This window comes from Quercus robur, chromosome 1, assembly GCF_932294415.1.
Source record: "Quercus robur chromosome 1, dhQueRobu3.1, whole genome shotgun sequence".
Classification (NCBI taxonomy): Eukaryota; Viridiplantae; Streptophyta; class Magnoliopsida; order Fagales; family Fagaceae; genus Quercus; species Quercus robur.
This window is the reverse complement of record NC_065534.1, coordinates 32,476,904-32,545,856: the sequence shown is the minus strand read 5'-3', so window position 1 is coordinate 32,545,856 and position 68,953 is coordinate 32,476,904. Positions and strand designations below refer to the sequence as shown.

The 68,953-nt window shown below is 34.4% G+C and overlaps 3 protein-coding genes and 1 pseudogene across 4 annotated transcripts; 2 read left to right on the top strand and 2 right to left on the bottom strand.

Annotated features, from left to right (window-relative positions):
* Positions 1 to 36,210: 36,210 nt before the first annotated feature.
* LOC126731192 (osmotin-like protein) lies at positions 36,211 to 37,276 on the bottom strand. Its single transcript, XM_050435024.1, has one exon. It carries the CDS (start codon positions 37,208 to 37,210, stop codon positions 36,458 to 36,460), a length of 753 nt encoding a protein of 250 aa, XP_050290981.1. The 5' UTR covers positions 37,211 to 37,276; the 3' UTR covers positions 36,211 to 36,457.
* An 18,479-nt stretch (positions 37,277 to 55,755) lies between these two features.
* LOC126731166 (CLAVATA3/ESR (CLE)-related protein 46) lies at positions 55,756 to 56,564 on the top strand. Of its 2 annotated transcripts, none has more exons than XM_050435023.1 (3): positions 55,756 to 55,959; positions 56,140 to 56,207; positions 56,321 to 56,564. In XM_050435023.1, exons 1-3 carry the CDS (start codon positions 55,842 to 55,844, stop codon positions 56,396 to 56,398), a joined length of 264 nt encoding a protein of 87 aa, XP_050290980.1. In that variant the 5' UTR covers positions 55,756 to 55,841; the 3' UTR covers positions 56,399 to 56,564. The 2 variants fall into 2 exon arrangements, with proteins under 2 accessions (XP_050290980.1, XP_050290979.1); XM_050435022.1 differs by having other exon boundaries at positions 55,785 to 55,959; positions 56,315 to 56,564.
* Positions 56,565 to 57,112: 548 nt separating this feature from the next.
* LOC126731150 (inner membrane protein PPF-1, chloroplastic) lies at positions 57,113 to 63,988 on the bottom strand. The gene is made up of 11 exons (XM_050435021.1): positions 63,540 to 63,988; positions 63,300 to 63,410; positions 61,853 to 61,927; positions 61,652 to 61,712; positions 61,112 to 61,185; positions 60,894 to 60,998; positions 59,727 to 59,834; positions 59,527 to 59,630; positions 58,743 to 58,892; positions 58,510 to 58,630; positions 57,113 to 57,363 (listed from the first exon to the last, which is right to left on the bottom strand). Exons 1-11 carry the CDS (start codon positions 63,858 to 63,860, stop codon positions 57,256 to 57,258), a joined length of 1,338 nt encoding a protein of 445 aa, XP_050290978.1. The 5' UTR covers positions 63,861 to 63,988; the 3' UTR covers positions 57,113 to 57,255.
* A 3,042-nt stretch (positions 63,989 to 67,030) lies between these two features.
* LOC126731134 (heat shock cognate 70 kDa protein 2-like) overlaps positions 67,031 to 68,953 on the top strand; it is a 2,624-nt pseudogene continuing 701 nt past the window's right edge.

Here is a 68,953-nt window from a genome sequence, read left to right as displayed (position 1 = left end):
AAGTTTGGAAGGGTTTAGAGGGGTTTCAACTACCTCTAACCTCTTATTTTTAGTTCTCCCAAATTGGAGAGATTTGGAGGGAGAGTAGAGTAGATAAATTATTAATCATATGAATTCCCCAATTTACCATTTTTAAATTAACAAAATTACAAACCAATTATATAAATAATCTTTGTTTGTTTCCTGAGAAAATAAATAATTTAATACTAAACTTTTAGAATATTAGAACCGGAAAAGCCACCAAAAACAAACTCACAGAGCACCCAAACAAAAATTAAAGCCACAAAATTTCAATTCCTTTCCCTTTTCCTCCATTTTCAGAGCATCTAAACAGAAATTACACACCAACACTCTGCTTCCGCTACCACTTTTTTTGGATTGAAATGTGAGGATTGAGATGAGGTTTAACATCTATCTTATTACAATTGATGCAATTTTTATGGAGAGTTGAGATTGATACTTACAAAAAGAGACTTTCAATTTCCATCATTAATTAAAAAAAATTAAAATAAAATAAAAAGTAATACTTTTTTTTGATAAGAATAAAAAGTAATACTTTTTTTTTTTAGAAACAAAAAGTAATACTTATAAATAAAAAAAGTAAAATTTTTTTGTGACACACTCTAGATATTGCACAGATTCTAATCCGAAATTTGAATAGTTTCTTTTTGAAGTTTGTACTCATGAATCCTGACAGATATTGTCCATTACGTGTCATTGTCCACAGTACCTTTTATCCTTATCTTCAGAAACTACAGTTGCTACTTGATACTCTTTTTTTTTTTTTTTTTGAGAGAATACTTGCCACTAGCTACACCTAATTAATCCGAGCTAAACGGATTTGGCCCCGTGGGTTCTTTGGGTTATAATTTTTAAAACATAACTAATGATCATGTCAACCAAATGAGAAAAATGAAAGGTCAAACTTGGTGTAGCCCAAATTCTTTAATTAAATTCAACTATACAATTATTTACGTTCTACTTGTTCTATTTCAATAATAATGTTTTCTGAAAAATAGTTCATTTTTCAAAGAATATTTTTTGAAAAATTATTTTATTTTCTGGTGTTTAGTAACGATATTGAAAATGAGCTTGAGAATGTTTTCTAGTGTTTAGTATGCAAATTTTTTTTCTTTTATAATTTAAAACATGTGTATTATGTAAACCAACTAACATAATCAATTTCCTTCTAAAAAAAAAAATTAATGTAATCAATATAAATAAAAAAAACCAAGAATGAATTTGGTTTTCATACTAAAATTTTGACAATAAATACAGTCAAAATTAGTTGTCAAATTTTCATAATCTTTAGCACTCATCTTGCTCATTTATATGGACAGTGACACACACACACACACACATATGAACCGGACATACATACAGAGTCGGCTATATACTAGAAGCAAATGTTGGGGTCGCCTAAGGCCCCAAGTAGAAAAAATGCCTCCAAATTTTAACCAATGGTGATATTTTTTTCATTATAACAGTATTAATTAAGCTCAAATATTAGATAATAAATAAAATAATATTTTAAAAAAGAGAGAGAAATACTACATCCATAACATTTTTCGCAATAAATTCTAAGTGGTATGTTGTTACAGGCTGTTATTAATGACAAAAAATAATTTTAATGGTGAATTCAAATTAAAATCAGTAACAACTTAACATGTAAGATTTGTTGTGAAAATATTGTAAATGTAGTACTTCACAAATATTTTAAAAAAAATCAATTTGTATTAAACAAGTTCATTTAAACTTATTTATTTGGTAAATAAGTTAAGGTAAAATTCAATTTTTGGTTAAACTATTAAACAAGTTAAGTTCAAAATATAATAATTTATTTGTATAAGCTCGATATTTTTTTATATATAATATAATAATGACCAAACCGCAAGTATTGGTGGTAGAAACGACATTTTTGGTCATTGGACCACTGGCATCAAGTCATCAATTACTCCAGTGGTGAATTTTGGTGGTTTGCTTGAAAAACTTTGTTTGTCATAAACACTTGAAAATTTTTACTGAAAATTTTTACATGTAAATTTTTTACTTCAAGACAAACAGATCATTAGTCAATATATCCTAAATACAATACATTAGATTTCTTAATTGAATTCAAACACGTGATTATTTTTTATAATGCTCTGAAATCGTTAGTGAGTTGTAGGTTCCAAAGCGCTCCAATGGGTATCTGTGGAACAAGAACAAATGGACCAAGCAGAAGGCATTGGTGTGATACCGGCCAAGAACCCTCCGAAGGTCAAGTTAGTGAATGAGAAATCTCTAAGAACTCTATAGTGAGAGAGTTAGGGTTTTTGCGTACCTGAGAGAAGAGGAGGTCTAGTGTTTATATAGCGGTGAGCAATGAATTGGAATTCCTTGAATGTAGGAATCTTTCCTTGCGAAGAGGGCTTGGCGTATAATGTTTATAAGATTTTAGGGTCTCTTTCCATATAAGGGAGATATGGGTGTGTACTGGGTTTTATTTGGTGTGTTGCGCAAGGCATTTCAATGTATAGGCATGCATGGGGACCAAGCTAGGCCACAGTGGACCCATCAGTTACCCCTCCCCATTGGCTCCTAAAGGGCTTCCTGTTGGCTTCATAGAGGGTTTCCGTCGGGCCCAATTCAAAGGGTTATCAAGTGGTCAGGGCGTCGGCCTAGGACTCCTGTTGGTTTACGTGGAGCTGACGGGTATGCAGGCATCGTCGTCACCCTAGAATGACGCTTCTGGGGGTTTTAATCCTCTGTCGAAAGTACCCCTATCAATTTTGAATTTAATTATCCTTGTAAAAGATAACATGATTTATGTTTTATTGATCAATTTTACTCAATGTTGAAATCAATTAAAGCTTTACTTTTAATTTTAGATATCCAAAAATATCATAATTATATTGTTTTGGTCTGTTGGAGTGTCTAACAACGCAATTTAATTGGATAGCCACTAACGAAAAGCCTACATTGAAGTAGGATCAAATTCAAAATTAGATTGAATTAACAATTATGAATTTTTAATAATATTGTTAGAGCATTAGCATTTGAGGGTGTAAAAATCCCTCAGTTGCTATTTTACCTCCTAAACCCTTAAAACTATGTTCCATCTGGTTTTGTAAACCCAAAATTTTTTCCAACCTTACTACAGTAAGGTTACATATATGCAACCTCACTGTTCACAAAATGTAAACTTAAAAACTAATATTTTACTAACTCTCCTGCTTCGCTCTCTCATTTGACTCTCCCTTTTCTCTGTCTTCACTCTTCACCGAGTCTCCCTCTTCCCTCTATTTCACTTTCTCCGTTTCTCCCTTTGCTCTCCCTATTTCTCTCTTCTCCATTTCTCCATCTTCTCTCTATTCTCTTTTTTTCATTCTAATATATCTTTTCTTGTCTAACACATTTTTGGTTGGATCAAATCGGTGGTGGGTGGGTTTCAGGAGTGGAGATTTAATGGTTTATTGGTTGTGTATTTTACACACCTTGCCTCACATGTGCATTTCTCATGCCTTGTTCATGCTTTGCACATAGTCACCTCATGCACACACCTTTGCTACCCTTGCCATGCCTTGGTCTATATCTTGTTTCCTCATCCTTAGCATGTCATGTTTACCTTATGCTTTGTAGCATTGTGTTTTTAAGGTGTTTTGTCTTTTGTTTTAAGCCTCACTCATTCATCTTGTACCCCTCATGCATCATTATCCTTGTTCATATCTTCTTTCTTTCCCTCTTTCTTCTTGGCCCCTTTGTCTATTCATGCCAAAGAAGGGAAGAGTATGCTAGAGAGTATATAGGAGAGTATAGTCATTTCTATATGATTCTTGTGCACATTCGTAGGGGGAGAAATTTCATAGGGGAGATGCATATACCAAAGGGGAGAAAACATCCTTTTATCAAGAAAACCATGTTTTGTTTTGTTTTACACTTTGTTTGTTTTCTAGTTTATGTTTATGGTGCTTTGAGTTATGTTTAGTATCTATGTTTTGTTGTTCTTATCGCATTGTATTTATGTGTTGGACATGCATACACTCCTTTTGCCTTGTGCTTTATTGATTGCATATTCGGATAATCATTTGTTTTGCTAAGTGATCATTGTAGTCATTTCCATATGGCTGTTTGGTGTTTGATCAAATTGCTCATATGTTTCACATCATGTTTACTTGATTGTGATTTATTGTTACATTTTACTTGTTCTTTTATTACTCGCTTTATATTGAGGGTTTAATGTGTTTTGTGCAAATGTTTCGGGTTATAGGTATATATGTTCCAAGTTCGTCACAAGTTTTAGATTTAGGTGTGAGTGATTTTTGTCATTATTTCCAAACTCACGTTTAAGTCTAGAGTTTGTTATAAGCTGTTTTGTTGCAGAATAGCCAAAAGGGGAGATTGTTAAATCATGGTTTTGCACATAACATTTATATTGGATTTATTCCATGACAAAAACTGTTGTAATTGCATTAACTTATTTTTTTTTGTATTTTGTGGGATTTATTTGTAATGGATTTAGTGTTAAGTTGGTGAAGATTGCTCAAGACAGTGAAGTTCGCAACTTGCTCGCGACTGACTTGCGAGTGAATGACTTGCGAAAGGTCACATAAGAAGCGCATGCTGGAAGCTGAAGAGTCAAGTCCCAGGTTGTATTTTGCGAGTCATTTCGCGACTTGGCTAACCCACGAGTGACCCGTGAACTCCATGCTTGGATGATTTTAAGTGTGACTCTTATATCTTTCACTCATACTATATATACCCTCAATACCCACAAAATTGTAAGGAGCCTATTCAAAAGAAAACCCTAGAAAGGTTTCTACAATACACCCACTTTGTTAGAGAGAGCTACACATCCTCAAGAGAGAAATCATTGTAGTCTCTTCTCCTCCCCTCTCCCATTGTTATACTGTAAGAGGAGATTTATATCCAAATACAACCCACACATTTTCAGAGTGTATAGAGTGTTTTGGAGCTTGGGAAGCATCGGGTATTTGCTAAAATAAGCCGGTGAGGCTTGGCGAATGCAATCGGGCAGTATTGCGGGATTCGAAAACTAGTGAAGATAAAACTCCGAGAAGTCCATTGGTAGCTAGAGCATGGAGGGCTCAAGTGCTTTTGGTAGATTAGGCTTGGAGGGTCTTTTTGGTATCCTTGTACTCCGACTTATTCACTAGTGGATCATTTCGACTTGGAGGGTCGCATAGAGATTTTTTGCCAAGTTCTTCAATTTTCTCTTTGATAACATATCTTGGGGTTATCTTATGTTTGCTATTCTTTTACCCATTACCCTTTCCATTTTAGCATTACACTTATTTGTTCATCGATGCAATTGTTGAGTGCATCGATTAATTAATTTGCTAATCACATATATTTCACATCAAGTGTGTTAAGCTTAAAATTAATCAAGCCGTAATTAAAATTGGGGATCTAAACAAGTTATAGTGTTTCACACTAGTTGAGCTTTCAAAATCGATGGATGGTTTTGTTTGAATCAATGGATGGGTTGTTTGTTTGAATCGATGGATGAGTTTGTTTGTTTAAATAGGTGGTTTGAATCAGTGGATGGGTTTGTTTGTGTGTTTGAATAGATGGATATGTTTGTTTGTTTGAATAGGTGGTTTGAATTGGTTGCTGCTAGGCTTGTTTGAATTGACTACTACAGGGTTGGTTTGAATCGATTAATGCTGGGTTAGCTTGAATCAGTTGCTGCTGAGGTTTGTTTGAGTTTCGGGTTGCCGCGGGTTTTGGCTTTTGTTTGCGGTGGCGGCAGCGATGGCGACTAGTTATTTGGGTTTTGGGCTGCTCAACAGTGGTGGGTTGCTTGCTGATTTGGGTGTAGGTTTGCTAGATGTTGCTTTGTTTGGTTTGTTTTAAAGCTAGAGTTAGTAACAAAGAGGAAGATAGACAGAGTTAGAGGGGAAGAGAGAGAAACAATAAATAAATGGTGGTGGTGGTGGGCAGTGGAGGGGTTGTTCTGGTTTGGATTTGTGTGATTGGTAGTTGAGAAAGAGAGAGAGAGAGAAAGAGGAAGAGAAAGAAGATGGGAGAGAAGAGAGATAGGTTAATTTTATATTTATTTTGTTAGGAAATTTATATAATTTTATTCGGTTGGATGTAAAAATAAGAACTGAGATGTAGAAGTTATTGTAAAATAAGTTGGTAAAAAAGATAAAGTGGTGCTTAAGAATGCAAAATAGGTTTTGTTTTTCATCCTTGAACTCTGGTGCTCTTAATGTCTTAAATGACTACCTAGTCTTTATTCACAACTTCTAATATCATTGGAGATTTATAATATCATTGTTTAAAATGATGTTAAAATTGTGGTTTGAAAAGTGTTGTTGATACACGTGTTTATAGTATTCATAAAGTAAGAAATGTGTTTGGTACCATGTTTCAAATAACATGTTTCAGTGTGTGAAAAAAACATAATTATGTGTTTGGTATGTGTGTATTTTATTTTCAAAAAGCTGACAAGCACAATACCATTTAATATTTTTTTATTTGAGGAGAGAGAAGTCAGTTTCTGTTTTGTCTAATCAAGTGGGCCCCATGGTTTTCAACATATTTACAAAACTGCTATTGAGCAACATTTTTGAAAACTGAAAACTGATAAGAGGAGTTTTCTAAATACAGTGTTTAAACACTCTAAAATGAGTAACGTAACTCAAACACTCCAATAAAAAATACTCCTACCAAACATGTTTTTTTTTTTAGCCTGCAATTTTCAGTGTTCAAATACTAAAAACTGTTGTTCAAACACTTTAACCAAACAGACCCTTAAATATTTTTCTTAAGGTTTGTTTAGTGCTTTTGTTACTTTATTCTAATAGTGACTAAAATGGTAAAATACAAAAACCAAGATTTGGGTTAATATAAAACTATAATTTAAGAAATTTAAGAAATATCAAATTTATTCTCTAATTACAAATGGTGCCAAAATAGCCAAGTACTACTGTTTGAGAAAATATGTATAGATCTACCTCTATTTACGAAATAATTAGGGATCTACCACTTTTTTAAAACTCAAGTTTGTAAAACTCGAGTTTGCTATAACTCAAGTTTCACAAACTCGAGTTCCATAAAAAATAGCATGGCAAATTTGAAGGCTACTTTTTTCAAAGAACTCAAGTTACATGGAAAACTCAAGTTTCACAAACTCAAGTTTCAAAGGTGGTAGATTGCTAAATACTTCACAAACAGTGGTATATTACTAAATATTTTGCCAAACAATGGTATATGACCATTTTAGCCTTGCAAATGGTGTTGAATATTGTTTGTGTTCTTTCTCACCATACCTAATTTCTAGTTTGCATGGTTACTAGTTATGTTCATGCTTCGTGATCTTTAGCATTTTCAATTAACAGGATGGATAGGAAATTTGACATCAAGTGTATTCAAAGTTGGTATCTCAATAGTGGGTTAGAATTGAATCTTTTCAAAGAACTTGGACTCCATAGCATATGTTCAATAGTTGGTCTTGTCTGCATTGGTCTCACGGTAACCGCGTTGTGGCAATTATATACGTGAGGAAACGCTTGGGTAGCAAATGCTAAATGGATAGCAAGCAGAGATATTAAAAAAAAAAATAATAAAAAAAAAGGTAAAATAAAGGGCTTGGAGGAACAAGAAAATTTTCAAATAGTATTAACTATCGTTTGACCACCGCATACCCTTGGTGCGATGGTCACTCCATAAGTATAAGTGTTTGTAGGGTGCGGAGAGTAAGTGGTGGAATCCAAGTTTTCAAAAGGAAGTTTCACACACATATACACTTAGATTAGGTTAGATAGAACTTCTATCTTGTATAAAAAAATAAAAAATAAAAATAAAAACTATCGTTTATACTTAGAGAATAAATTGAATATTTTAAAAAAGTCTTGGTAGTGTTTTGTACTAACTCAAATCTTAAGAGTAAACTTTGCATGTTACTCTTAAAGTTTTTTCATATTTTTTTTTCCTATAAAAGTAAGTCAAATAAAAATAGAGGAGTATTTTGCACCAAATCGAACTAATCGTTTTTGGCACACACAATCCCGACATTAGTAACAATAAAAGAGGAACCCTAATTTGAATCAATGAGAATAGTGGTAATTTAGTTCGATCAAGTGGATCATGACACAACAAGTTTAGACTCCAAATTAGTTATGCAGTTAGTTTATCAATTTATTATCAATTAAACCTGTTAAGGACATATTTTATGTAATTGGCTAATCTTTTGATAAAATGCACTTTATTTGTAATTGGGTAAATCTAGGATGGGCATAGTACTTCAAGAAACATGTTGTTCAAGTCAAGTATTAAAGTCATGAAGATTGGATCAAAAAACAAATGAAGAAAAACTGTTCATTAAAGCTCGACAGAAACAGTATCTATCGAGACTTAATAAAGAAAGCTCAACAGAAGCTGAATCTGTCGAGATCTACGAAATTATAATTTCCAGATTTGATTTTCGACTTATGCTGACATGTATGTGTAGGGTTTCTTTTCTCACGACCCTAGACATATATAAGGCTTATTTTAAAGGCCGTCATATATGGAGAACACATGCAGAAAGTGACCTAGTGTTTTATTCTCTCTAAAAGAAGCTACTACGTCTTTGCGCTTTAGGGTTTTGTAACCAAGTGCTTCTTGATTTTCATTGTTGATGAAGTGAAGAACTTTGCAGCCAGCAACATCTTCAAGTTGCTAGAGTTAATCACGTACTGGGATTCGTGCAAAAGGGTGGCATTCATATATTGAAGAGTTTAGAGGTTCTGAAGTGGTAGAAAGTTTCTCCTATAAATTCATCTACAAGGATTGTAGAGTTTAGAGACAGAGGTTTTGTACTAGATCTAAAACTTCTCTTTACTATAATGAATTGCTTTTCAGGAAGGTTTCTCCCCAAGTTTTTTACTGTGAAACTAGTTTATTTCATTAGTTTTCCTGGGTCATCATATCTTGTCTTATTTACTATTCCGTTGTGCATGATATTAATGTTTGTTTATTTTAACAAGGTTTATTCATAATAAATCTAATTAACAACTTGGGTTTAAAACTTGTTAATTCTATCAACCGGAATCTAAATTTCTCATCAGAACCAATTACGTAATCACAAATTTCAAATTTAAGGCACAAAAATAGCAAATATAAAATCAGTAAGTAAAGTAGTATGTGTGTGTGTGTGTGTGTATTATGGAGTAAAACTGAGAGAAAATCCAATTTGATTTTAAATTGAAAATTAATTTGAGCCTAATTTTGCGTAATGTGTCCCATTTAATCTAAGTTTTTAAATTTTTGTGCCAAGTTAGTTAATTCAATATAAAAATTGGAATTTAATTAGAGTTTAATTTTGCACAACGTGTTTCATCTAATGTAAATTTTTTAATTTTTGTGCCAAGTGAGTTAATTCAATGTAGAAAATGAGTTTCAATATAAATAAACCACACAATCGTGCACCCTTGGTGCGGTGGTCACTTCACAAGTATAAATGCTTGTGGGGTGTGGGAGGTAAGGGTCGGGATTCAAGTCTCCAGGAGGGAGCTTCACACACATATATACTTAGATTAGGCTAGAGTAGAAATTCTATCTTGTATAAAAAAAATATATATATATATATATATATATAAATAAACCATAAAAAACCTAATCATGTATATATATATATATATATATATATATATATATATATAACCAATGCTCAGAGAAAATTTAATTAGATTCAAAATTGAATTTGCTTTTGTTAGCTTTCCATTCAAATTATATTGTTTAGATTTTTGCTGTTATTTTTTTTTTTTGAACTAATGAGAATATTTTTTTATACTGTTTCTATTCAGATATTTTGTATGCCAGGATCTTGAATGTAACAAGCTGTAATTGAGCTGAATGATCTATGCATCTATCGCCATTCAATTTAGGAGATATTATTGGACCAATTTATTTTTTTTATCTTGCGTTGTATTTGGTAAAATTTCACGGACAGTGATTGTGAATTGATATTGTATATGTAGTGTAAGGATGCAATTTGGTCCCTTGCCCAAGGGATGGATGGGTTTAGGCCCAAAGAGCCCAATACAATGAATTTGTAGAGAGTGGGTTGGAAAACTGGGATTTAATGAGTTAGACAACAAGTAAAGTGGATCCAGATGACAAGAAAATAAAGAGAGACTGGCTTAATCTAAAAAAAATCATCCTCAGCACAATCCGAGGAGATCAATTCTTATATATTTCTCTCAAGTTTGATTACAAATTCAGTTCTTGATTGCTATAGTGTTTCTCCCTTAATTTTTCGATCCCCTTCTCTTAGGGTATTCTTTCTATTTTATACTATCCTTCTTCTTCATCTCTATCCTCCACGTGTAAACTAGATTGCTGTGTTGATCCTTGTCCCATCAACACCTTCTTGAAGTCTTTGGGGAGTAGTTGTAAGACTGAAAAATACTGTTCAAGTATCACTTCTTTATTAATGCGGTCAGAGAGTTAGCTGCAGAGCATTTAATGCGATGGTAGCAACTTTCCCTTTAGATATTTCATGGCCTCCCTCTGTCATGTTCCTTCTTGATACTTATCCTCATCAGTGGAATCATCCAAAACGTTGCTCTTAATGTTAGACCGCACCTTCTGACCTCGACTTTACTCAGCCGAGGAAGCATTCCTGCTTGGACCACCTTCTTGGATGATCATAATTAGACTTCACCTCTTTACTTACCAACACAGATTCTTAGGAAGATGTTTACCCATCCTCGGACTACTTAATGTCCTCGGATTGGGCCTTTAACCCAATATATACATAGATATGTACTCTTGGGCCTATCACCCCTACAATAGCCCCTCGAAATTCTTCTTTCTGGCTCCTCGGGAAGAAAGGAGGATTTCTATGTCACTATAGTTACTTCGTGCTCATCATACATCACCTTTGACTATGTAGATGCCTTTTTAACTACCCAAGGCATGCTCTTGACGTTTCGGCATACGAGACGCACCTTTATTAAATTTTTATGGCTTCATGTTCCCCACGTTCTACGGCGCGATGTAGATCCAACGGCTGAGGATTTTGCTAGAACCCGAGTGAGAATTTTCCCACTTGTAACTATCTTTTTGATATAAATACTGCCCGAATCAATCATTCTTCTCACTTTAGTGCTCATACACTAAACCTACAAACTTACCCAATTTACTCGTGCCCTCACACCTACCAAGAGCCAGTCCGAAGAGAGCTTTCTTTTTTGTGTAAGTCTTCATAAATCTTTTCATTTATTTTTCCAACTACCTTTCTTTTCTCTGTCTTTTTCTCCTCGGCTCTTCTTTCTTCTCTTTATCTTCTTAGTATCTCCAAATCTTTCTTAGGAATGGGTAGGTTTGCCTATTTGGTAGACTCCGAGGAGGATATAGAGAGCTTTAAAGCTCAGTATAAGATCTCGCTAGGAGTCTCCATTGGGTATTGTAAGGAGAGAGAATGGCATGAGGCTAGGTAGGAGGGAAAGATGGTTATCCCAATAATCACCTTCATAGAGGGAGGGATGAGAATCCCTATGGGCACAGTAATTAGGAATTACCTAAGGGCTCATATGTTAGCTCCCACCTAATGTGTCCCTAACATGTTTAGAATATTAGGTAGCGTCGACGCCCTAAATGAGAAAATGGGCCTCAAAGGGTAGGGGTACTACCTAAAAACTAGGTACCTTGAGGTTAGACTTATCTCTTGCCTCCCTGATTCCAACAAGGGCATGAACAAGGATTTCTTGATCATCTCGAGGGAGTGGCACGATGGCCTATCCTGCCCGACGAGAGAGGGGCGACCAGGTAGGGCTTTAGGTTTAGGTTTATTTCTTCAAAGTTACCCTTTCTTCACTTTGACATATTCTGTACCTATTTTCTTTTTCTTTTTTTGTGTTGATACTTGAAATCTCTCTTGATTTGTGCTGTTCCTTTTTTTTTCTGATTGTGTTTCTTAATTATTTTGCAGATTATCACGCCACTATTCCTAACTTCAGTCTTGTCAACAAGCAAAGTTTAGACAAAATACTTCAAGCCGAGGTGTTTGTACACAAGGACGGTCAACTCCGTGCGACCCACCTGATCCTTGAATACACCCTGCTTTCATCAAGTTTCTAGGTGCCAAAGTGCGTAATAAGAGCAAAGGATCCTCGCCTACACCAGATTAACGTAGTTGCGCTGGGCTTCCTAAATCCAGGCCCTGAACCTCAAGGCGTACTAAAGGTAGAACCAATCCTTCCGTACAAAGCCAAGGACGAGGCCACCCCTTCACAACCAACCGTCAAAGAAGAAGAAGAAGAAGAAGAAGAAGAAGTGGTTGAAGCGTTTGATTCCTAGGACGTCTTTGAGGTGTTCAACCAACCTCAGTCCCCATAGGCTTTCACCGATGATTTCAATCACCTTCCCTCAGCCGAAGTAAGCCAAATACAAGAGGATTCTTCTATTCCAGAAGCTATGGGGATACAACGCAAACCCAAGGCCAACCTCATGGAGGTGATGGAGTCCCAAGTTAGGGGAAAGGCGCCCGAGGCGGTTGCTTAAGCTAAACTTCCCTCTCTTCCCCCTCCTTATGACCCCTAGTAAGAGCTTGCTGATAAGAAGAGAAACGAGAGAAGAAGGGGAAGGACATGGTGGAAGAGGGCCGAGGTGTCCTCCTTAAGGAGATTGAGCCTCTAAAAGGGGCCAAGGTAGCCAAGACTACCTAGACAAAGTCCTTGGGCGATGGGGCGCCTGGAGACAAGGGAAGAGATCTTCGCGCTAGGGTTCCAAACTGGACCCCCCCTCTGGTGCTAGATGGGTCTCCTCTCCCTGCGAACTCATCAATCAGGGACTTTCAAAAGGAAAAGGTCGGGTATGTAGCAAATGTTGTAAAGCAAGATCTGCTACTACCCAAGGACATGGTTGACCTGAGGACTATGAAGAAACAAGAGGTATGCTTGCAGGGATTTTTTTTTCTTTTCTTTTACTTTTACGAGTAATTACATTTTTATTTTTTTAATTTCACCTTAAATTAGACCTTATTTTAGGTTGTATCCCATGAACTCACGGAATGCATGATTGTCTCTTTAGGTTCGTTTAGTTGAAAGGGTGAAAAAGTGCGAGTATAGAAGAGGTTTTAGTTTTCCTAATTTGTATTTGGTTAGGGTGGAAAAGCGTAGGAATAATAACAATAAGTTTGTATAAATTTACTATATGCCCTTGTTAAAAAAAAAAATGAAGCACAGTTAAAACAAAAAGGTGGCAAACAACCAAAAAAAAAATCACCTAAATTTATTAAAAAAAGAAAAATCATGTAAAAAATGTTTTAAAAAAAATATTCACGTCTAGCTAAACCCAAAAAATAAAAAATAAAAAAAAGAAGAGAAAAACCTGTATCACACCAGGAAAAAAAAAAAAAAAAGAGCAACCAACAGGTCCATGCCCTGGAAAGAAAAAAAAAAGTGGAAAATCGGCCTGCAAGTCCCACACCTAGAAAAGAAAGAAAAAAGGAGGTAGTTCAGTCATTGATGCAACTATTCCTCCCCCCTTTATTTTCTCCACAAATTGAGCAGATAGAATTTTGGTAAGCCAGAAGAGAAAACACATGGGCCCTACCAATTTTCCATCCTCTCCTTCTCTCTAACCAATTCCTATAAAATCAATTTTATCTCCACTTTTCTCTCCCCTATTTTCTATCCTCCGTGTTTCACCACAACCAAATGAACTCTTAAAAGTTATAACTATATAATACTTAACACTAACTATCTGTTTTAGGGGGTTAAGTCTAACAAAATTTAGTATTAAAAAACCATTTTACCCTCTACTGTTTGTTTTGAAGGGAAGGTTAAATTTGTCTTTTTATGTTAAATTCTATTAAACTATCAAAATGCATAATTAGACTTGTGAAGTCCTATGAGTTAATTTATAGCATTGTCCACGAGTTGAAACCACCCCCCCCCCCCCCCAAAAAAAGAAAAACACCAATATATAATTTTAAGAATTCCAACTCTCTCCTTCTTACTTTTTTCTTTCAAGTAAAACAATTTGTGGCCAAAACACCAAGTTAATTATTTGTTGGACATTGATAAAAGAAAAAAAAAATACCTTCGAACCGATTTAAAGGAAACTTCCTTTAACTCACTATATGGTAGTTAAAAATACTATTTATATGTATTTTTAGTCACATGACTTTTTAAATGAATCAAGTGACTTATTTAACAAATGTGAAAAACTTTATAAATTGTCACATAGTGAATTGGAGGAGATTCTTCCAAGCTGGCTTGGAGGAAAACACTGTCCTTGATAAAATTTATCATTCTTATCCTTTTTTGTTGCCACTTCTTGTTAAATTCTATACTAAATTTTTCATGTTAATACTTAATGATAGGGATATATCTAGCAAACTTGTTTGGTAGTTCTAAGCATACCCTAGAAATATTTACATGGTTGCATTGACTAATATAGTTCTAAGCACACCCTATACATCAAGTTTCTCAATTTGTGGGTTCTAGTTAATTCAACTGGTAAAGTTTTTAATGGTTGAATAAGAAATCTGGGGTTCAATCATTGTCTATACCAAAAACTGATTGGTGTCTTGGTCTAATAATAAAGAGCTGTCATTAGAAGCGGACGTTATAGGTTGAAACTCTCTTAAAAAAAGAAGAAGTTTGTCAATTTAATTTAAACATATGGTTGCATAGATTAATTAATGAAACATAAATAATATTAGTTTAAATTAAATCGAAGAATCTAATATATTGCATTTTGTGAACTGTACCTAAGGAATATTTACATGCTTCTTCTTCTTTATTTTTTATTTATTTTTATAATTCAATAGTTGGAGAATGAGGGATTTGAATTCTAGACATCTTAATTTAAATACTACAAAAGTGTCAATTGAGTTACAAGATATTGTGTAATAAGATATATGCTTAACTTTTATTATTATTATTGTTTATACACTTAAGTTAGATTACGAGTACTTTAAAATGCAAATGGTGAAAACAATATATCTAACCATAGATTACTTCGCTTCGACTTTCATCTTAGCAACAATACAAATAAATTTGGCCAAAAGAAATAAGATTGCCTTCCAAAATAGCCTCTTTATTTATTTATTTATTTTATTCTGAATTCTTCCAAAATTCACTTGTTGTAACGTTTGCTCCACTCCAGAAATGCCATTAGCTTCTTCCAAATAAAATTGTATAAAAAATGCAAATTGATGGTTGCCACCTACATTTGGTAATTTAACAACTCCATACGTTAACATTTAAAAGTGAGTTTGCTAGGATTGGCTTTCACTCAAACGAATATGGAAAGCAGATGTTCCAAATAAGATCAAAATTTTTTCCTAGAGAGCTTGTCTTAATATTTTGCCCACACAGGACAATCTCATTCGAAGAAGAGTGGTGGAGACTGCGAGATGTTGTTTCTGTCAGAAAGAGGCCGAATCGGTTCTGCATGTGCTTTGGAGTTGTGGGGAGGCACAGGATGTTTGGGCTGGGAGTTTAGGTAGACTTAAAAAATCTTGTACTAAACAGAATGATTTCTTGCAGCTGGTCATAGGTCTCATGGCGAAGCTTTCATCAGAGGAATGGAACCTGTTCTGGGTTATTTGTTGGCAGATATGGCAACAGAGGAACACGGTCATGCATGGAGGTGCATTCCAGCATCCTTCAAGGTCGGCCCAGCGTGCAGTGGATTATTTGAGGGAGTATATGGATGCACAAGATCATCTGAGTGTGCCAGATCTGATTCATGTCCCAGCGCAGCAGACATGGCAGCCTCCACAGGGATCGTTATTCAAGCTGAACTTCGACAGTGCTTGTTTTGATGATGGAGCTGCATCGGGTTATGGGGCTGTGATTCGGAATGAAAAGGGGAAGTCATGGCTGCTATAGCTGTGTGGGGCGGTGCTGTGCGAGATAGTGAGGAGGTGGAAGTGTTGGCACGCCGTAAAGCGCTTGAGTTTGCCATTGATGCGGGCTTCATGGAGATAATTCTGGAAGGTGATAATGCTATGGTGATGAAGACGATTTCTCAGGCTCAACTAGACCTCTTGTGACTTGGTTTAATATATGAAGACATCTGGTGCTTGGCTGCAGGTTTCAGCTCCATTTCAACTAATTGTGTTAGGCGCAGTGCAAATAGTGTTGCACATGCTTTGGCTAGATTTACTAAATTAATTGATAATGAAATTATTTGGATGGAGGAGATCCTCCGTGTGGTGGATATGTTGTATTTGGATTTTAGTTTTCTAAATTAATGAAAATTGATTGGTTTTGAAAAAAAAAAAAAAAAAAAAAAAAAAAAAAAAAGCAAAAGCCCAACCTTTCTTATCGCCAAAATAGAAAGTTTGGTAAACGTGTCAAACTTGATTCTATTTCAGCAGGGAAGGTAACTGAGAACAAAATTGAGAGGGTTTGATTTACGGAATACAGGAATCTGAGTTTTTTTTTTTCAAATTGCTTTCCTTAAATCAAAACCATATCAATCTTTTGAATTTTGATAAAATAGCATTGATGCATATTAGTTAAATTACATTTGAAGGGGAAATCTTTCTTGCATGCTTACTTGTACTGTTTGATCACATTAAATAGACATTTGCTTAAATGGTTGTTCAATCCTAATCAAATATGTATGTTTCAATAAGCTTTCTCCGTTTGAACATAAATGGGGTGTTAAGGGCTACTTTTTGATCTTTGACCAAGCTACATATATATATATCCTAAAATTCCTAATTAGTTTTGGTTTGGGTTTCTTTGGCGTAAAAGACAAGAAATTTACTTAGTATAAAAGACAAAGATTCTCTTTGTCATAGAAAGAAAAATATTTCTTATTGAAGAAGTAATGGTATTCTATCCATCAAGGAATAAAATTGAAGTCTTATAAATAGGCATGGTTGCAAAATGGTTTGATGACTTATAACCAAAACTTCTCCTAGGTGGGGAGAGAGTGAAAGGTTCTTAGAAGAACATGAGTGAGTTTTTTTGAAGAGCTGTTTGATGGCTTTTGCCCAAGGTTCCTAGGAGAGGTGAAAAACTCCTAGAAGAACATGGTGAGTTACTTCGAAGAGTAGATAGTAGATTATTTGGGGTTGAAAGATTATCCATAGTTGTGTGTTAAGAGTTGTTTGTTTTGTGAGTGTGAGTTATTGAGTATATTAGGGCTTTATGTTGGTGAGATTTATAAGTATTGTATGTGTGAGTTGTGAGTGTTGATTAATGTCGTTGGCTGAACCATATTAAATATTGTTATCTTTTGTATATGTTTAATTGATGTAAGAGCTTCCACCGTTGCACAACAAAATATATATATATATATATATATAATAATAGGCCCAACAAGTACTAGCGCTTTTACTTTTGTATCATAAGTTAGTGGGCTCTTGGCCCGCAATTAATTCATTACATGGGTTAGGCCTTTGGCCCATATTTTCTTTGCTATATGGGTTGGACTTCAAGGCCCATAAATAGAAGTATGCTCTCACCAACAAGGACGTGCTCTTGGAAACAGACAATCAACCCTTACAAAGGTACTTGACAACTCAGATCTTAGCACTTCACAGTTCAGGTTCCAATGTTAGCTTCTTTAAAGCAACGCTTACAAAGCTGCTGGAGAAAAACTATTTTCAGCACACAGAAAAGAATCACTCTGTAAAGCAAAGCAAAATCACCATCTTTTTCATTCAATCTGCTAGGGGCTAGACCTAACCATTTTCTAGCACAAAATCTGAGATTTCAATATTTCATCACTCCGTGAAAGTTGCTACATACACGCATAATTCGATACCATAAAATTGAAAACAATCTTTCAATTATTCACATTTGAATCTGCCGGTTAGAGTATTCACAGATCAAAATACACAAATAACAGAATGAATGCTGTATGCGGTATCGATGGTGCTTAAACTAAATATTTTTGGTGAAGTTTGTTTCTTTAGACTTTCTTTTTTATAAAGCAAACTACAAGGCTGCTTGTGAAGCAGCAAAGGAAGCTGTTTGGCTCAAGAAATTCCTTTCTGATCTTGGTGTTGTGAGAATGGAGCAAGTTCTTATCACATTGTTTTGCGACAATAGTGGAGTGGTTGCACAATCCAAAGATCCAAGGAATCATAAGAAAGGAAAGCACATTGAGAGAAAGTACCACATCATTCAAGACATTGTTGCTCGTGGAGATGTAGTAGTAGCAAAGATTGAAAGTGCAAATAATCTAGCAGATCGCTTTACCAAAGCCTTGCCTCAAAGGACTTTCGAGTCACATTTGGAGGGAATGGGCGTTAGATTAGTGCACAATAGTCTTTAGGACAAGTGGGAGATTGTTAGTGATGGTGAATTAAGAACTGATGAACTCTAGACTCGTCCATAGGAGTCATCCAGGCCAGGAAGACAAGAGTAGCTATGCTTAACAAAACAGTCGTCCATAGGCTTATGGTCGTCCATGAGGATTGTACCAGGACGATCCCCAACACTTGGAAAAATTCCAAGGAAGTTTATCTACACAAACTAGTAAGTTGAACCACATGTTATTATTCCAAGGCATGAGTAAGGCCCTGGTTCATCACTATATCTTCCAACTGAGTACTTAACTGCCAATAACAATTATAGAAGATGAAATATGATAACTCCCATAGCGGTTATGGAAGTTATCCTTGAACCCTCTGAGTTCCTCAAATACAGGGGAAGTTACAAATCAAATAACCACTCCAAGAGCATGCTATATAAACACCACATTTGGACCAGATGAAGGTAGGTTTTTACAATTCCTAAAAAGTTGGAATTCCAGAATCTTAAAGAGAAACTAACTTAAGCATCAGAGGTTTTTTGGCTGGTGCACCCCAGTCACATTTGATAGTGTGTTTTCTTTTTCAGGCATTGCAAAGAGTGTTTAGATTTTTGAAACCCGGAGCATTCAGCTTACTAATTTTCTGTACATCATTAGTTGGCGCCGTCTATGGGAAAGATCATTGTTTGTGTTTTGTAGATTCTTTTTCCGACAAAAGGCTACATGGTTCGATAAGATTAAAGGCCGCTAGTTTAGGCCATCAAGAGAGTAGGGATGCCTTTAGTAATCCCCATCGTGATCGTCAGTTAGCGCTTGTAATGCAACCCTCTTCCATTCAACACGTGCAATCCATGGCAGAGTTAACCCATCAGAACTAAGAGTTGACCAGAGAGATTAACCTAAGGAGACAAAGGCATGAAGGATATGCTGAAGGATAAGCCCAGAGTAAAAAAGATAGAGGAAATGCTGAGCCGAAAAGCCAGTCAAAAGGTACCACTTCACGAAGGGTGCCACACTTGGAGAGAGAGATGGACCAGATGAGGAAGGTCATGGACGAGATGAGGGAGAACATGAGAAGTGCGAATCCCGTAGAGGATTTAGTTCATCGAACAGACTCCCCTTTCACGGCTTCTATCAACAGTCACCCCTTGCCTCCAAAGTTCAAGATGCCTTCCTTGGACTCGTATGATGGAACGCGTAACCCTTTCGATCATATTGCTACTTTCAAGACTATAATGCACCTTCAAAGGGTTCCAGACGAGATTATGTGTAGAGCCTTCCCTACCATCCTTAAAGGGCCAGCGTAAGTGTGGTTCAGCAAGATACCTTCAAATATAGTGAGTTCTTTTGAAGAATTGAGTAAGTTGTTCGTCAATAATTTTATCAGAGGACAAAGACACAAACGTTCCTCGTCCAACCTGCTAACCATAAAGCAAGGAGAGAATGAAAGTCTGTGGTCCTTCATTACTCGTTTCAACAGAGAAGCCCTAACAGTGGATGAGATGGACGACAAGTTGTTACTGGTGGCCTTCCATAATGGAGCTAACTTTGACTTATTCATCCATAAGCTTTACGAGCAAAAGCCTCAAACCATGGCTGAACTCATCCATTCGGCTCAAAATTTTATGAATGTGGAAGACGCAATTATAGCTAAGAAGAGGAAGAGAGCTGAGAGAATGGAAGCAGATCTCCCATGCCACTCTGAACAAGGTCCTTGTCCAAAGAAGGGACGGACAGGAGAGAAGAAAGATCAAGACAACAAGAAGGCAGGCTCTTCGGCACAGAATCAGAAGTACACGCCCTTGAACATGCCGCTTGAATAGGTGCTTATGCAAATCAAGGATGATCCTTCCTTGAAATGGCTGGAAAAAATGAAGGGAGATTCCAACAAGCACAATAGAAATGAGTTATGGACTTATTTAAAAACTAATAAACCGCAGTTCCAAGAAATCATATCTTCTACCAAGATATTCAATGAGGAAGCAAAAAAAGACGTATCTCAAGGTGGTGCAAAATGTCCAACTCTCTGGACGATCACTAAGGATAAGGATGGACGAGCCTGCTATCACGTTCATAGACAAGGATGCTGAAAGAGTTCACCACTCGAATGATGATGCAATCGTTATCACTTTGCTCATTGCTGATTATACGACTAAAAGGGTGTTGGTAGACAATGGAAGTTCAACAGACATCCTGTATTACCCAGCCTTCCAACAAATGAGGTTTGGACGTGATTAACTTCGGAAGACCAACCTAAACAGCTTGAAGGTAGTGACATCTACCTACCACCTATTAATTAAATTCCTTACAGAGTACGGGATAGGGCAAGTTCAAAGAGATCAGATAGCAGCAAGAGAGTGTTATTTGGCCATGCTGGCTATGGACAAACAGGTTTAGACAATGAGCATTGAGGAGAGAAGAGTTGTTACAGAGCCCACCGAAGTGTTGAAAGATATTCCTTTGGATGAGAATAACCCTGAAAAGTATACAAGGGTTGGAGCAAGTATGGAAAGCAAGATGAAGCAAGACCTTATCCAATTCCTAAAGAAGAGCATTGATGTATTCGCATGGAGTCACGAAGACATGCCAGGTATTGACCCTAGTGTCATTACCCATCGTCTAAACGTATATTCTTCCTCCAAGCTTGTGCGTCAAAAGAAAAGAGTGTTTGCCCCTAAACGAGACAATGCCATTAAAGATGAAGTTCAAAAGCTAACTACAGCAAAGTTTATCTAGGAAGTTTATTACCCGGACTCGTTGGTTAATGTAGTGATGGTCAAAAAGGCTAATGGCAAATTGAGGATGTGCATGGACTTCACCGATTTGAACAAGGCTTGCCCCAAAGATAGTTACCCATTATTGCGTATTGATCAATTGGTAGACTTAATAGCGGGTCATAAGCTGTTAAGTTTAATGGACGCCTTCTCAGGTTATAACTAGATAAGGATGGACGAGGCGGATCAGGAGAAGACATCCTTCATCACCAGTCAAGGCCTGTTTTGTTACAAAGTGATGCCCTTCGGGTTAAAAAATGTGGGGGCAACTTATCAAAGGCTGGTGAACCAAATGTTTCATCCACAGATTGGGCAGAATGTGGAAGTTTACATAGATGACATGCTAGTAAAGAGCCTGGATGAGGATAAGCATTTGGACGACCTCCAAGCCTTTGACACGCTTAGACAGTACAACATGAAGCTAAATTCGAGCTAGTGTGCTTTCGGAGTCTCGTCTGGTAAGTTTCTTGGGTTCATGGTTTCTCATAGGGGAATTGAGGCGAACCCCGATAAAATCTAGGCAATACTGAATATGGAGCCACCAAGGAACATTAAGGAAGTCCAGTCCCTCACCGGATGAGTTGTTGCCCCCAACAAGTTCGTCTCCAAAGCTACCGACAAGTGCTTGCCATTTTTTAAAGTTCTTAAGAAGGCATTTGAATGGATGGACGAGTGTTAAAAGGCCTTTTAAGACCTCAAGGCTTACCTCACTGCAGCCCCTCTGCTAAACCCGTCCGTACCTGGTGAAGAATTATATTTGTATCTAGCAGTGTCCCAGCATGTAGTGAGCTCAGCGTTAATTAGAGAAGAAGGAAAGATACAAAAGCCAGTCTACTATACAAGTTAAGCACTGAGAGGGGTTGAAGGATGATACCCCATGATGGAAAAGCTAGCCTTTGCTTTGATTACATCTTCTAGGAAATTAAGGCATTATTTTCAGGCTCATGTCATGAATGTCTTGACAGATCATCCATTAAAGAAGGCAATGAACAAGTTGGAGGTCGCAGGATGACTAATCCAATGGGCCATAGAACTTAGTGAGTTCAATGTCAAGTACCAACCAAGAAGCGCGATAAAAGCACAAGTATTGGTAGATTTCATTGTAGAGATCACTCTGAGTCAAGGGGAGCTAGACGAGCTAGACGAAGCTCAGAGATAGGTTGTCCATGTGGATGGATCATCTACACTACATGCAGAAGGAGTAGGAGTTATTTTGCAGTCCCCGTAAAAAGACAAGTTGAAGTACAAGGTTTGTCTGCAATATCCAGCAACCAACAATGAAGTGAAGTATGAAGCCCTTCTTAAAGGGCTAGAATTGGCAAAGTCCTTGGGGGCAGAATCAATACTCGTTTAGGGCGACTCTCAGCTGGTTATGGGTCAAGTGAACGGAACGTATGAAGCTAAGGAAAAGCGGATGAAGAAATATCTTAATAAGGTAAGACGCCTTGAGAAAAGATTTAAAGAAGGTAGTTTCATTCAAATCCTAAGAGAAGAAAACATGGAAGTAGACGCCTTAGCGAAGGAAGCCTCAGCGAGTGAACCAATAGACGAGTTTGATGAAATTTAATATATGCCAAGCATAGATCTTCCAGAGGTACAACAGATAGAAGGTGAAGAAAATTGGATGATCCTAATAGTAGCTTACCTAAAGGATGGAAGGCTTCCAGAAGGAAAAGATGAGGCCAGATAGCTAAGAATTAGATCAACCAGGTACGTCCTTATGGACGAGGTGTTATACAAACGAGGCTTTTCTCAGCCTTATCTAAGGTGTTTAGCTCCAAACGAGGCAAACTATGTGTTGAGGGAAGTTCATGAAGGAGTATGTGGAAACCACTCAGGAGCAAGGGCACTAGTCCATAAAGTCATTCGTGCAGGTTATTACTGGCCAACTATTCAAGCAGATGCAAAGACTTACGTCAAGGTGTGTGATCAATGTCAATGTTTTACAAATATCCTCAGGCAGCCATTAGAGTATCTCACCCTGATGATGGCCCTGTGGCCCTCTGCACAATAGGGATTAGATATCTTGGGTCCCTTTTCACTTGGAACTAGGTAGATGAAATTTTTAGTAGTAGGGATTGATTACTTCACTAAGTTGGTGGAAGCAGAACCCCTAGTAAAGATCACGCAGCAGAATGTCAAGAATTTCGTTTGGAAGAACATTGTATGTAGGTTTGGGGTGCCTAGGGTATTGATATCAGACAATGGATGACAATTTGATAACACACTTTTCAGGGACTTCTGGAACACTTTGGAATTCAGAATCATTATTCCTCACCCACCCACCCTCAAGCAAATGGCCAGGCAAAAGTGGAAAACCGATCCTTGTTGAAAATCATCAAGACTTGGCTTGAAGGGGCAAAGGGAGTGTGGCCAAAAGAGTTACCAGGAGTTTTATGGGCCTATAGGACGATTGTGAGAACCCCTATAGGGGAAACTCCTTTCAATCTAGCTTATGGAAGTGAAGCAGTGATACCTGCAGAAGTGCATATGGCCAATCACAGGGTGATGAAGTATGAAGAGCAGGATAATGAAGAGCAACTCTGCCTTAACCTTGATCTAATAGACGAGATACGGATGGATGCAGAGCAAAGGACAGCAAGGTATAAAAACCTTATGGCCAGACAATATGATGCAATGGTGAAACCCAAATGCTTTAACATAGGGGACCTCGTCTTGAAAATGGTCTCTTTGGCAACCAGAAACCTAGCTCATGGGAAATTGGGACCAAATTAGGAAGGACCCTACAAGGTTATCAATTGCAAAAGACAAGGGCCGTGTTACTTGGAAGCCCTGGACGGGAGAAAGTTGGAACATCCTTGGAATGTTGAGCACCTAAGAAGGTATTATCAGTAAAATATCAGCCTAGATGAGCATTATCTTGGACGAGATCACCCAAGATTTTGTCACTCTGGACGAGCTAAAGTTTATGTTGCTTTCTGTTGCACGTGTTGTTAACATTGTATGTTATTTTTCAACTCCTTAAGGGTATATTTGTTTTCAAACTAACTATGGATGAAGTCATGAACTTGGGTATTTGTTTGTATTTATAATTCCCTAAAAAGCACTAGCTTCTAAGCATATGCCATACTTGTGGACGATGTTTATATTATGAATATGTGGTTTGGATTTTCAATGCATGGATATATAAATCTAATCTCCATAATTTCATTCATAAGAAGGCTAAGGCCTAAAGACGAATAAAAATCTCTAGACGCAGGGATGTATTGTTTATAAGCTTTCTTCGAAATAAGGATAAAGCAAAGAAAAACAAGCTCAAGGCATACTCGTCCAAACAATGGACGAAGTAAAGCTTTAAACGTGTTAGTCCAACCCATGGACGAGGAAATGCGTGTGCAAGAATATTTAAAGTCCATAGGATGGGACGCTAGCTAAAACGATCCAATCTTTGGATGAGTAAAAAGTTATGCCTTGAAAATAAACCTTATGGACGAAAAATAAAACCAGCTACCAAGTTTGAGGACGAGTAAAGCTGGAAAAACCAGTGCCATTCACAAGATGAGTTATACTTGCGAAATTCAAAGAATGGTAAAGGATATTAAACATGAAGGAATCCTTGTCATGGACAAGCCATACTTGAAACCAATATACTAGATTAAAAAAAAAAAAAAATCGTCCATACAACATATTTAATAGTAAATGAAAGAGTAATGAAAATAAAACATTCATTCATAAAGTTTAAAAAGGGTAGACGACCATCATCCAAAAACCCTTATAAAATAAAAGGCCTGAAAGGCAATTGTTCGAAAGCTCATCCTAAGTGATATAGACGAGTGAAATGTACTTGACATAATTTTAAATGGTCCTAAACAATGGACCTCATAAAAAAAAACACACAAAGACAAAGGGAAACTAAAATTAAAATTCTCTTTACTGTGGGGGATCATTTTCAACGTCCTGGGCTGGTTGAGTAGTGGCGTCGTCTTCAACATTGATATCCTTAAAGCTTGTCTGGATGAGAGAGCTTGCAGCAGCAACAAGGTTGAGTTTGATGGAGCTAAAATCAACTTCAGGAAAGTTTTCTATATCGTCCATTCAAAAATCTTCAAAACCCGCTGCATAATTGGTGTCCAGTAAATCAGTGAACTGTTTAGATGCTCTGAACTCCACTACTGCGTCTTCTTTTGCCTTGGTAAGAAGGGTACTCAACTCATCATTCCTCTTTTGAAGGTGGTCAAGACGAGTATCCTTCTCAACAACATTAGCTTTCAGCTCTTCAACTAGATTTTGTAACTCCTTGGCCTCGTCTTTGGCCTTGGCTGCCACCTCAGCCCAACCCTTGCAGTCGTCCTTAACCTCTTGGATCCCCTTCTTAAGCAAGATCCTTATCTTGTCCATCTCCGTGGCCTGCCTAGACGCAGTTATGAACTTTGACATGGCCTACACAAGTGATTAAAGAGTTATATTAAAAAATATATAAATATATATATATATATATATGCATGTTACTAAAACAAGACGAGGTAAAAGAGATTACCTTGAAAAGATCATGAACACCAGAATGCTCAAATTATTTCAAGGACATGTCGTAGCACGCAGCCATGTCCTCACTAGTTACAACGTTTTCAAACCTCTCCCAAGCCAAGTCTTCATTTTCCAGAAGGTTCATAGGGACCCTCTGGGGAGGTTGGGACGAGGTGGGAGCAGTGGTCTTGGCAGGAGTGACATCAATGGGGATCGACGAGTCAACATCAAAAATTGGGATGGACGGCTGGGAGGAAGGAGGATTAGGCCTAACTGTCTCAGGCCTGGATGATCTGTGCTTCGCCTTCTTCCCTTGACGACTGGGAAGATTTCCCAAGTCCAGCATCTTGGGCAAAGTTTTTCTTTTGTCTCCAAGAAAAAGACGAGGCTGGGATTGAGCCTCAAGCCTAGTTGCCCCATCCACCACCTCCTTCCTTTTATGCTCCTTCATAGTTGCCATCCCAAAGAGAAAAGCATAAAGTGTTAGTCAAACAGTATAAGTCAAATAATACTTAGGAAATTTCTAAGTATAAAAAGAAGACTTAGGTCTACGAACAGTAAGCTCGTGAGCGAGGGCTTCAATAAATGGCTTAGGACCTAGTCCCCATGTAGATAGATGCTGAAGGGTCACTAACAAGTGAAAATTCCTATCAATGTGTAGACGAGCTCTATGGATGCGGTCACGATGGAACTTACTTAAAGAGGGTCGTCCAACAGCTAAAAAAAAAAAGAAGAGAAAGAAAATAAGGTTAGACGATTGCAAGCAAAAGATAAAAATACTTAAAACAAACAATAAAGCAAAACATAACATACCTTCAGTACGAAGGTTGCCTAATTCTCCAGTGTATGGGGCAAATGTATTCCTGCCAACCTCAACAGGGTGCCTAGACCAGAAACTAGAGACGAAGAAAAACTCTTTCTTCCAGTTTCTGTCAGATGTAACCAATGACTTAATTAATCTACAGACATTACCCCTGGCTGTAAATTGATAAAAGCCTAGGGATTGATTAATCTCTGAGGGTTTGTAACAATATAGGAACTCGTCCACAATGAGAGAACGATCCCCTTCGAATAGTTCCCTCCACAAAATTTGCATAGAGACAATCAGTTTCCATGAGTTAGGGTTAAGTTGACACACTCCTAAACCAAACCTAGTGAGTAACTCTCTAGCAAAAGCATTTAAAAGTAACCTAAGCCCCCCTAGAAGATATGCATCATAGATGCTTAATGGGGTTGGCAACACCACTCTCCACAGTCGGCTAACCTAGGGTTAAGGTCGTCTGGGATCTGGTACCAACTCCTAAGTACTGTAAACCTACTCTCGTTTGTTTTGGAAAGAATACCTACAGCACAACTATACACAGTTTCTACTTCGTCTAAAGGAGGAGACGAAGGAATACTCGTCGAGGTGCCAGCCTCGGAAGCTACCCTCATCCTAAGATGTTCCTAAAGAACCTCAAGAGGAATTCCAGGAACACCAGTGGTGTATTCCTCGTCCGTGGTGTTACCACTACTAATACTGTTGCTACTAGAGCCATTATAACTGGTGGAGCCATGGTACTTGTCTATAGCTTTATCTACACTATTACTAGACGAGGATTTAACAACTTCAGACATGTTGAAATTTAAAGGAAAACCTAAGAATGAGGATGAGGAGAGAATTTGGCTTTAGACAGAGGAGAACTAAGGACAAGGAAACACTTTTAGACGAGGCGCTAAGATGACAAGTGTCAAAGAAGAAAATCTCAGAAATGTGAGGGGTAGGAGAGGGATTCTACTATTTATAGGCAATAGAATTTGACATCTGAAACGGCGTGACCAACCAAAAGATGACACGTGGCATACTCCTTGAAAAAAAAAATCGACGTGACCAATCACCAATAAGATTATGACACGTGGCATACCAAACCCCTGACATAAGGACACACATCCCAAAAAGTAGCGTTAGGCTATATAGTACCTTGGACGACCCCTGGACAAGGGGGCAATTGATGGTGAACTAAGAATTGATGAACTCCAGACTCGTTTATAGGAGTCATCCAGGCCAGGAAGACAAGAGTAGCTACGCTTAACAAAACAATCGTCCATAGGCTTATGGGTCGTCCATGAGGATTGTACCAGGACAATCCCCAACACTTGGAAAAATTCCAGGGAAGTTTATCTATACAAACTAGTAAGTTGAACCATGTGTTATTATTCCAAGGCATGAGTAAGGCCCCGGTTCATCACTATATCTTCCTACTGAGTACTTAACTACCAATAATAGTTATAGAAGATGAAATACGATAACTCTCATAGCGGTTGTGGAAGTTATCCTTGAACCCTCTGACTTCCTCAAATACTGGGGAAGTTACAAATTAAATAACCACTCCAAAAGCATGCTATATAAACACCCCATTCAGACCAGATAAAGGTAGGTTTTTACAATTCCCAAAAAGTTGGAATTCCAAAATCTTAAAGATAAACTAACTTAAGCATCGGAGGTTCTTGGCCGGTGCACCCTGGTCACCTTTGATAATGTGTTTTCTTTTTCAGGCATTCCAAAGAGTTGTTAGTTCTTTGAAACCTGAAGCATTCAGCCTACTAATTTTCAGTGCATCATCAGTTAGGATTAGTACCCTTAAATCCTATTGTAAGATGCTATGTACGTTATTATGTATGACATTGTGTATGATTTCATGTTGTGATTAATAGAGTTGTTTTATTATTATCTAAAATAATGGTAGTATGAATATTCAAACATTATCATATAGTCCATGAGATGCATAGTATGTGATTTATGTGAAAAGTCACAAACGACATAAATTACAAGTTCTTTGTAAATTTAGAATTTTAGTTCGTAGTCGGTGATGAAATTGGGCATTTCATCTGCGAAGACTATAACATATCAACTAAGATGATTTGTCTTGATCATGGAAGTGGAGACTTCAAGTTGATGTGTTGATATGTTTCAAGAGTTAAGACATATTGAACTGGATCGCTGTGAGATTTATTATTTTCTTAACGACCGTCAATTGAATAATAAATCTCACGACTTATATTTACATGAACTCTTAATTATGAGAGAATAATGGACCTGATCATAAAGTATAGATTGTTTTGATATATCAAGAGTTAGATCTAAACTAACGATCAAAACCTTAGTATGTTAGGCAACCACATTTAGTGTTGATGGAATATATATTCTCAAGATGGAATTCATAGTCTCTTAACGGAGATATAAAATATTCCCTTGAGATAAGTTTAATGGGTTTGTTATTCAGAATGTTAGGCCTAACTATTTTAGTAAATAGTTACTAAAGTATATATTTATGAAATTAGATTTCATAAATATATGATGAATAATTTAAAAGATTAAACCGGGTACTCAAGGATTAAGATGTAGTAATCTACAAAGTGACAGTCTATATTTATGACTTTGTGTTACTATGAATATTTTATGAATGGGTTGCATGTACGATAAAGTCTTGGAATATAATTTATTAATAAGACCTAGAGTGCAATTATATTTATATAGTTGTATTAAATATAATTAATGGTAATTTTGGACTTGTCAAGAGTTGATAGAAAAGTCCAAGGCCCATTGGAGTTAGTATCTTATTTGTTCCCTTTTGATCCCACTCCAAGCCACATAATAGAGCCCAATTGGAAAGATCCAAAAGGCTAGCCCAATTAGATAATCAGTTATAAGGAGAGAAACATACAGAATTTTGTAATGATATACATGAAATGGTATGTATGTGAATGTTGGACACTCTTTAATATCAATTGCGAATGAAGTAGATCCCTTAATTTTCCACTGTGTATGTTTTGTATGAGATACAAACATGTATTTTTCTATCAAATGGTATCAGAGAAGGGTTCTCAATTTCGAATCTGTATAACATGTTTTTTTGAGTTTTGGAATTAGAGATAATAGTTTCATGATGTTAGAAGATTATATATTTAATTTTCTACATGGTTGTTGAAACTATGGTTTGATGGAAACTAATATTGATGTTATGATGTTGTTTAAATTTGAATTTGAGTATGTTGAATTAAACTTTAAGGCTATAACATTAATGGAATTCAGTTTTGATATCAAATTCTATCTATTATGTTCATATGGTGGTTGTTTGTTCATAAAAAACCGTTGAAAACTGTTTACATATGCCTTTTAAAAATTGAAAATACGCGTTTTTCGCAGGTTACCTTCTCGCGAAGTTACTCGCAAAAAATGCCTCTGAAGCCTAAAACTTTTCGCAGGTAAGCTTTACTCACAAAACAGTCGCGAGACAGTCGCAAAAGTTTTTGTTTGAATTTTGTGTTTTCATTTTTTTTGCCTTAATTCATTTTCATGGGAAGAGCCTAGTCGCGAGATTCTCGCGAAAATGCTTCTAAAGGGATTTTTTAATTTTTCCTAAGTGTTTTCAAATGTATAAAGTGCAAGGCTGTGTGTGATTAGATTACACATGTTTTATAATTAAAAAACTTTCTTTTAAAACATCTAGTGGGAGAGAGATACAAGGGTTTGGTCTCATGGCCTCCATTGTCGATTCATAGTAGTGTGAAATATATACTTTGTCTTAGCTTCGAGCTTTGCATTCCATGCGGAGAGTATTTATTTCATGGTCCTACAAGGTTGAACTTCTAGGTTTATAGTGGTTTGATCAAACACCTTGTCTTAGCTTCGAGCTTTGCATTCCATGTGGAGGGTGTTTTGTATCATGGTACTACAAAATAAGTTTGTTAAGGGGATGAAATGTGGCTACACATGATTCTAGACAATGGTATACATTAGACTAAATATTATAGTATCCTCTATGCTGAGTTCTTACTATTATTATTTAGAGGTCAAATGTATAATGACATATTATTAGTGTTTGGTAAGAGTTATCATGATAGCACTAATAATGGGAATAGTTCTTAATCAATCATAGTATTTAATATTCACTCTATGCTGAGGGATATTGAATATGGGATTGGGTTGTCGTTGCATATATTATACTATAGTTTTATTTAAGTTCCATACTATATGTTTATATGCTAAATTGATAATGTCTAGTTTACTTGTTATATTCATGTTTATTATTTTCATATTTAATCATGGCATCATTTAGCCCATTCGTTACTATTCTTAATCAAAACAAACTGACTGAATCCAACTATATTGACTGGAAAAGAAATTTGGACATTGTTCTTACAGCTGAAGAGCACAAATATGTGCTTACTCAACCATGTCCTAGCTTTCCTTCATTAGATGCTCCTCCCAAGGAAAAACAACGATATGATCGTTGGCAGAAATCTAATGAGATGGCCAAGTGCTAAATCCTAGCATCTATCTCAAATGTTCTACAGCATCAAATGCAGGATGTAGAACTAGCTTCGGACATAATGCTAAGTCTGAAAGAGATATTTGGTGAGCAAGGTAGTTTTGCAAGGCAAGAAACCATGAGACAAATTTATAATACCAAAATGGCTGAAGCCACTTCAGTGAGGGAGCATTGTCTTACAATGATCTCTAATCTGAATACATTGGAGGTTTTAGGTGACCATTTGATGGAGAAATATATGTTTGTATCGCATACAAAATATACGCAACAGAAAATTAACGGATCTACTTTATTCGCAATTGATAACATGTACTATGTAAATTTTAGAATACAAGAATAAGAGAGTGTACCTTGGTGTGATGAATTTCAAAATAAAAATTAGAAGTACTTGGGAACACTTTTAATCTTCACTCCAATTCCATAAACGCCCAAGAAGTGTGGTCTCTCAATCAGTTATATGAATTTGTTCAAGAGAGAATTAAAGAGTGTCCAACACTCACAAACAAACCATTTCATGTATATTACTAAATTTTGTATATTTCTCTCCTTATAACTGATTATCTAATTGGGCTAGTCTTTTGGGCCTTTCCAATTGGGTTCTAGTATGTGGTTTGGAGTGGGATCAAAAGGGAACAAATAAGACATTAGCTCTAATGGGTCTTGGGCTTTTTTTAGTCAACTTTTGACAAGTCCAAAATTACCATTAATTATATTTAATACCACTAAATAAATATAATTGCACTCTAGGCCTTATTAATAAATTATATCTCAAGACTTTATTATACATGCAACCCTTTCATAAAATATTCGTAATAACATAAAGTTATAAATGTAGACTGCCACTTTGTAGATTACTACATCTTAATTCTTGAGTACCCGGTTTAATCCTTTAAGTTATTCATCATATATTTATGAAATCCAATTTCATAAATATATACTTTAGTAACTATTTACTAAAATAGTTTGGCCTAATATTCTGAATAACAAACCTATTAAACTTATCTTAAAGGAATATTTTGTATCTCCATTAAGAGACTATAAATTCCATCTTGAGAATATATGTTCCATCACACTAAATGTGGTTGCCCAACATACTGAGATTTTGACCGTTACTTTAGATCTCACTCCTGATATATCAAAACAACCTACACTTCATGATCAGGTCCATTATTCTCTCAAGATTAAGAGTTCATGAAAATATAAGTCGTGAGATTTATTATTCAATTGACAATCGTTAAGAGAATAATAAATCTCATAGCGGTCCAGTTCAATATGTCTTAATTCTTAAAACATATCAACATATCAAGTAGAATTCTCCATTTCCATGATCAAGACAAATCATCTAAGTTGATATGTTATAATCTTCGCAAATGAGAAGTTCTTGAGAACACTTTTAATCTTCACTCAAATTCCACTTGTGCCCAAAAAGTGTGGTCTCTCAATTAGTTTTTATGAATTTGTTCAAGGGAGAATGAGAGAATGTCCAACACTCAATACAAACCATTTCATATTCTTACAAAAATTCTGTATGTTTCTCTCCTTATAATTGATTATCTAATTGAGCTAGCCTTTTGGGTCTTTCTAATTGGGCTTTTGTATGTGGCTTGGAGTGGGACCAAAAGGGAACAAATAAGACTCTAGCTCCAATAGGCCTTGGGCTTTTCTGTCGATTCTTGACAAGTCCAAAGTTACCATTAATTATATTTAATACCATTATATAAATATGATTGAACTCTATGCCTTATTGATAAATTATATCCCAAGACTTTATTGTACATGCAATCCCTTCATAAAATATTCGTAGTAATACAAAGTCATAAATGTAGACTGTCACTTTGTAAATTACTATATCTTAATCCTTGAGTACTCGGTTTAACCCTTTAAGTTATTCATCATATATTTATGAAATCCAATTTCATAAATATATACTTTAGTAATTCCTTACTAAAGTGGTTAGGCCTAACTCTTTGAATAACCGAATCCATTAAACTTATCTCAAGGAAATATTTTATATCTCCGTTAAGAGATTATGAATTCCATCTTGAGAATATATGTTCCATCAATACTAAATGTGCCTGTGCAACATATTGAGGTTTTGACCGTTACTTTAGATCTCACTCTTGATATATCAAAGCAACCTACATTCTATGATCAGGTCCATTATTCCCTCAGGATTAAGAGTTCATGTAAATATAAGTCGTGAGATTTATTATTCATTTGACAGTCGTTAGGAAAACAATAAAGCTCACAGTGGTCCAATTTAATATGTCTTAACTCTTAAAACATATCAACACATCAACTAAAAGTCTCTATTTCCATGATCAAGACAAATCATCTTGGTTGATATGTTATAGTCTTCGCAGATGAAATACTCAATTTCATCACTGACTACGAACTAAAATTCTGAGTTTACAAAGAACTTGTGATTTATGTCTTCTGTGACTTTTCACATAAATCACATACTATGCATCTCATGGACTATATGATAATGTTCGAATATTCATTTTATCATTATTTTAGATAATAGTAAAACAACTTTATTAATCACAATATTAAGGGTACTAATCCTAACAATCTCCCACTTGTCCTAAAGACTATTGTGCACTAATCTGACTCCCATTCCCTTCAAATGTGACTTGAAAGTCCTTTGAGGCAAGGATTTGGTAAAGGGATCTGTTAGATTATTTGCACTTTCAATCTTTGCTACTACTACATCTCCACGAGCAACAATTTCTCGAATGATGTGGTACTTTCTCTCAATGTGCTTTCCTTTCTTATGATTCCTTGGATCTTTGGATTGTGCAACCGCTCCACTATTGTCGCAAAACAATGTGATAGGAACTTGCTCCATTCTCACAACACCAAGATCAGAAAGGAATTTCTTAAGCCAAACGGCTTCCTTTGCCGCTTCACAAGCAGCAACATACTCAGCTTCCATGGTGGAGTCAGCAATACAAGATTGTTTAACACTCCTCCAACTTATGACTCCACCTCCCAAGGTGAACACACAACCTGAAGTGGACTTTCTGAAATCAAGATTTGATTGAAAATCTGAATCTGTATAGCCAATGGGAATCAAATCCTCATACTGGTAAACAAGCATATAATCTCTCGTTCTCCATAGATACTTGAGAATATGCTTTATAGCTTGCCAATGTTTTGGTCCTGGATTTGATTGATATCGGCTGACCATGCCAACTGAATAATAGATATCTAGTCTAGTACAAAGCATGTCATACATGAGACTTCCTACTGCAGAAGCATAAGGGACTTGTCTTATCATATTTTCTTCCTCTTGAGTCTTAGGCCTTTGGTTATCGGACAGAGGAACTCCATGTCTGAAAGGAAACAATCATTTCTTGGAGTTTTGTATGCTAAACCATTCTAGAACCTTATCTATATACCCAGCTTGTGACAAGCCTAAAATCTTATTCTTGCGATCTCGCCAAAGCCTGATCCCTAGAATAAAGTTAGCCTCACCCAACTCCTTCATATCAAATTGGCCTAACAACCAAACCTTTACCTTTACCTTCATTCTAGGCTTACGCCCACTCCACAATTCCATGGGTGTTTTGGGAATAGATTTTGATGGAACTAAATTCCAAAGATGTATTGCTGTATTTAAGGCATAATCCCAAAAAGAAATCATTAAAGTTGAGTAACTCATCATGGACCTAACCATTTCCAAAAGAGTCCTATTCCTTCTTTCTGCTACACCATTTTGTTGGGAAGTTCAAGGCGTAGTCAATTGGGATACAATCCCATTTTGAGTTAAGTAATACTTGAAATCCTCAAGAAGGTATTCGCCACCACGATCAAATTGAATGGCCTTTATGTGTTTACCAAATTGATTCTCAACCTCAGCCTTAAACTCTTTGAATTTTTTAAAGGCTTTGGACTTCCATTTCATTAGGTACACATAACCATATCTTGAGTAATCATCGGTAAAAGTGATGAAGTACTCATAACCTCCTTTTGCTTAGGTTGACATAGGACCACATACATCCGTATGAACCAATTCAAGCAATTCTTGGGCTCTTCTACCTTTTGCATTAAAAGGTCGTTTGGTCATTTTGCCTTCCAAACAAGATTTACAAATTGGAAATTCATCAAAGTCCATTGACTCTAAGAGTCTATTTTTTATTAGTTTTTGAATTCTGTTTGGATTAATATGACCCAAACGCAAGTGCCAAATCTAGTTTTACACTAACTAGACATATGACCCAATCTAGTTTAAAAAAAAAGTTATTGATTATAAAGAAACCTTTTCACCAGTAGCAATACTTATTTATGACTTTGTGTTACTACGAATATTTTATGAAGGGGTTGCATGTAAAATAAAGTCTTGGGATATAATTTATTAATAAGGCCTAGAGTGCAATTATATTTATATAATAGTATTAAATATAGTTAATGGTAACTTTGGACTTGTCAAGAGTTGACAGAAAAGCCCAAGGCCTATTGGAGCTAGAATCTTATTTGTTCCCTTTTGGTCCCACTCCAAGCTACATACTAAAGCTCAATTGGAAATGCTAAAAAGGCTAGCCCAATTAGATAATTAGTTAAAAGGAGAGGAACATACAGAATTTTTGTAAAAACATGAAATGGTTTGTATGTGAGTGTTGGACACTCTCTCATTCTCCCTTGAACAAATTTATAGAAACTGGTTGAGAGACCACACTTCTTGGGCACAAGTGGAATTGAAGTGAAGATTAAAAGTGTTCTAAAAAACTTCTGATCTTTGGTTTTGAAATTCATCACACCAAGGTACACTCTATTATTCTTAAATTTTGAAATTTATATAGTACATGTTATCATTTGCGAATGAAGTAGATCCGTTAATTTTCCGCTGCATATGTTTTGTATACAAACATGTATTTTTCCGACCGGCACAAATTCCCAACGTTTTGTTTCCTGCCTTTACTCTTTACCATACGTTACATTATCCATGGCCCAGAAAAACTGATCATGCTGACAAGCACTCATAACTATTGAGACCCGTTCAGCTGCTATTACAATATTTTAAGAGAAATGATATGTCTACAACAATTTTATAACAAATCTTAGGTGGCAGGTTTTTACTGATTGTTATTGTTGGGTTAAAAAAGTAATCTCAGTGCTAAATTCAAATTTGAACCAATAATAACTAACCACCTATGATTTGTTGTAAAAATGTTGTGGATGTAGCACCTCTCATATTTTAAATTGAAGTACCATTTTTTATGTTTGAAGTTTTTTTTTTTTTTTTTTTTTGACTGGATGGGTAGAAATTATGTCTGAAGTTTGAACTTTACCACATGAGACTAAAAGAGAGCAATTTTTGCTCATTAGCCACCGGCTAAGCACTATGTTGTTGTATTTACATTGAGAGAGAGAGAGAGAGAGAGAGAGAGAGAGAGAAAAGAAGAAGCAACCAATAATTACACACATACACATTAAACATGCATTAGACAAACCCCAAAAGATTACATCCCCACTCCAATCCTAAAAGAAAGAGGCTTTGCAGTTTGCACCATATAAGCCCATTACATAAGACACAGCGAAATGTCAATAACAACCCAAACCATATTTATTTATTTATATTTTTTTACTTTCCCATTTTTAAAAACTATAAACCGACTGAAATTAAGATGGGCATGCATGCATATCTCGTGGTCTCTCTTCTGTCTAGTGGCAGAAAATGACTTTGAGCTCTCGTGGCGACGAGCACTTATGCATGAGAGACGGACTGTCATGTGCATAAGTAGACGTGGCAGGACAAGCGCGCTTAAAGAACTGAGAGTAGGTCGAAGACCTACACGTCTGTGGGCTATTATAGTAGTTCTTACAACACAGTTCATCGGTACCAAACGCTTGACACCCACTCTTACAAGCAACAACTGAACCGTGACCCGGCGGTGACCGGAGCTTGAGTTTGTCAGGACACGTGTTGAGCAGATTGGGACGGCAGCCAATCAGAGGGCATTGGCCTTTACCCTCCTGTGGGGTCACAGTCATGGGGATGTTAAAGCCGTCAACGAGGCTAACAGCGTAAGAGGAGAGGTCAGTGTTGCCATGGTGGAGGCTGAACTGAGCTACAGTGGCTGGGGTGGCGCCGCCCAGGCCGTTGCACTCGAGGCGGTTGCTGCAGTCGCCGGTGGCGCAGGAGAAGCGGTTGTTGGAGTAGGTGCAGCCGGTACGGGCCCAGATCCGACCCGACCAGTGTTGAGTCGGGGCGGGGAAGGAGCGATGGGTGCGAGTGTTGAGAGCGAAGCCGCCGCGCTCGAGGACGGGGTTGCCGGAGTTGGGCTGGATGGCTGGCCAGACGGTGAAGGGGCAGTTGTTAAGCAGGGTTAGAACGAGACCTGGGTTCGTGGCTTTGGTGAGGGTGCACAGGATAAGAAATGTGGCAGTGAGAAAGACAAAGGAACTGGAAGCCATTTTCGGAAGCTGTGTGGGTGAGAGTGAGACATTGAGTGAAGGGTTTGGCTGCGTTTTATAGGAGCTTGGTATGTCATGCAAACTGACGAAGAACTACTACTAGTAGGAAGTAGGACTGGGTTTCTTCTCAGGAAGACTGAAAAGACCAGATTACCCTTATTCGTATATGAGACGTTGGGCTTTCTTTTTCGTTTTTGAGTACGTGCACTATTGTCTTTTTGTGGTACTATGTACAACGTCGGTCAGTGACTTTTTTTTACGTACAACGTCGGTCAGAAATAGGGACAGAGAAAGTATACTTAAAAAAAAAAAAAAAAAAATTTTAAGGATTTTTTTTTTTTTGGTTTTTAAAAGGACCAAGTTAAAAGTTATCTCACTTCTTCTGATTGCCAAAGTCAGATAACTCACGTCAGTTGAACAAGCAAACGTGGGGATGCCAAGGACTATTTTGGCCTCCCAATAACAGTGAAGTTGTGAATAAAGACTAGGTAGTCGTTTATTTAAGACTTTACAGTATTATTAAAAATTCATAATTATAACAATTTTCCAATTCCCACAGTCACAACTACCCCAAAAAAAAAAAAAAAATTCATAATTGTTAATTTAATCTAATTTTGAATTTGATCCTACTTTAATTTATCATAAACTATATAAATGCTTAAAGTTAACTTTATTTATTCAATTCTACTGTGTAACTTTTTTTTTTTTTTGAGGAACATTCTACTGTGTAACTTAATATATATATATATATCAATCCTATAATTTTGGCCTTTATTCGTGTAGGCTTTTCATTAGTGACTGTCCAATAAAATTTCGCCGTTACAATCCAACAGACCAAAACAATATAGTTCTGATATTTTTGGATATTTAAAATTAACAGTAAAGCTTCACTTTTCTAATTGAATTTTAACACTGAGTTAAATTGATCTAAACCATGTTATCTTTTACAAGGATAATTAAATTCAAAATAATTATGTGTTTGAATTCAATTGAAAAATTTAATGTATTGCATTTAAGATACATTGACTAATAATCTGTTTGTCTTGAAGTAAAAAATTTACATGTAAAAATTTGCAGTAAAATATATTTAAGTGTATATGACAAGTAAAATTTTTCAAGCAATCTACCCAAATTTACCACTGAAGTAGTTGATGATTTGATGCCAGTGATCCAATGACCAAAAATGTCATTTCAACCACGTAGACTTGCAGTTCGGTCATTATAATATTATATATACAAAAATTGAGTTTATACAAATAAATTATTACATTTTGGGCTTAACATGTTTAATAGTTTAGTTAAAAATTGAATTTTACCTTAACTTATTTACTAGATAAATGAGTTTAAATGAACTTCCTTTTAAGTTGAGTCTAGACTATTCATAAACCTTTCAAATTATTTACGGTACTAGTTGAAAAAATAATACTATTTTTTATACATTAGTTAATATAATTTTATAGTTGAATTTAAATTAAAGAAATTTTTTTTTGAGTAAACAAATTAAAGAATTTGTGCTACACCATATAAGAAGTTTTACCTTTCATTTTTCTCATTTGGTTGATGTGATCATTAGTTATGTTTTAAAAATTATAACCCAAGGAACCCACGGGGCCAAATCTGTTCAGCTCGAATTAATTACGTGTATGTGTAACTAGTTGCAAGTATTCTGTCAAAAAATAAAAGTATCAAATAGCAACTGTAGTTTGGACAAAATTTAGCTACAAAATTGATTGTAGACTTAGGTTACAAACTTACTCAATATCTTTTTATTATGAGTGAATTTTGACAAATCTACCATTGTATTACATCTTCTTCTTATATCCTCCATATTTGTAAAATTTCAATAAAATTAAAGATCAATAACTATGTTATCAATAAATTTTTAAATTACAAGTTTTTGTAATTTAAAATCATGCATGAAATATAAGATTATAGATTATATAATAAATAATATCCGATTGACACAAAAATTGATATATATTAAGAGCGTAAAGAACATGTAATTAATGGTTAAATTTTTAAAATATACAATAATATTTATTTTATTAAGTAAATTTATAACCTAAGATTACAATTAATTTTATAACTAAATTTTGTTAATGTAATTTCTAAAGATAGAGATAAGGATAAAAGCTACGGTGGACAATGACGCGCAATGGACAAGTATCTGTCAGGACTCATGAGTACAAACTCCAAAAAGAAACTATTCAAATTTCAAACTAAAAATGAGTAAAAGACTGTGCCCGCAAGCAGGACAAGTCTACTAATAGAATTTTATATATTGTTCTTAAGGTTTGTTTAGTGCTTTTGTTGCTTTATATGACTAAAATGGTAAAAGACAAAAACCAAGATTTGGGTTTGTATAAAACTATTATTTAAGAAATTTAAAAAATATCAAATTTATTCTTTAAGGGTATGTTTTGATACCACTTCTTATTGAAAACTCAAAATTTTTTACTAAAAATATTGTAGCAAAATAATTTTTAAAGATGTAAATAGTACCTTAAGACCCAATTTTAAAGTTAGATTTACGTTTTTTTGTACTTGCGGATCCTGTGAACAATGAACTGACCCAATCAAAAAACGCAAGCGCTAAACGCAACGCAAAAACGCGTTGCTATCCAAATTCACGCTAATTACAAATTGGGCTGAATACTGTTTGTGTTCTTTCTCCTCATATACCTAATTTGGTGTTTGCATGGTTTACTAGTAATGTTCTTGCCTCATGACCTTTAGCATTTTCAGTTAGCAGCATGGATAGGAAATTTGATATCTTTTATTTATTTATTTTTTTTCGGTAAACAAAATTTGATATAAAATGTATTCAAAATTGGTATCTCAATAGTGGTTTAGAATTGAATTTTTTCAAAGAACTTGGACTCCATAGCATATGTTGTACAGTTGGTCTTGACTGCATTGGTCTCACAGTAACCGCGTTATGGCAATTATATGCACGAGAAAATGTTTGGATAGCAAATGCTAAATGGATAGCAAGCAGAGATAAAAGAAAAAAAAATGTTTGGATAGCAAATGCTAAATGGATAGCAAGCAGAGATTAAAAAAAAAAAAAAAAAAAAAAAAAGAAAAAAAAAAAGAAAAAAGAAAAGAGTAAAGGATTTGAAGGAATATGAAAACTTTCAATAAACTATCGTTTATACTTGGAGAATAAATTGGATATTTTAAAAAAATCTTGGTAGTGTTTTGTATTAGCTCAAATCTTAAGAGTAATTTTTGCATATTACTCTTAAAGTTTTTTCATATTTTATTTTATTTTTCATACTACAAAAGCAAGTCAAATAAAAATAGAGAAGTATTTTGCATCAAATCGAACTAATCGTTTTTGGCACACACAATCCCGACATTAGGAACAATAAAAGAGGAACCCTGATTCGAATCAATGGAAATAGAAGTAATTTAGTTCGATCAAGTGGATCATGAGACAACAAGTTTAGACCCCAAATTAATTATGCAGTTAGTTTATCAATTTATTACCAATTAAACCAATTACGTAATCACAAATATAAAATTTAAAGTACAAAAATAGCAAACATAAAATAAGTAAATAAAGTAATAAAACAATAAAGACACATTGATTTGGTGACAAATTAAAAAATAGTGGAGAATGACTCATAAGGAAATCCACTATAAGGGACACACCCCGACTAGGGCAATCCACTGTGAAAATGAGTTACAATCTAGTACAAGACACTTGTTAGACACATGTTTCTAGAAATAGTTAACTAAATCTATTTAATAGAAGCCTTTTTTTACTTACCAAAAATAAACTTCTTTTTTTTTTAAAAAAAATTGGCATTTAGAGAATTAGAGATATGGACTCTATATTTTTATTTTTTAAAACAAAGGACAATTAGGATTGTTGGTTAACACACAAGAGTTAGAAATCCATAATTCATTTGTCATCTATTAAAAATAATGTTTTCTTTATTTTTTATTATTGTTATATGTTTCTTATATGGACTTATATATGGTTGGGAGTATAAAATGACGTTAAATTATTTAAAATTGATTATATTTTAATATATTTGAGAATTTTTAGAACTATTGATATACTCAAATAGTGTAATCTCTACCTTTTTTAATAAAATATTGATCTAAAATGTTTAAAAAATACCAATAATGATCAATATAATTTAAAATACAATTCATAGCTTACAATCAAATTGAATGAAAAAAAAGGGGTCATATTTAGTTATGTAAAGATTTTTTTTTTTTTGAGAGCATGTAAAGATTAACTTGGTGTAAGCATTTTTATTATATATGAGAAAATAAACATTTATCAAAAGAATCATGTTACATACATATTTTTTCAAAAAAAATGTTACATACATATTTTATGTATAAATAATAGGTTATTCGGATTTAAATTTTATTTATATATATACACATATTAGCCTTATCACACGTGCTTTACGCGTGCGATAAAACTTTTTTTTTTTAAGGAAGTTTTATTTATTTAGTGTTTTTGATATGGACAAAATTTAACTACAAAATTGGTTGTAGCTTTAAGGTACAACCTTACTCAATAAAATAAAAATTACTACATATTTTGAAAATCTACATTGAATTGCATGTTCTTTACTCTCTTAATACACATATCAAATTTTTTGTCAATTGGATATTATTTACTACATGATCTATAAGCTTATATTTTATGCATAATTTTAAACTACAAAAACTTGCAATTCAAACAATTTATTGATGACATAGCTATTCATTTTTAATTTTCTAGAAATTTTGCAAGTATGGAGTTTATAAGAAGAAAATATAATCTAATGGTTGATTTGTCAAAATTCACCTCTAGTTTTATAACTAAACTTTGTCCTTTTGATATAACGTGGGAATGGGCAGTTTTTGTTTTTTGATAGAAACTATGGGTAGGTTTTTTTTTTTATAGTTATAAGAACGTGGAGGTATTGGAAGTAGAAAGGAATTTTTAATAGGAATTTTTTAATTTTATATTTTATATAGGAGTAATGGGACGTGGGATGGTTTTTCTTTTATAGGAATATTTTTAATTTTTTGTTGATTTACTATTTTAACCTCATGGAATAATGATAAGTTAATTAAATTAGGGGTATTTTTGACAATAAAAATAATAATAACTAATTTTCTGAATCCTTTTAATACATCCTGGAATTATTCTTTTGGCTCAATACTACCGTATGTGTCTATTATACTAGAACTTACTAACTTTGAGGCACCTTTTTAAAGGTTTGTAACCATAGTAACTCACTAGGATGGAAGGCTACGTGGTTTTAGACTTTGATTACTCAAATTGATAATTAAACGTTGTTTGGTTTGTGCTGGGTTGTATTCATTTTTTATTTTCATCTTTTAAACTCATATTCTCTTTCTCAAATCCTGTACTCATTTTTTGTTTAGCACTAATTTTCTAGTCTAGTATTTGTTTTATATTTTCCTTTTATCTTTCGATTAAAAATTCACCATCACACCCACACCACACCTGTAAAACCACTATCACCACCAAACCCATATACACCACCCACAGCCACACCCACTACTCTTGTTTACCACCACCAAACCCAAATCCACCACCTACAACCTATCTTCATCACTATCAACCCTAAATCCACCACCCCCACAGTCACAAATCTGAACCCGTAGCTACAACCACATCCATCAGCAGCCACCCATATGCAAATGGGTTCAAAACCCACACTAAATCCAAATCCACCGCCCACATCCACATCCACAACCAATATTCACCACCACCATCGAGAGAGAGAGAGAGAGAGAGAGAGAGAGAGAGAGAGAGAGAGAGAGAGAGAGAGAGAGAGAGAGAGAGAGAGAGAGAGAGAGAGAGTCTTTATTAAAGATCCATTGGGTTTGGCACCCACAAACTTTGGATTTTTTTTTTTTTTTTTTTTAAGTCGCTGTATTCATTTTTAGTGAATATGAAAATGGTAAAAATGTGTATTAATTTTCTGTATTCAAACTCACTTTGTTGAATATTGAAATAAAATAAAAGCTAAGTACACAAAACAAAGCTAAACCAAATTTTTAGTGGTAGGTCCCACAAAAAAACTGAAAATGAAAACAAAATACACAATTTTTTTTCTCTTAACCGAACAATCTCTCAAGGGTTTAGCTTTCTATACTCACGGGTTAGAGACTTCAAAGTCTATTTGGCTAGTTTGAATATTCTACCTCTGGTTGACTCTCACTATTTCTAAATGTTGTTTGGCATGAGCTTATAAGCTCAACTTTTAACTTTTATGTACAGTTTTTTTTTTTTTTTTTTTTAAATCTCACATTTTGTTACTTTTTTCAAAGTACAAGTATACTTTAGCACACTTTTAACAAAAAATGTTTTAACGAAAAGCTAGATAAGCTGTTCTAAAAAAATGTAAATAGGGTTGTTATTGAAACAACACAATTTTTATTAGGGAAAAAGTTAACAGATGGCCTAAGGGCAATAATTTAGAAGATATTTTAAATAAACTTTTTATAGAAAAAAAAATTAATTTTTTTACTGCTTTTTCATACCCATGAAAGTGATGTCAAAATTTTTTTAAGAATGATTTAATAACAATTTCAGCACATTATTATACACTAATTACATCAAATAGTTATACATATATATATATATATATATATGTATGTATGTATGTATGTATGTATGTTATGAAAAAATTATAAAGAAATTGGTCATATTTACAGGTGCCTTTAGAGCAATTATTAATAAACCATTTTAGAACTGTAAGAACCCAAAGAATAGCCTAAGCCCACTTAGAATAGTGGCTCCCAATACTTCAAGCCCAAAACAATAATTTTGTAAGAGAGTGGGCTTTCTGAGTCAATTGCAATACTAAGTAAATTACAAGCTTGAGGATAACAGGATTAAACCAATTAACATGAACGAAACAAGCACAGATCCAGTGTAAATTCTTCCTTGGCCATGTCTGAGGATGAATTGTTCATTAACAGTCAAAGCTGATTTCTTTACAGTAAGGTCTTTATTTCTCTCTCTTTCAATTCGTAAAAATGCCACCCCTTCTTTTTAGAGGGGTTCCTTTCCTTATATAATCTTTTCTATTACATCTCAGCCCTCCACTTGTACGTCTCAGGGGAATAAGTTGGATGCTTGTTCCATCAGGACCCTTCTGGAGGTGGTAGAGAGAGTTGTGAACTATGGAGTAATTGTTCATGTGTCTTTTCCTCATAAATGCGGTTAGCTCAATTAGTGCAGAGTATTGAATGTGGAGGTGATGGCCACCTTTTCAGATATTTCATTTTTCCCTTGCTTGCACGACTCTGTTGTCCTTTACAGTGCTTTATTTTCTGGTGCAGAGAGCTGAATAAGGTATTCCCGAAGGGCATTTGCTCCTCAGTCTCCTCGGACTAGGGGCCTGCTAGCCTCCTTTCTCTAGACCTCTTCTCATAAGTTTAGTCCACATCAGAGTGGTCTTCACATCTTCCCTAACGCTCTGTTTGTTTCGCTGGAAAACTTTCTATAAAGATAGTTTTCCACATTTTCCAGTGTTTGGTAGTACAAAAAAAACCTGATCAATGGAAAACTATATTTGGTCAACGGAAAACCCTAATAAAAATAAGGCTTATTTTCTATAGGTTGTTTTCCAAATTTTTTTTTTTGGAAAACAATCTCTCTCTCACGCATTGCATCTTCTATAAATATTACCTTCATCTATAGCCGTGGGAAACATAATTTTTTGGCGCCTTCTCTCTCACATGGTAAGTTTTCTCACTTTTTCTCTCTTCCCTTTGCTTTTTCTCTCCTCACACTCTCACTGTCACTAACTCTGGTCTCTCCTCTTCCCATAAATCTCTCTCTCTAACTATCTCTCTTCTCTCTTTTTTCCATGTTTCTCTTCCTCTCTATAACACAATTCTCTGATTAGATTTTTTTTTCCTTCACTGATCGGTCAATAGCTCCAACTTACAAAGGAAAACAAATTTGCAGTGGTAATTATTTCATTCCTCTCTACCAAAATCCCAATTCTTCGCTTTAATTTGAATTTCAAGCTCGATTTTTTTTCTCTAAGAAATTTTCAGTTTGATGGATTCTAGGCAGAAGTTACTTCTTTTTCATACATAAAGTGCAAAAAAAAAAAAAAAAAGAAAAAGAAAAGAAAAAAGAAAAGAATGAATGAAGTAAAATATGAAAATTTCAAGCATAGCACTCATATTGCTCTAAATTGCTTTTATATGGGACAATCTTTACCATGGACTAATAATATTGTTATATAATGAATGATAATTGTTTAGGAGAATTGCAGTTGTTGGCAAATACTTTTTTTGTTGGCAGATACCATGCAGTGATGATATATTATACAGTACATTATGTAAATATATAATTTAGAGTAATATTGAAGACTTTTGGTTGACCATAGTAGACAATTAGTATACCAACAAAATGAGTAAACAATTAAAAGTTATTGAAAATGTATTCCCTTGTCAAATTTATATATATATATATATATATATAAACAAATGGTTGATATATGTGTGTGTGTGTATGTACATTACTGTCTATATAAATAAGCAAGATGAGTGGTAGAGATCATGAAAATTTGACAACTAATTAATTTTGATTGTATCTATTGTCAAAACTTTAGTATGAAAACCAAATTCATTCTTAGTTTTTTATTTATAATGATTACATTAGTTAGTGTACATAATATACATATTTTAAATTATACAAGAAATATTTTTAAAAAATTGCATACCAAACACCAGAAAACATTCTCAAGGTCATTTACAAGGTCGTTACCAAACATTGGAAAATGAAACAGTTTTCTAGAAAATGCTCTTTGAAAAATGAACAATTTTTCAAAAAATGTTAATGCTGAAACAAACAGAGTGTTAGTCTTAGCACATGTGGCAGACCTAGGTAGGCGCATGAACGAGCCTTTGATCTTCCTCGGACAGGACCCATGGGCCCTAAAATCTCATTAGATCCCTTTCTCCCACAAAAACAATTATGACATCACTTTAGTAAGAAATATAAAAAACTCTCAACAAAAATTAACCTTTTTTTTTTCCCTTTTTTTCATAGAGTTTTTTAAAAATTTTCAAAAATAAATGCTCTTATAGCATTTGTTAACTTTTTTTTATTTTTTATTTTTTATTATTATCCTTGAACTTATTAGAAATAAAAAAAAATAAAAAAAAATCATAATCACATCGGATTTAATGGGAGGGATGCTGTAAGGCCTGTAAACGAAAATGATTCAACCAATGGTGTTTACGAAAGCGTGCATGGTGCGTTAGAGTGAGAGAGTGAGACCGAGCGCGGTGGCTTCGATCGAGGTGGACGGTCACGACAAACACTTAGGCAAAAGAGGGTAAGCAGCACCATCTCTGAGGTCCCTGTCGATTTGTTTATACGATTAAAGAAATAAATAAAGAAAGACAATTCAAAATCAAAATTTGTGTTTGGATTTACCTGCCTTGCTCACTGCTGGGTTGCAGTGGTACTGTGTTTGGATATGGATCTATTTTTTTCACTCTTAACTTTTTATTGCGTACTTTTTTTTTTATTACTTTTACTTTATTTGGATTCCATGTAAGGGTGAAAATATGCTTGTTACTTTTTGTTTGTTTGTTTGTATTTATTTAGTTTACTAGTATAATGCCCGTGCGATGCACGGCTTAATAAAAAAAAATATTAATTTAAAAATATATTTTTTATAATATAATATAATTTAATAACAAACAAAATAGTAAATTTTAAAAATTATGGTAAGTTTTAAATTTTTAGAACCGCTTTGTTGTAAAATTTTAATTTGTTTATATATCTATATGGCACTTAAAAATCTTTCCATTATACTTGCTAACACGTGGAGTAGTAGAAGTGCTAACCATATATAAATTTCTTGCATATATAACCAAAAACAAATTACAAAAATAAAGTATCTAGATTGTAATGAAAATGTAAATTTTACCTATAAATTACTAGTCATAGCCCTTTTAACATTGTCATAACTGAGGAAATAATTAGCATAATCAATTAAGAATACCAAATCAAAAAATAATATAAATAATTAAGATGAATTGCATTATCTAAATATTTTAATAAAAAAATCATAGAATTAAAGTAATAAATGAACTACGTTAATAGAAAAATAAAAATACAATAAAATAAAATAAAAAAGATAGCTCTTCTCACATAAATCTCATAATTTCATATTGTAGATAAGTTCCATCCCAAATAGATTTGGTGATAAAATTTCTTGTATATATGACTGAACTAAATATTCCATAAATTATAAATAAAATAAAAATAAGTATCTAGACCTTCTAGGGGTACCTGTGTCTAGCCATTTTGATATTACCCTTAGTGAAGAAATAATCTGCACAATTAATTAAAAACACCAAATTAAAAAAATATATCAATAATTAAAATGAATTGCATTATCTAAAATACTTTATAAAAATAATAGAATTTAAACAATAATTGAACTATGTCAATAGAAAAATAGAAACACAATGAATAAAAAAATAAAAAGAAGATAGTTGTTATGAATAGAGATGAATAAATTAGAGTAAACAAATACATATAGAAGAAGAGATGAATAGAGAAAAAAAATTGTATGGTTCTATGAATTATTTTATATATATATATATATATATATATGTCCACTCCATATAAAAGAAGTTGATATGAACAAAAAATCTAATGTTAGTTTAATTTGTGGAGGTGTGAAGTTAAAATCTAAATCTTAGAAATCTCAAAAAAAAGAAACCATCAAATATGTACTGTAACAAAAGTTAAGAAAATCCCAATAACCATATTCGAGCAACGATGGATTAAATTATAAACAAACATTATCGTAGCTTTTAGATTGAGGAAGATAGAAATTTGCCTTGTAAATAAGGAAAAAATTGAAGAGAGGGACAGACTGCTGCATGCCGTGTATATAGAATGAAAGTGTGAAATTGATATCATTCCCTTGTAGCAAAAGAATTGATTTACGTATCATGATATCAAAATCCAATAACTGATCTACTTTAAATTTTTTTTTTTTAATGGATGAGAAGAAGTTAAGTTGATATTAAATTATTAAGTTTTTGTGTCTATCAAACTTTATCCAAAGAAGTGATTTCATATTAAAATTTTTTATCAACTTAGAAATTATAGGAAAAAAAAGATAAGAAAAAAAAAATATTTTTAAAAAATCTATAAAAAAATAATGTTAATTAGATGATATATATTATCTAAATTAATTTTTTGTATGTTATATATTATCCCTTAATTTTAGAAATATATCCTAACAAATAAAAAAAATAATGTTAATATAATTTTATTTAATGATAAGAATGAATTAGAGTCCTAGTAATATACTATTCCTTTTTAGTTCTTTAAAAATCTAAAAATTTAATAAAATTTATGCAATTTGGTGAAGCCACGTGGCGCAACCACGGCGTCTAAGCCTAACTTTTATTATATATAATACTAGTCGCTAACCCGTGCAATGCACGGGAAATGTATTGAGTACAATATATAATTTAATCTTTGTTTATTTTACTACAACACCAAAATTGAATTAAATCAGAAGATTCAAAGCTTCAAAAGTATTGAAATAAAACAATAAATATATATATATATATATATATATAATTACGCAATAGAGAAATACAATAGAAAGAAGGGAATCCATGATTATAGCTTTTCCACTTATGTATTGGACTCCTCTCCTTCTTCGGTCAATGCATCAAGGTTAGGGTTATTTGATTTGTTCAATAAAAATTTGAAGATTTAATTAAAAGATTTAGGCCCAACAATTAAATAAACAAAACAACAATTGACAAAATTATAAGAAAAAGCAACAAATCTATAATTTTTATTGAACAAATCAAATAACCCTAACCTTGATGCATTGACCAAAGAAGGAGAGGAGTCCAATACATAAGTGGAATATGTGAATTGTGAAGCATGAGCTGCCCTAAAAAAAAAATCTTGAAGAAAAATAAGTTTTAAGGAGAAAATTGTGTTGTGGCAAAAATAAGTTTTTGGGGCTTAGGTTTTCTACGCAAGTAATTCTTAAATAGGAGAGAGTAGATGTGGTGGGAGAGTGTCCTTATTTGGCTAGAAGTCTAATTTGCATTGGAAAAGGAAAATAGTGATGAGGTGAAAAATTTAATTTAATTTAAATATTGTGCTGACGTGGAAAATTGTGGGAGTTTCAAAAGCTTCGGTTTTATATATATATAGATGATTTATTCGATTTTTTTTTTTTTGAATCGGGTTTATTGGAGGTTTTTTTTTTTTTTTTTTTTTTTTTTTTTTTTTTTTTTTTGGGGGGGGGGGGGGGGGGTTTATTGGAGTTTCTTGTAAGTATGTCCGTAAGTTTTATAATACTTTGAACTTTGAAGCGTAGGGGTTATGAGAAAAGAATGGGTTCAAACATATTAAGAATGGAGACACAAATATATCTAATCTCTTCTTCTTTTTTTTCTTTTTTGGACTGAAAGATAGGTGTGAACGTATTAAACATAATTTTTCATGAACTTTGCTATATGATTGTTTTTGGGAAAAAGAATGTATGTGTAGGCCAGGTCATTTGAAACGATTAAATTTCACATTTATAGATAGATCTTGTTTTACATAAACTTAGTACATTAGTGTGGGCACTGAAAACCAGCTTGGTTTTTGGCCAAAAGAAAAAAAATATTTAGCTTGGTTGATTTGATGATTTGGAACTTGGGAGTGTCAACTGAGGATAAATGTAAACAAATAAAACTTTGGAAATGTTTTGGAATTTTATCATTGGCTTGTTTTTTACAGTTTTATTGAAACTGTTATTGAAACTCCCTATGCTACTAAGTCAAGCACTCAAACCATCAATTTGTCTTACTTAAGAAACTTTTTCTCTTCCATTTCCATTTTACATGAGTCTCACAACAACCAATTATTAAAATTTGTGCACAACAAATTTCTCTACCTTACTCTTCAACCGTGATGAATGAGGCTTGACCTGTGCTGGTGCCCTTGTCTGTAGTATACTAAGGTGGAAAAAGATCCTACGAAGCTAGAGTGATAGAGCTATATTATTGAATCGCACCAAATCTTTGATACACATCTTCAAATCCAACTTACGTGTTAAACTTTTGTTTCTTCTTTTCATTATAATTAATTTGACTCCATTGCCACCAAGTGTTTTAAGTCTTGGTTGATTTTTGGCTATCATAATTTGCTAGGCTCCACATAATTCGCTAGAATCACCAGGAATGCCGACTGCTAGATTCTCAAAGAAATTCATCATTCACATCAAGCCCTCGTTTGGGAGGAGAGAAAGGAATGATATGAAAATGAATGAAAAGAATAATTTTGGAATATACTTCTATTTTCTTGTTTATAAGTTTTAATGGGTGGAATAGAAAGTCCATTCCATTATTTGGGAATTTAATTGGGAGATAATGGAATGGGTAGGGGAATACTCATTCCTTTCTATTCCTTTAAAATTTCAAATTTTCATTCCCCTCAAAAATTGAGAGGAATTGAAGGGAATGAAATTATATTTAAGGAAATTTTTACTAAAACTCCCAAAATACCTCTACATATTTAGCAATTTATTTTAAAATAAAATTCTAATAGTAATATTATCATAAAATAATTCTATTCATTTTCCTTTATGTTACTCCTAATTCCTAAATAAGGCTACTTATTTTCCATTCTTTACCATTATTTTGTTTTAAAACATCCAAATAAAGTTACTTAATTTCATTCAATTTCTTTCATCTAGCCTTTTTGTAGTGGTACTTTGGGTTAAGTAATGTGTTTGAGCTTAGTGAAAAAGAGTAATTAAGTGTGTGTGTTTAATTGTTAGTTTGTTTCTAAATAAAAAAATAAAAAAATCATTCTATTCCTTTATAATTATTGCATTTCATTTTATTCCCTCATGAACTCTCCAACGAAGCCTTAAAAATACTTTTTTCTAGAACTTTATACAACGACTAGCTCCTTTCGTGGCCCAAGCCCACAAACCGCATAGTTACCTAGGAGGAGAAGTGGTTAATAGGTAGGAGGAGAACAAGTCTTGGGAAGTGACTCGTGGCACTCTTGCATGCTCCCTTCCCATATGTTTGCTTGGGTTGGTGGCATACTTCAAGGGAATGAAAAACCACATTTTATAGCTTAACTTGCATCCTCCCTTTTAAATCGTGGTGCAATTCTCAAGCATAATTTTTGGTCATTTATCGCAGCTCAATAAATAATCAACAGACCCTATACCTAAATGAGATTAAATGACATCCAGATAAACTATGCTCTCTATAGGAGTGTCAAATGGGTGGGTTTGGGATGGACATAATTGAGTTGGGTATATAAAACTCATTTACCCATTAAAATCCATTTAACTAATTGCTTCTAACCCAAATTCAACCCAATCAAATTATTATGGGTAAATCCCAACCCACCCAATTACCCAATTATCAAAATTACCAAAATGCCATTAAACCAAAAAACTTTCACTTCTGCTCTCTCTCTCTCTCTCTCTCTCTCTCTCTGTGTTTGATTTCCCTCTCTAACTTTCTTGAGAAAATCCCTCTCTAACTTTCCCAAGAAAATCCAACCTGCATTGACTGAGTTGGACTTCGCGAACTCGCTGGAACGTTCGGTGGAGCTAGTGGCATAGCCATTGAAACCTTGGTCCACCACGTTTTTGTTCAATGCATAGTTATTGAATTTGTCCTTGTGACCAGTGGAGTCCCAGCTGTATCGGCAGAACGAGTCCACTGGCAAGTTCCGGTCGCTAGAGTGGGTCTTGAACGAGTCGGCTCCGCTGAGCCGATCGGTGTTGTAGCTGGTGAAGTTCTGGTCCGCATACCTGGCAAAGTTCGAGTCTTTGTCGTGCTTCTTGAGACTCGGCGCTAAATCAGGGAAGCAGAGGAGGTTCGTGGAGGAGCAGAAGGCCGGGAGGTGAGTCAAGAGCGAGTTCTGGGTGACGAGTTTAGAGAAACTCGCTAAGTCGATGGTGCTCAATGGGGATGCCTTGGATAACAAAAAACTCGGGTTGGACTTGGTGTTTTGGATCTCTTTGTTCCATTTGACATCCCTATTTGTGAGAGCAAGAGAGAGAAAGAGAGAGAGCAAGAGAGAGAGAAGAGTGTTTGGATGCCGAGAAAATGAAGGAAAATGAAAACAACGTTTGAGGGTTTTTATTTATTTATTTATTTATTTTTTATGGGTAGGGCTGGGTTGAATTTGGGTATATTGTTTTTGGGTTAAATGAGGCTCAATGAGTTTTTAGTTAAAACCCAATAATTATTGAGTCTAATTGGGTTGATGTCCATTTAACCCAACTAATAATTGGGTGGGTTTGGGTGGACAAATGGATTTGGGCTTACTTTGCCACCCCTAACTCTCTAGCAGTTTAGTTGGACTTTGATTACTTCAAATGCTTAGAACAACATTCTCTAAGTCCTTATACCTAGAAGGAGTCTTTCTTCTCTAAGGATTAAAAAAAAAAGGAATGGATCCTAGAATAAATGCACGAAGAACCAAGAAAAAAAGCTTGGAAATGCCATTGAAAGTGAGTGAGTCAATGTGGTTTGGATTTGGAGGTTGACGATGATTAAGTTGATAGGATAGCTGGAATTTGGATAGGTATTGATGGCATGGATTCCACTGACTTTGGTGGCAGAAAAGATAGCTTATGAGTAATGCCAAACTAATTTCACAAGCTAGAAGAAATAAAGTAATGCCGCCAATGCTCAAAGTTGAAAGCAAATTATAGGCCCTCACTCTCAGTAATTCAACTTAAGAGTTAAGGAACCCAAAAGTTCTCTTCACTCTTACTTTTACCGGGCTCATTGGCTGCAGCCCATCTTTTTTCTTTGGCTAAGCGATCCATGGCCCATCTGAGCATAACATATCTAACTCAAAGTGATATGGATATTAGAGGTTTGGATTTGGAGGTTGACGATGATTAAGTTGATAGGATAGCTGGAATCTCAAATCTGGATAGGTATTGATGGCATGAATTCCACTGACTTTGGTGGCAGCAAAGATAACATAAGAGTAATGCCAAACTAATTTCACAAGCTAGAAGAAAAAAAGTAATGCCGCCAATGCTCAAAGTTGAAAGCATATTATAGGCCCTCACTCTCAGTAATTCAGCTTCAGAGTTAAGGAACCCAAAAGTTCTCTTCACTCTTACTTTTACCGGGCTCATTGGCTGCAGCCCATCTTTTTTCTTTGGCTAAGCGACCCATGGCCCATCTGAGTATAACATATCTAACTCAAAGTGATATGGATATTAGAGGTTTGGATTTGGAGGTTGACGATGATTAAGTTGATAGGATAGCTGGAATCTGGATAGGTATTGATGGCATGAATTCCACTGACTTTGGTGGCAGCAAAGATAACTTAAGAGTTAATGCCAAACTAATTTCACAAGCTAGAAGAAGAAAAGTAATGCCGCCAATGCTCAAAGTTGAAAGCATATTATAGGCCCTCACTCTCAGTAATTCAGCTTAAGAGTTAAGGAACCCAAAAGTTCTCTTCACTCTTACTTTACCTGTTCATCATTACCGGGCCCATTGGCTGCAGCCCATCTTTTTTCTTTGGCTAAGCGACCCATGGCCCATCTGAGCATAACATATCTAACTCAAAGTGATATGGATATTGCAAGATCCTAATTATGACATGGGAGACTTTCCTACCTTTTAATGATTATATTTGCAAACCAAATGGTCTGACTTTTTTTATATTTTCTTTTAAAGTCTTGTCTCCCGGGCCAAACTCAATCTTTTATAAATTTGATTTACCGATCAATATAAGCGAAAGTGCTAAACCAGTAACTATCAAGTGTGATTTGACTTTAGATTTCAAATTTAGCTCAGCTCATCATATGCAATTAACGCTTTCAATCATTTACTTTCTTTCCTCTGTTACAAAATTTCTCATTCTTTGAACTAACACAAAATCTTCCAGATTGTTAGGACAAGAGAATTAAAGCATTTTAGAGACTCATAGGACCCTTGAATGTATATGATATTATGATATGACATGTATTGATGTTTATGAAACTGGGTCCACAGGACCACAAGAAAGAACTACGAATCTAAGCAGTAAAAGCCTCACTGCAGAAAACCTAGAGTCCCACTAAACAGTTCAAAGGCTTCACCTAATGGCTGTGGTAGGTATTCTATAATAGAGATTGAGAGCTCCTCATTAGTCATTAAGTCATGCATTTTGCTATTGTACGTGTCTGAAGCTGGATAGGACCGATAGATCTAATTTGATATGGTTATCTGTATTGGCCAATAGCCATGGAATTTTTTCAAAGTTAAAACCCTTAGCTCAACCGACAATCAATGGTTAAAATCCCTATAATCTAGGAAAAGATGTTTGGCATATCTTCATTGATAGCTTCATCTGAAGTCAATTATTGTTGGTTATCTGATTTGGGTCCAGATGGCACAGATTTCACCACCATTATGCAAAGTATTTCCACTCTTCTAGACAGCTTTTCTAGGTAGGCAAGTGCTCTTGTGCTTGTCCATGTATAAACATATGTCCATTTTATCGTATATCATAATAATAATAATAATAATAATGGAAAAAACTCCTTTTGATTTCTATGATGGGTTTAGGATAGAGCTGTAAATGAGCTGAGTCAAGTATTAAAAATTTTAATTTGTTGATTTAATTCTATTTCATATACGAGTTAAGCTCAAGCTCATCACCAACAAAGATCATATGTTCAAACTTGGTTCATTTACTTGTCGAGCAAGCTCAAGCTAGTTCATGAGTTAGTTGATTAATTTATTTATTTTCCTATATGTACTTAAAATCATGACTAAAATGTTTTATCCTTTCACAAATTTATGAATTTATACTACAAATAGATTGTTTATGTTATGAATAAACTACAAATATGATTTTAATATCATATGAACCAATTTACAAACTCATACAACCCAATTTTAAGTCTATATAAATATATTTTTAGCTAAGTGTATATATAAATATATAGTATTATGTATAGTTAATTCGAGTCTTTATGTTCACAAGCTTGTTCATGAATATATTATTATGTTTGAGCTTAATTCATTCAATTATCAAGCCTAAAGTTTGGTTTGAGCTAAACTTATTTACCAAACAAACAAACATAAAAAAGTTTTTCCTCGATTCAAACTCGAGCTGTTTATAAATAGCTTGGTTCATTTACGGCCCAAACTTAGGATAAAAAATTAATTTCAATGTTATTGCAGAAAAGAAAAAATAAGAACACAACCATTTTTTGTTTTTTGAATACATATACTCAAAAACATTTTATAATGCCAGGAACTCAAATATTCAAAACTCATTGGCGGGTCCCTACATGCCATGCCGACGGCATGGCTCAAATATACTCAAAAACAAAATTATAACAAATACTTATAAATTTTATCATGGATGCAATGATAACAGTGAAGAAGTCAACCCACAATGAGGAGAAACACATATTTCTAATCTAATCAGTTCGGTATGTAATGGCATAGGATTCCCAAGCACTTTTAACAAACATTCCCACATTTTTTTCAAGTTTAGTAATGATTACCAAGGATGAAGTAGATAAATTGTTTCTTCTGGCTTGTGAAAAGCCCACTCACAATAAAGCATACCTATACCACTGGCAGCATGCACCAGCTCATGCGCAAAATGAGAAGACAGACTCTAATCCATCTTCTCTTAGCATGGCTCCTTGCAACTTCTCAACACTCTTACTTTGCTACCAATGTCCAAGCTGTAAAATCAGGTAAGCCACTATCCCTTATTGTTTTCCTCCTATTCAGGAGGTATCTCTTTAGCTGAGTTATTAGGTTCTTTACTGTTATATAGTAGCACTAAAATGGTGTGGATAACAACTAAGTAGAGACTATATTTATTCTTACAACTTACAAGCACTAACGTACCTTGGCTTTGTTGCTGAATACAGTTCATTTCAGGTTCAGACCTGGACAACTGAGCTCAAGGTCACACAATGGATATGCCTTATCTGCTAGGGTAAGTACAAGTACAAGTTTTTTCAACTCAATTATTTCTCTCATCTATGTAAGTTCTAAATGCAAATTCCATACACTTGAACTTTTTTTTATCTATCTTATGATTAGAAACAGGTCAGAGGAAAGAACAATCATAAAATCCCATCAGGCCCCAACCCAGTGGGGAATCACCGCCCACCGTCTAGAAAATAAATAGATGGATCCACTTTTTCCGCATAGCTTAGTAACAGCAAGGGCTACTGCATATCTTGGGAATTTAGAGGTCAGATGTATTCTTGTAGCTTTGAAGAACTGTCGTTTAGGGTGTTGTGCTCATGCAAAAGAATAAATTTAATGGAGTCTGTATTCTAAAAGCTTCCATTACTGAGCAATGGTTAGTATTTGATGTAGAATTCCATATGCTTAAATCTCCACAAAAATAATTCAGCATAAGATTTAAGTTCCATTATATAAAACCAAAAGGGGAAAAATGCAAGAAAACAAGGCACGAAATTTATTTCCATTACAATGTCTTACGTTTTTATGCATGGGCTGAAGAGGTTCACACCTTTATCAGCTGATCTCCTGTTTGCAAAATGGGTATATTTTACACATCCAAAATGGGTACAGAGGCTGATGTATGAACCGATGTGAATATCATCTTCGGGGCTGCTTAAGTAAAGTACCCAAATGCAGAAAAACCAATCTCCACAAACACAACATATCTAAAGAGAGAGCTTTTTTCTTTCACTAATTTGTAAGCTTATAACTTTCTAGTTCTTCAACATAATAAACCCATTTGCAGATGGCACTTCTTGCAATGCTGTGTCTCTTCATTTGACAGTAAGGTTTATATGGTAACCCATTTTCAAAGGGAAAGTAATTACTTGAAACATGAGTAACAATTGTGGGTAGGCTTGCTCAGAATTCATGTTGAATGTAGGGGTTGAATTATATTTTCAAAATGAATGAGCCAACATAAAAATGGCCATTATATATTAACCAAAATACAATTTGTTAAGATATACAGGACTCACCATAAACTACAAACATATCAGTTTACTGTCATTTTATAAGGCACGCTTCCGCTTTGATCGCTTGCTTCTCCTTGGGCGTGGATAATTTGGAACGTCTTTGCTAACACTAGAAGCATATGCTTCTTCTAGAGCGCCCTCATCCTGTCATAAAAATAAGTTAGTTTCTAAAGCCAATGTTAAAACAAAAAAATTGGGAAAAAGATTTGCACAATATAAAGCTACACATCCCAATTCCAGAACATAATTGAGGTTGGCATGGTCAAGAATGATAATGGTTCTCCATTTCAAAAATAAAATAAAGCAGTTGCTAAATCTCTTTTAAAACACATTTCTTTGGTACTAAGTTCACACACACATCAACTACGATCAACATTATTAAAAGAGAATCTGTGCCAAACTAACATTTAAATTCTCCTATTCAGAATAAAATTTTAATAATTTATGAACATAAAACAAATATGGTTTGCTTTTCATTTTGATGTCTCTTTGTCATATGCATATCCATAGGCCACCTTCCTGTCATAGGGTAGTCCAGTAGCAAGACACAGAACACCCTTTTTCCTAGTCTGTGTGGTTCCTTCCATGAAATACAAGAAGAGAAAATTCCGCAGATATGCACATGTGCACCAAAACACAGGTACAACACATGTACTACTTGACTGTTTGATGTTGAGCCAAGGTCCAATCAGTGTCCAACTTTATGACAATAACAGAAGTGACAAACTTGAGGTAGGGGAATCACAAACTGTTGTTAAGACAAACAACTCATGATCATGCAGCCATATGGGTTCTATTTCAACTCTGTAAAATATGACAAACTTTCATGTTTCTGTTTGCTTTTGCACCATCAGTTTTTAGTCAAAGAACTTAGAAGATGCACAGAAAAATATGAGAGAAGTGCTACAGTCAATGTTGGAACTAAAATTTGCAACAAACTAGAGAATTCTGAACCTTCCATTCCTCGGTACCACAGAATCTACTCCGTCAAATTGAACTAACCTGATGAGCCTAAACATTCAAGTAGTATTCTCTTTTGCTTTAAAGGAAAAAATATGACCGAGTTGAAAAAAGTCGTAATCTTCATAGTAAGATTTGTGCAATCAGGATGGAAGGCTTCTCTAACCATGCACATGAGCTTCATACCCATTGAAGGTGTGGGGATTTTCTTTTGGATAAAAAATTATTCACAAAAGGAAAGCAACATAATATTATTTTATAACAAATTGCTTTGGAGGACAAGATCAATAACTCAAATGAGATAGTAAAAATCTAGGAGTCAAATTTCACCTTGTCCTTAGTCTCTTCATCTTGATCATCGTCAGAATCAGATGTGGAAACCAGAGTCTGAACATCTTCTGTGGGTAGTGCCTTGGTCTTCTTTTCTTCCTCTTCTTTCAACTTCCTAAACCTGTTGATTGCCACTTTTGCCGGTAAAACAACTTTTGAAAAAGCTGACGATACATGCATTTTTTTCACCAAAACAAAAAGATGATACATGCATTTTTTCATGTAAAACTGACCTCTCACCAGGCTGTACTGTCTGAGAAGCTGATCGTTTTGCACGTCCTGCTGTAATGATTCCACTAGCATTCTCACTCACAACAGGTTTTGCACCACCTAATTTGCGTAACCATACTTGTTGGGCTGTGCTGAGCACATTGTTTGTGAACCTAAAAACCACATGGTAAATTTTATGAACAAATGGACAGAAGAGTTTGTTGTAAAAATATAATTTTTGAGGTCCACCAAGCATAAATTTTTAGAAGGGGGGAAAAGAGGAAGTATATCAGTGCAAAGCCATATGATTCAGTTTGCATTTCAAAATATCTGATGCAATTCATTAGTTCTTGACATGTTAGTTTGTATGGAGCAATAAGATTTTAACAAAATAGTTCATACAAAAGAAGATTCAGACATTTAGACTAGCAGATTCTCAAGATAACAATAAAAGAAGATTTCTTTATTAGTAGGTATATGTTGTATTAACGCAAGTATAATCAGCATAGAACAAATCACAAATTTTCACAGAATCAGTACATGCACAGATCATAAGGTCATAGAACAACAACCCCAAAGTTTTGTGCTAGTTCAAATTCTTATGGGACATATAAACTACTCTGCACATATCATAAAGGTCAAATAGAAAGTTAAAAAAACCAGTTATTGACTACAACAATAACAACCAAGCCTTACTCCCAAATTTTGGGATCGGCAATGGATCCTCAACAACAATAACCAGTTATTGGTTAAAGCATATAGATGGATACAGGCAAGGATAAGTGAAATTGGCAATGAGAAACCAACCAGTAAATTGATAATCCTGACGGCACAGACAAGGAGAAGTAACCAATCATGAGTGGAAGAAACTTGAAAACAAGAAGTGTGTTCTTTTGAGTTGGATCGTCAGTCTGCCAATAAAAGACAATCAAGTCTTAAAAATGCTTAGAAAGAAAATTGAGAAGTGAGAAGAAAAAAAAAAAAAATTTAAGAGGATTATGATTTACCTGGGGAGGCTTCATGAGCTCCATTGAGACATATTGAGAAACAACAAGGAGGACAGGTAAAACAAGGTATGCCGCAGTGTCATGCCAGCCCAAAGGTGGCTGGCCATCCTGCATGAAAAATTATACACGGTAAAACCCATATCAAACGCAAAAGCTTGCCAAAAAAATAAAAAAGGAAAAAAGGAAAGAAAATTGGACATTAAGTGCTATAGTTGTATAAAACACAACTGAGGAACTAACGTAGGTTTTCCTAACTTGCTATTGTAAAAGTGTAAATCTGATGCTGCAGATCCTTGAAGGGTCACTTGGAACACAGTTCATCAGTATCCTGTTCCTAGGACGTGCTTACCAACCAAAACATGCATATACCCAAATCAAACTACTAAGGCAAACTTAGCTTTTCAAACTTCAGAAACTGCTTATCTCCCTTCTTTTAGCTGCAAATTCTGGGCGGTTTTCACTATAAATCATATACAAATTTAAAAATCTTTCAAAATTACAAAGGAGAAGACATAGGGGGATATTTTCCACATAGAAAGTAGAAAACTTTCCTATTGGAAAAATTTTTATAAGAACGAAAGGTCATCTATTTCCCCAGACATTTAAGGCATCTCCATGGGCCATTAGAAACTTCTCCAGTCATTGCCACATGCTATTATATAAATCATCTGCCACAAAACCGGACAAAATTCCACGATTGGGCCCCCTAAGAGCCCATTAAGTAAGGAGTTCAGACCCACATATATTCTATAGATTGTGCTTGCTTTGGAAGGCAAACAAGATTGACTTATGAATTTGGACCAGTCACCAATTCCCAACTAACCCAATATGCAACGACTCACCTGTCAGCAGTTAGTATAGATTATTTTGCCAGGTAGAGGATAGCAATGAGTCAATGACTTAAAAGATTGGACAGTGTAGGAAACAAGCCACAATACCAAACATATCGTGACCACTGACTAATAATCTCTGCATCATTAAATGTTGCAGATATGTGCTTCAATTTGAGACATTGACCTAACACTTCCATGATCAGTAACTAACATAAAACTTCCATGACAATGGAGTTTAATTAAGAATTTTACATGAAAAACTAATGTTCAACATAGATAAAGATGAAAGACAACTTTTAGCTTAACAAGCCATGGAAACAAAAATTATTATTACCACAAATGGAAAAAGCCAAGAAACGCCAGATCCACTTTGTCGGGCAGCAATTGAAGTTGGGCCACCCAGAGAGGGAATCCAAAAGAAACCTTCTGTCAACAGGCCCTTCAAACAGAATGATTAACAAAAATTAGCAATGATGAACTTGTGTGAAGGCATAAAAGTTTCAGTTCAATGAAATCACCCAAAAGATAATGGGATAGCAACCTGTTAATTACCTCATTTGCCACATTTGATAGAGCTTGATATAACCCTATCCAGACTGGAATAGTAGCCAAAGTTGGGAAACAACCTTTCCACAAAAAATAAATAAAGATGTTAATATGCATCAGCAGATCAGCAGTATAAGGCGAAGGGAAAGATAACACTGGTAAGGCTTTGAAATAAAAAGAGAGACAAAAAAGAACTAAGAACCCAACATAAAAAGGTACTGATGATGGCACTATTCGTCTATAAAAAATAGAGACACTGTCCGGGAGGACCTGAACAAAATAAAAAGAATGAATTTTTGACTCCATATCATTAGACAAGTTCATGTACAAAACAAAACTGTCAAAGTGTTGCATCTGAGGAAAATAATGCAATGTTTGAACTTTAAGATTGGGAATTCTTTGAGGGAGGACTTAATATAATATGTTGGAGCCCCTGTTAACCTAAAAGCTTAAGCTAATTAGTTTGAACACATTAATGTTTCATCACTTAGCCTTTTATACGAGATTTTTTTCAAAAAATGTTAAGAGACCAATTAAAAAACATACCTGCTAATGGATTAACCCCGGCCTGCTTATACAGCCTTGATGTCTCAAGTTGAATTCTTTCCTTAAAAGAGAAAAAGACAATAAAAATATCAGAATGAACTGTACTTACTACTTTTTTCGGGGAAGTGGGGGAGGAGGAATTATTAAAAAAGAAAAAAAGCAAGACCCTTATAAGTTATAACCGAGAATGTGTGGACTCACCTGATTACCGGCATATCTTTGTTGAATGGCTTTAATCTTTGGTTGAAGGTTCTGCATAGCTAGTGTCGATTCAACCTACATATATTACTAAATGTCAACACTTTTTAATAATACCATCACTATCGAGACCAGGGGCGGCCCAACATAATTTGAGGCCTAAGGCGAAAAATTAATGCGGGGCCTTTAATATGTAAATATTAATTAAATAAAATTATTTAATATTAATCAAATTAAGGTTAATTTGATACATTAAATATATAAATAATACCAACTGGACTAATGTTAATTTCATATAGTGAATTGAATATCATAGTTGAATTATAAATATTAATAAAAAGAAATAAAAATATATTGCAATTGAAAAAGATACTTTATTTTGGATATAAGACGATGTATAGTTAAATAAAGTTGTAATCTAATTTTTAATTTTATATTTTGATTTCAAGAGAGAGAGAGAGAGAGACAGATATTATTTGGTGTACGGTTTTGTAGGATATTAATTTACAAAAATCAAAGTCTCAAACTATTAGGAGAAATTAATCTATAATTGATGATTTAACACACTTGCAACATCTTTTTGAAATATTTTAGAGTTTCAATTGAGTTAAGGTTCTATTAGTTTTATACTTTGAGAGTCTTAATAGAAATAAAAAAGAAAAATACGCTAATTTAAAGCATTTTAAAATGTTCAAAATATAATGTGATATTATCTCTCATTGATGAACTTCATCAATTTAACTAATGAATGTTTATATCATGTTTTTTGTGATTAATAACATGACAATTTGTAAGCTAATAGTAAAATTTGTACATCACTAATAAATAAATAAAATGTACAGCCTTTAAAAAATATATATAATTTTATAAAAATTTGGACCTTTAACTATGAAAAATGGAGCCTTTTTTTCCAAGGAAATTTTTTTTTTTTGGGTGGGGCCTTAGGCCTAGGCCTAACTTGCCTAGGCCTTGAGCCGGCCCTGATCGAGACCACCACCACCACCACCACCACATAATATCAAATAGCCACACCAAAACATTCATAAATTAAATGTGGAAATTTACAATTGGTCCCTAAAATTTGGGTCAGATTCTATTTTAGTCCAAAAACTCAAAAAGTTCTTTCTCAGTAAAACATCCTATGTTAGTCATTTTGTAACCTTGTCTTTATAACAGATTACCATGAGACAACGGCTTTGCCGAATTTTGCCACGTAAACAAGAATTATAAAGATAAGGTTACAAAAGAACTAACTTGGTATGTTTATAATTTCCAACAGGAAGAACTAACTAACTAACTAACTTGGTACGTTTATAATTTGCTTAGTACTATAAAGGACCTTTTCAAATTTGAGTACTATAATTAAACCTAATCCAAAATTTACAGACCAAAGGTTCTTTTTGTTAATCTAAACTGAAATTTGCATTTGTATATTGTTTGAAACACTCACCTGTTGCTTTGTCAATGGATATGTGGCGACTTTAACAATAATTGTAAGTAATATTATCGCAAACCCGTACGCGTATGGCACGTGCACAGCTGATAGTCCATCCTTCAATACCTAATACAATCAAAAACAATTTCCATTTCACAAATTGGCAAATTTCGATGGAATGAAATCATTTTATTCGCTCACAATTTCTAGCAAAAACATTTACACAAAATTAGCAACAGCAGTTTTATTATTTACCTTGAGAACGACCTCCATGGCGTCGGATATGAACCCGAACCAGCCGTTGTTTTTCTGCACGGCGGCGTCCGCGGCGGAATCGGCGGTGGCAACGGCGGCGTCGGCGAGCGTGTAGAGAAGGCCTTCGGTTCTGGTGAGGATAGCGGAGAAATCGATATGAGAGTCGAGGGAATTGATGGGAGGAAGGTTTTCGTGGAAGCTGAACTTGACTCTGGTGGAGACGAGTCTTAGTCTACTGCGGTGTGAGTGGAGGAAGCCATGGCGAGGAGACGGGAGAGACGTGCCGATGAACGGTGGGGATGAAATTAGGGTTTTCGCCATGGATGATGACGAGAAGTGAACTAGAGGTAGTTGAGTGAAGCTCAAGCTCACCTTCTCATTACAGAGAGAGATGGTGGAGAATGAATTTTCGAATTATCCGTATTTTAATTTTAACGTAAATTTTTTTTTTTTTTTTTTGGGGGTGAGAAGGATGTATTATTATATTATAAATAAATAAAAGCATAAAGGGCAAAGGATCTAGCCCTGGATTGGTTAACGGTGACTGATTGAGCGAATATCAGGATAACACGTCATGGGATTCAAGGGTTCTTTGGTCATTTTAAGTTCAAGGTGGTGTGACGTGGCATATCTCGTTGGTTAGTTAGATAAGTTTTACGTAATCACTTGAGCTAATGTAAATAATGAAGCAAATATGTCTGCTTAATTAATAGAAAAATATTCTTTCACATGATTCACGTAAAATAAATAAATTGTGAACTTGGTGGGTGTGTGAGAATCAAAACTTTTAATTAATTATTGTTTAGAGGTTCATGATTTTAGTGTTGTTGTAGAATATTCATAGAGGGAAGTTTAGTGTTCAAATCAGCCCTCCTCACTTGCTGCTGGGAGAGAGAAGAAAAAATTGCACTAGAAAAAAATGAAGAGGAAATAGTTGGAAATGCAAATTTTAAAAAACAACAATTGTGGGTAGAAGTAATGAAATATATATATATATATATATATATATATATATTTTGAGAAAGAAGTAATGAAATAAATTGATTAAACCAAAGACTCTAAGAATAAATAGTGATTTATAAAGTGACAGTTTATTATGATTTTATTCATTATGGGTTCGTTTTGATACAGTTTATTTTGCTGAAAACTGAAAACATTGTAATAAAATAATTTTTAAATATGTGAATAGTGCCGTGGGACCAATTTTTAATGAAAAAGTTGCTGAAAAGTGAGGTTTGTGAGTCCTGTGAACAGTGCACGGGACCCAATGATAATGCCGTTTTAGACCAATGTATGGACATTCAAAGTGCTAGTGAGTCCTGTACATAGTGCATGGGACCCACAAGTAGGTCTGTGTCCCACGTGAAACCAACTTCTGGTAATAAAAAAATAAAAAAAAATAAAAAGGCCAAAAACGCGAACGCAAAACGCAAACGCACAAACCAAACACACACTATAGATGTTTTATGAAGAGGTCAAATTATATTATATTGGCATGTAACCCATGTAAACGCATTGAATGCATTTGAAAATTAAACACAATTTTATTATAAAAATATAAATAATTAGTCAAATTATTAAAAAAATAATAGCATGTAACACATGCATATGTATAGATACATTTAAAATTAAACACAATTTTTATCATAAAAATATAAATAATTATTCAAATTATTTTTTTAAAAGTAAACGTAATTAGTCATATATTAAAATTCTTACCTAAATTTAATATTACTTATGATCATTTTTTTTTCTAATTTTAAATAAGATAGAACATGTGGTGATCTTTGTTGTGCAGTGATTTTTATTCAGTATATGTAATTGGGTTTTTTTTTTTAATTTAAATTTTATAGTTCATTAATATTAGATTTTTAGTATTTTGCACTCATTAACTCACTTGGCACAAAAATTAAAAAACTTAAGTGGATAATTATGGTGTGGTTCCCACATAAATTTAGATACATGGCGCAAAATTGGATTCTAATTTCAAGTTTTAATTAAACTTTTTCTAAACTTTACCTATTAATATATATATATATATATATATATATAAAGAGAGAGAGAGAGATTAGAGTCTTGAGATATAATTCATTAATAAGGCTTAGAGTGCAATTGTATTTTTGTATTGACACTTGTTATTTAATTAATAATAACTTTGGATTTGTTAAGAGTTGATAAAAGCCTGAAGCCAATTGGAGTTAGAGCCTTATTTGTCATTTTTAATGCCTAGATAGTATGATTAAAAGGAGAGAAAACAGTTTCTTTATAATTTTAACACACTTTTCCATAACTAAAGAAAATAAACATACGAAGAACTGATTGAGACACTACACATCTTGGGCATCATGTGAAATTGGGGTGAAGATTGAAGGTCTCTTAAGATCAATCTCCTACTTTATTTTTAAGAATCAATACATCAATGTAAGCTTTTTATTATTTGTTCTAGAATTCAAGGTTGTATGTTATTTCTCATGAATGATTTTTGTATTGCTTCAGGCTTGGTTTGTGACTTTGTATATGATGCAAAACGCCGTTTTTCAACAATTGATTGCTAGAGAAATTAATTCTTGGGATTGGTCAATAAATCAAGAATTTGATTGCTAGAGAAAACTATGGAATTAAGACAATCAATATTCAATATTCAATTTAAATTTAAATTATCACTGACTTTTATGTCTAATTTCGATTATCTATATATATAATAATAGATGAAGCTAAAAGAAACTCAAATTAAAATTCCAAATTAGAGTTACAATTTTGCGTCATGTGTCCTAAATTATTTATTCTTAAAGAGTTTTATTTCTTAATTTTAGATTCAAATATGAGACCACATCATAAATATTCATCCAAGTGAGTTATTAAGTACAAAAACCAAAGAGTCTAGAATAAATGAATCGAAAAAAAAAAAAAAAAAAAGATGCTTCACAATAATAATTAAAAAAAATGGACAATTTACATTTTATACCTAATAATATCCTTACAAATTTTTTCAAAGAGTTAATATAATATAATAATGACTATCAATAGTATTTAAATTATATATATAGGAATTATATTATACATCTTATTGTATATCTTTAAGTGTATTCATGTATATGCATGAGGTTACAAGTTAGTATATATAATGGATTCTATTGAATTGTAATGTACAATGAAAGAAAATTGCTTGACATATGATGACTTGAGATAAGTTGTAATATAAAAGAATACTTTATCCACAATTGACATTCTTTTTCGCTAAAGAAAAAATGATAGGCGGCTTTGCTGTGTGAAAGATATTGTCTCAACAATCAACATGACATCTATTCTTCCTCTTTTCTAGCCTGTATCCTATATTTTTTCATCAATATTAAATTTTTTATCATTTATCTCAAAAAAAAAATAAAAAAACTGGCCTGACTGACAGCAAGAGATTTAAGATCCTGAAGACTCGCAAGCTGCTTATTTTTACTAATAAATTTTCTTTTGTGGGGATGATTAATTAAAGGAAACTTGCAGGTCAAGAAAACATGGTGCAAAGTCTTTATCTTTCTCTTAAAAATTCCAAAGAGATTGTTTTCATTGTTTTTCAGTATCCTTCTAAGTTAATTTTGTTAGACATGGCTGGGAAAGAAGAGGGTCCAGCGATTGGAATTGATTTGGGAACATGCTACTCATGTGTGGCAGTTTGGCAACATAATCGGGTGGAGATCATACCCTATGAACTGGATAACCGAACTACACCATCTTATGAGGCTTTCACTGAAACTCGCCGTTTGATTGGTCAAGCGGCCAAGGACCAGGTTGCCTTGAATTCCGCCAATACTATTTTTGGTAAGTCAGAGTTTAGATTTTAGAGTTTCATTTGGTTACTTTTTTTTTATGTATTTGGCAGGTTATTTAATATGTTTTCTTTTGTGGTAATGAAAAAGAAAATGTCTTAATTGTTGAAATAAGTAATAACTGGACTTGATTTTGCTTTCTAATGGTTTTAAAACAAGTTAAGGTGACAAAATGTATTTATTATGAACTAAGAATGATTTTAATGCTTTTTTTATGTATTGATGTTCATGTTGGTGATATGAAGACTCTAAACGTTTGATTGGAAGGCAATTCAGTGATATCTCTGTGCAATGTGGCTTGAAAATTTGGCCATTCAAGGTTATTCCTGACCCTAATCATGGGAGGCTCATTATTGTAGTCAGATACAAGTATGAGGAAAAATAGTTTTTGGCTGAAGAAATCTCTGCAATGGTTCTCATCAAGATGAAGCAGATTGCTGAAACTTACTGTGGTTCGAAGATCAAGAATGTTGTTATCTCTGTACCTGCTCGTTTCAATCACTCTCAACGTCAGGACACAAGGGATGCTGGTCTCATTGCAGGCCTAAATGTGAAGCGGCTTATCAATGAGCCAACTGCTGCTGCTATTGCATATGGGCTTGACAGGGAGAACAGAACTGGGGAGAAGTATGTTCTTATCTTTGATCTTGGTGGTGCAACGGTGGATGTTTCACTTCTTACCATTGAAGAGGGAATCATTGAAGTGAAAGCTACAGCTGGTGATACCCACCTAGGAGGTGAAGATTTTAACAATAGAATGGTTTGCTATTTCATCGAAGAGTTCAAAAGAAAGCACAAAAGGATATTACTGGAGGTAAGCCTCTTAGGAAATTGTGGATTGCTTGTGAGAAGGCTAAGAGGATTCTCTCATCTAATACTCAAACTACAATTGAGATTGATTCTTTGTACGAGGGTATTGACTTCTACTCAACCATCACAAGAGCCAAGTTTGAAGAGCTTAATATGGTTTTGTTCTTGAAGTGTATAGAGCCTGTTGAGAACTGTTTGAGGGATGCTAAGATGGATAGGAGCAATGTTCATGATGTGGTTCTGGTTGGAGGGTCTACTAGGATTCCCAAGGTTCAAAAGTTGTTGCAAGACTTCTTTGATGGAAGGAGCTTTGTAAAAGGATTAACCCTGATGAGGCTGTTGCTTATGGTGCTGCTGTTCAGGCTGCAATTCTTATGTGTGAAGGTAATTAATGAGAAGGTACAAGACATCATGTGCTTGGATGTAACTCCTCTATCCCTTGGGTTCGAGACCATTGGATGTGTCATGAATGTGTTGATTCCAAGAAATACTACTATTCCCACCAAGAAGGAGGAGATTTTGTCAACCAGCTTTCATAACCAACATATTGTGTCCATCAAAGTGTATGAAGGGGAACATACCAGAACCCGCGACAATAACTTACTGGATGAGTTTAATCTATGTGGTATTCCTCTTGCTCCTAAAGGAGTTCCACAAATCACTGTTTGCTTTGACATCTGTGCTGATGGGATCATGAATGTCTCTGCCAAGGACCAAACTACAGGACAGAAGAATGTCATTACAATCACTAACAACAAGGGTAGGCTCTCCAAGGAAGAGATC

What these genes read in the sequence shown, in the direction of transcription:
- LOC126731192 (XM_050435024.1), bottom strand. Translation starts at nt 37,210, where the DNA reads ATGGCTTCCAGTTCCTTTGTCTTTCTCACTGCCACATTTCTTATCCTG.
- LOC126731166 (XM_050435022.1), top strand. Translation starts at nt 55,842, where the DNA reads ATGCACCAGCTCATGCGCAAAATGAGAAGACAGACTCTAATCCATCTT. An exon ending in TGTCCAAGCTGTAAAATCAG is followed by an intron (nt 55,960 to 56,139) that starts GTAAGCCACTAT and finishes TGCTGAATACAG; the next exon opens with TTCATTTCAGGTTCAGACCT. An exon ending in GATATGCCTTATCTGCTAGG is followed by an intron (nt 56,208 to 56,314) that starts GTAAGTACAAGT and finishes TCTTATGATTAG; the next exon opens with AAACAGGTCAGAGGAAAGAA.
- LOC126731150 (XM_050435021.1), bottom strand. Translation starts at nt 63,860, where the DNA reads ATGGCGAAAACCCTAATTTCATCCCCACCGTTCATCGGCACGTCTCTC. An exon ending in AAAGATATGCCGGTAATCAG is followed by an intron (nt 61,713 to 61,852) that starts GTGAGTCCACAC and finishes TTCTCTTTTAAG; the next exon opens with GAAAGAATTCAACTTGAGAC. An exon ending in CTTGGCTTTTTCCATTTGTG is followed by an intron (nt 59,835 to 60,893) that starts GTAATAATAATT and finishes TTTTTCATGCAG; the next exon opens with GATGGCCAGCCACCTTTGGG.